A 72,089-nucleotide genomic window follows, 5' to 3' on the forward strand; every position below is an offset into this window, starting at 1 on the left:
TTTTGGGGAGCAAAGACTAAAACAAAAAAAGGCATTACAAAGCCTAAAATGAATGTTGGAGAGGACAGAGAGACATTGTGTAAGTAATACAACTCTTTTTCCTGCCCTGTTATAAGTGAAGATAATTGTAAATAAAATGCAATATCATGCAAAAAATATATATAAAACTGAATGGTAAAAGATGCGGGGATTCGAGCCCCCTTTACACACTCTGAACACAACTGAATACTGAAAACTTTGAATACTTAAGAAAACATGAGAGGCGGTTGACTGGACACCTCAAGTGGTTCAAATATTTGTAAGAGTAATAAAAATACATTCTCAGCTTGTGCCTGCGTGCAGAAAAAAATCTTCTCCCTCAAATCGGGTGAGCTACTTCATGTACAGTCAAAAGTGTAAATATTGGGTCAGTGGGTCTCATTTGTAAACATGGCTTAAAGCAATATTCCACTTAGTTTTAACATGGGGGTTATTTGGCACTTGACCACCATGAAAACCAGAATATAAACTAATCACCAAGGTCAGATGCAGCTGGACGAGTTTGTAGCGTTCAGATTTTTACTTCCCATTCATTTGAATGAGGCCACGAAAACTGACATTTAATACGTTGATGATCATATTCAACAACAGATCCTGCTACTGTGATTTTCAACTGACTGTGGGTCCAACGTTTTAGAACATCATTTCACCAAATAGCATTTTTATTGATAGAAGAGAACATAGCGGAGGGATACCATTTAGGAGAGATTGTTCCTGTTTGGGAGACCGGATCTACTTTTATTTTTAAAAACTAATTTTAGTGTAAACCAAGAATAGAAATGCAAAATGATGAAGGACCCAGGACTGCTTTGTTGTCTTAAAAACAGGATCTGTTGTTGAATCTGTTCACAAACGTGTTAAATGTAAGATTTCAGACTATTTCTATATTAACAAGTGCAGTTCAGCTCACAGGGAGCCTTTGTCAGTGTCAACACAACATGTTGCTTATATGGTCAAATATGGGGTGTGTACTCATAATCCTTGACCTACCTAACATTAATAAGAGCCAGGTAGCACTCCATAATTTCATTTTTCCTTTCCTGAATGCTCTCGAGTCTCTTGAGCTTCTCAGTGAGAATGAACCCAGACACAATTCAATTTGCGTTCTTGTGTGTTCTTCTGTCTTCAATGACGCCTTTGATATAATATCTTAATTAAAGATATTATTAAAGATCCCGGAACTTTACTTGCCAACTGAGGATGCATCACATAGTGACTTGGACAATGACAATGGGAAGCCCTAAAATTCATTGTGAGAATGACGCATCATGTCCAAACAACGTAACAGTCTATAGTAGAGACCTTGTTGAATCAGATGGGAAAATGCATGCATCAAGCCCACAGTCCATCTCAAGCGGTGAGGACACGTCTCTGCTCTCACATTCTTGAGAAATTTGTTCTCTCCAAGACAACTTGGAAGAATGTTTGCCACAAGGACACAAGTATCAACTTGGAGTTCTTGGATTTGATACGCACCTACAGTGATGCCACAGGAACAGAACTTACATACTTATATAACTGAATGGGCATCTGCTCAGTCTTTCTTTCCAATGTCTTTTCTCTGCTGTGATGGACACCAGCATTGCCACATTCACATAAACACACATTCACAAACACTGTCCTGTCCCTCCTGCTTTGGTCATTGGAGTGAGTGCACATGCTAAAATGCCTACACTGATACAAACGTCACACTTGTGCTTCTCTCTCGTTACACAGGAATGTAAAGTTCTCTGCTTGCTCTATTCTTCTCCAGTTCCGCTGGGTAGTATATGAATATTAATATTATATAATATTAATATAATATTAAGTATCTAATAGGGAATAGGGCCACTCTTTGCCTTCAGAACAGCTTCAGTCCTCCTTGTCCTGCTGTGATGGGATATTGGACTTTTCTTCAAGAAGTAAAGTTCTTTGAGGGATGAAGGAGGTGGAAATCTTCTTCCCATAAAGGTTCAGTGATGTTTACATCTGTTGATTGGGGAGAGAAGTTTGACTTGGGAACAGTATTGGCACCCTAAGGTGCGCCTGGTCCTATAAAATGACCTCATATTCCTTGGCTATTATACATCCGTGCAGGTCAATCATCAGACCTAATGACTCCCAGTAGATGGCGCGATACCAGTACAGATCCCTCACCATGTTTACCAGTTGGGTTGAAGGCTTCCTTTGTCTTTCTCCAAATGTAAACCCCGTCTGGATGGAAGAAAAGGATGACAGACGACTCATCACACCTGATTACTTTTTTCCACTGATCAGGGCTCCAGGTTTTGTGTTCCTTACACCAGGATATAAGCCTTAGCGACTTGCCTCCTGGCCAAGGAGGATAATTAATCCAGCAGAGTCTTTGGAGAGCGTCTGACACTGGGCAGCAGCCAGACTATTGGTGTTTGGCCAATGGTGAGATCCTAGAGAAATATATTTTGGTGCAGGTTGACACTGTGATATTAAGGTTTATAGATGTCAAGATAGTGGGCAGCAGCCAGCTTCTTGATGCTTGGCTAACAAGGAGATTCTGGAGAAGGTTTTGGAGCAGCTTGCACACTGGTACTTTTTAACATCAGAGTGGGTTTGGAGGTGAGCTCTCAGGTTGGAGCGGTCGGCAAAGGCTCGGCTGCAGTGGAGACACGAGAACGGCTTTTCTCCTATAGGAGGAACATAAACATTAATATTAGCAGCAATATCAACAAGACTCAGAATCACGGTCCATCAGTCAGCTCAATAGCTCAAGCTGACAGGAGAATAGCTTGTCACACACAGGAGACAACAATGATGATATCACCAACAGCAAAATGGTGATACATTACAAAACATTAACTGCACATTCAGAACAGTAAGATAAATATTATCAGCAACAGACAGGAGCATGATATATCAATCCACATATTGTTCCAATGGTTTTCAATCTGCATGTGTGTGCTCTCTAGCACTGTCTCTATATGTGTGCACCTGTATGTACTAGGGTTCAACCAATACGGCTTTATAAAGGCCAATAGTGATGCCATGTTTTGTAGTGAAGCTGCCAATAGGCAATATTTTGTGCCGATATTCAGTATGTTCAAATTTGACCATTTTCATGGCAAAAACATTCCAAGTATTCAGTGTTTCCGACAGAATAACAATAAGAATAATGCGCCAGATCTGATTTTTAATAAATGGATAATATCAGCAAACTGATATTGGTCTAACCCTATATGTACAGTATGTTCACCACTGTGTGCATACATGTATTTTTTTCCTTTGTGTGTGTGTGTGTGTGCGTGCACGCGCAGGGTATCTGCAGGTTTGAGAATGCCAAATTTAAGACCTTTTTAATACTACCTGGAATTGTATTTTAGACCAATTTAAAAAACAAAATAAAGAAACAAAGAGCCTATTTCTGAATGAACATCACTAATGAAAGTTGTGAGAAAAAGGACACCAGGATTAATGGTGTGATTAATGGTTAAGATTAATGAACATGAAGTCTAACTGTTTAGTAAAGCAGATAGGATGCAGATAGTACTACTTTGTTCTGTATTATTCAAAGAGTCACTACATGTCACTATGGTGAAAAAATAAGATCTCTAATAACTGGATTTAAGACATCTTAATCATTTTCAAGGCCTTAAATTTAGACAGATTCAAACTCTTTCTGACTATTTAATGAGCCTAAAACGTGTGGATGTGTGTGTCACTGACCTGTGTGTGTTCGTATGTGTCCCTGCAGCAGCCAGGGCCTGGAGAAGGCCTTGCCGCAGAGTTTACACACACAAGGCAGAGTGTGTGTCCTGATGTGCATCTTCAGCGCTCCCAGGCTGACGTACTCCTTCTCGCAGTACTTACAACTGAAGTACTTCTTACTCTGCCAGTCACAGTGGAGCTGCTTGTGTTTGGCCAAGTTGAAGTACGCTTTATGACAGTCAAAACACTCAAACCTCTCCTGGCTGCTGCCGCTGCTGCTGCCAGGGGGGATGGCGGGAAGGAGCGCCAGGAGAGGGACGGATGGAAGGAGGGACGGAGGGAGGAGGGTCTCTCTCCGTCTGTGGTCCGGCGACGGAAGGAAGCTGCCGAGCTGGACTTCCCGGTTCAGTTTTGTACAGGATTCGGTCATTCTGTAGGCTTCCGTAGGGCTTCTGCTGTAAGGCTCTGTAGGGGGGGCTGACGAGGAGCGGGGGGAGGTGTTTGGAGAAGGTGGGAGGTGCAGTCGTTCTGTTCTGAGAGAAAGAGGAGAGGAAGAGGAAGAGGAGGAGGGAGAGGAAGAGAGAGGCTGGGGTATCTGCAGCAGCCATGGGCTCTGGGATGGAGGGTGATGCGGAGGAGAGGGGAAGTCACTGGGCAGCAGAGAGTCTTCATGGGTGCTGCTGGGGACCTCTGTGGAATACACACACACACACACACACACACACACACACATTTGTCTTATTATAGTTGTGAGGTGCTTCCATTGACTACATCAATACCACAACCCTTTCCCTAAATTCCAACCCTAAACCCAAGTCCACATCCTAAACTATCCTTAACCTTAACCCTAAACTAAACCTAATTCTAATCTTAATCCTTAACACTAATCCTAAACTATCTTCTTTAACAAGTAAGGAGTGACCAAAATGTCCTTCAAGTTTAAAACTTAAACTTGGTCTCACAAGGATAGAAATACAAAAACACATACAAAGATTAAAATGTGATCGAATTTTTCAAAAAAGTGAAGGTAGACCATTGACACTGCAGTCTACTATTGATTCAAAACTAAACCTAACATTATACAGACCAAGTTGTTACAACTTACATTAACTTACCCTTTATTTAAAAATGTATTTTATTTCACATCCCATTGCCTAGCCTTCTCTCTAGCCCCTATTCTGATGGTAATGACAGGTCGTCAATACAGTGGCATGGGGGGCTCTAGCTCGCTTTAAGGGCTGAACTGGAACAAAAACACAAGTTGAAGGAGGGATTTGTCAGTAAAAGGAGCCTGGAAGGCCGCTACATTAGGCTCTTGAGGCTGCTTAATGGGGCCCTTCAGGTCTCTCAAGGACCCGGGGACAATGCTGACACTCTTTTGTGGGACGGATTTTGCACCTGCTAAACCCAAAACTACATTTTGTTGTGGCCAGAGCAAGCTATCATTTCCCATTATACTGCAGTATTTTCTTTACATAATTTCATGAAACGCTACAGACCAGGATAGTGAAATTAAATTGGGACAGTTTGAACCGGCACACGCCATAGCCTAGAAAATAAAATCTGCACTTGTAACAGTTTGCTGAAATTGTAAGTTAAACAATAACCTACAAGCAAGAATATACTTGAGCCATAGAACAGTCCAGTCAAGGAACAAATAGAACAACCCTATTAAGTAGGCCTAATAATAAGGGTCATCATTTATTTTTCATTAAAAAAAAGTAATCACTAAGCGAGTCATATATGTCTAAAATGCACCGTGACTTACCGTCTGCCTTTGAGTCCAGTCTTCCATAGTTCGGTTTCTTGCTGCTTTGATGTTTTTTCACTAAGAAAGACCGCGGCATGTTTTCGGCCTCTTCAGGGTAGTTCTACGGAGTAACGCCAACGGTTAACGGAGAATGCTGCTGTCGCCGGGCGGCGCGAGACAACTTGCTGGGTCCACACTGCCGCGGGCTCGCTGTCGTGTCTGCGGCCTCGCGCATTCTCCCACTGACTGGACAGGGTCAGGTGCAAGGCAAGGGTCGCGCGGGACATTTGCATACACACCAAGTGTTGAACCAATTAGAATGAAAGGACAAGTGCAGGGGGCGGGACCTGCGTGTCAATCAGCATACCCCAACAAAACAGGTGTATGAATGGTGATGGCAGCTTTCAGCACACTGTATAGAACCACAGAAATGCACTTTAAAACGGGTTTAGACTGCTTTGACTGGGGGTGCGGTCACACATGTTGAGTGAGAAACTTTATACATTGACTTATTTATTTATTTTAAACTATGAAAAGGTAACGTATGTTTCTATAACATAAGAACCTAAGGCTTTGGCATAGGCCTACACTTAGTATGCTATAGCCTAAATGCAACTCTGTGTTCCCTCTCTTTATCAGCAAGATTGAAGCAAAACTACATTTATTTATGAGGAAAGTCTGCAGGTGTGAGAGAGAGTCAGGAGAATTATTGGTCAATGTAAAATAGACCTACAGTAAGACATTGTTAAACTGAATCCCTGATCAGAAGGACATGAACTGAAATTATGAAACATGGCGGTCTAACTTGTTGTTTAAATGCCTTTAAATTCATGCATTAAATGGAGTTTCAAGCAACTAGGAGAACTCTGTACTTTTTAAAGGGGAACTGGTGTTTTATACTTGTGACCAAATAATAAAAGTACAGTACATATATGCCAAGGAGAAATAATTGTCACCTTACATTGTGAAAACTCACAAACCTTCACCTGTTTCTTCAGAAAAACATGGGGACCCATTCAGATTTTCCACAACACAACTAAATCTCAAAAACTTAAACGTAATGTGATGTCAAACAGAGTCACAGGGTTGTTTCAATAGACAGTTAACAGTGGGAAAGAGCTATGGCACAGCACTGCTTTAGATACTGTCTTCACATAATGTTTATTACATGTAAATTCTAAACTGGAATATAGCTGCAAGCGGCAATTAAGGGGTCCAAGCACACTCTGCAGAAGAAAAACAAATTCACAGAATACATGTGGACACCAAGAGCAGGAGAACACCATGTATGGGTCACAAAGCAAGGTTTGAAAAAAACTCAAACTGATAATATAGCTGCCACATTTTTTCAAATATTCCAAAATTAACCCTTTAATTAACGCCTTTTATGTTTAGAGTCAAATTGACCCCAGAAATTTAAACCTACAAAAAATGATTGTAATTCAAAGTGTTACCCAAGTTTACACGTCAGAACATCAGCAAGTAACACATAGCAGTTAGTCAATAATGAAGAAAACACCAATAAAAAGTCACCACAATTAGTCACCACATTAGTCTTTCAAAGAGCTGGCTAAAACTCAAAGAGAAATGGTGTGTGCGCACGTTTTATGTTATGGCCCTAAAGCATGGGAACATTTTTGAAAGATCAAAAAATTGCATGGGGAAGTTCCCTCAGTATCAGTCAAAACAAAGAGAAAGAAAATATGTGTAAAACTTATATATATTTTCTCTGGTTTTATAAGGCTTTTGTGTTTGGGGTCAAAATGACCCTCAAATGACAAGCTGGAAAAATAATGTTAATCATGTTTTTAGAGACGTTAAATGTTGATTGGGGTCAAATTGACCCCAAAGAACAGGGTTAAAAGTTTCAGTAGCAACAGAATATTCATATTATCTAACTTACATTTTTTTGTCTTTTAACTACTGACTGAAGGTATGACAATTTCAAAAATCGTTTTTTTTCTGTACCGTGTGTAACTGTGGGATCACAGTCAGTTTTTGTTATAAACAGAGGGGGGCGACTTCAGAATCAGTGGTAGGTACCAGTGGACGAAAGATTTATCTCACTTCAGCCGAAACATCCGAAGATTGCAGCTCTCCAGGCCAAAGTGTTAAGATTTCATATATAAATTTTTGCATTTTTGATTTTGGAAGACAGTTATAGTGCCACCTTTTGACCAATCATGGTCATATTCAAATATTTGGTGTTGACTGGTGTCTGTTGGATGTGTGATAAGTTTCAGAGCGCTAGCTTTAACAAGCTCATGGGACTTTGCGAAAAACGACTGTGGCGCCCCCTTTTGACTGTTTTTAATGATTGTTTTTAATATATTAACAAACTGCCATGGAGTTTTGGTCAATTACAGACACGATTTTTGCAAATGCAAATTCATTTGTTAATAGCGGCCAAACAGTTCATGCAATTGGGCTGGTTTATAGTATGTTTGTGTTTCTCAGTCCCCAAATAGGACAAATAGGCCCAAAATTGAAAGAGCCTATTGGAAAAAACAGTTGCATAAAATACAAAATAGCAGAAAATCCAAATAGCTGACATGGGTAGTCCCAATGGCAAAGTTGTAGATCTGCAACGCCCCGATGTGTGGACAAAGTTTGGTTTCAACTGGACTTGCAGCGGGAGAGTTATGGAACAAAACGTAAATATGTGCGCTGTAGTGCCACCATGTGGCCAATGTGTGTGGGCTGCCTTGCCTGAGTAGTGAGAGACCATAGCAGCCCACCTGCCAAATATGGTTCCTGTAGGACTTACGGTTTCTGAGCTGAAGACACTTTTAATGGAGAAAAAGAAAGAGAAAGAAAAAGAATTCCAGCATTGTATTTATTGGTGCTGTATTATATACTGTAAGATGTACAGCAGTCATATATACAGATAAAAAATTATTTCATTTATTTGCATATTTTGCAGTGTTTCAACCTCTAATTTCAGTTATGCTTCATTGAATACCCCCAGTTTAATGCTTCTTTATATTGAATAGAAATACACACAGGTAGGCTATAGCTAACAATCAAGGTGTTTCAGTTTTCTAGTTTTTACACAGGGTTCCCACACTTGTACATCAAAGTCAAGGAATTTTAGATGAAGGTCCTTTTTGGTGAAATTCAAGGACCCAAAAAATTATTTGTGGTAGGTACCAGAAAAAAATTTAGAATATTTGACTTTTGATATGCACTGCATATAACTGCACACAAATATTACATATGTGTGTGTGTGTTTCTTCACCCCTTGTTGCCAATAATAATCTTCATTTTCATATTACTTTTTGATTTATAAATTGCTTTAACAATGAAACAAGAGCAAATATACTCTAATAATTGAATCTATAAACAAGTAAAAATAAGAAGATGAAAAGATTAGATGGTAAAAATATAACAGGTAACCAGTGATGTGATTTGGTCTGTTTTTTTAAATCCTTGCTGCTACATTTTGAACAAACTGGAGATGTGAAAGAGACTTTTGACTGATGCTAGAAAAGTGGAACAGGAGTCTAAACACGAGGAGAAAAAAGCATGACTGACTTTCTCCAGATAACTAAATGGTAAAAATGGCAAAAATTGGAGCGGAAACAAGACTGCCGCGCTCTCTTTACCAGTTCATCAAAGCTTCAGTCAGCAGAAGACCCCCATTTGATGAGATTTTGTCTCTCGGAGCCAAATCTGAGAATATTTTTATTGTTAGATATGATTTTGTCCTGAATTCCATGACTATCTGTATTGTAGAGAGATAACAGAGAAACTATGATCAATACAGTCATTCTTCTACATTCTCTAATTGTGTTAACTTCTTGTAAATTAAATAGTGAAGTTTAACACGTCATCATTTTGCTGGGGACCCCCTGGAACCCCCTCAAGGACCCCTGGTGGTCCCCGGACCCCACGTTGAGAACCACTGCTCTACAGTGTCAAATGTTGCACTACGATCTACAAGGATTGAAGACAAAAAAAAAAAAACTTTCACTAAATCTGCTGCTCAAAAATGTCATTTTGCTTCAAAAATTTGGCTTTTGATTAGCTGGGTTGAAACAACTTTCTCTAAAACCTCAGATAAAAACTTTACCATTCATTTGGCTCCCTCCAGTGTATTAACAATGAACTGCAATTAGAAAAGTTCCCAACTCCTGATGCATGACGTGCTTTTTGTAAAACAGATGAACATCTTAAAATTGACTGGTTGTTTGATTAGTAAAATAAAAAAGGTAAGTGCAAGTGCATCATTGTATTAAAAGATAACTTTATAAAAATCCCAAAATCAACACAGGGTACGTAATGCACCTTCAGAAGCAACAGCACAAAGTTCCCAGAGTGACATTACAACGTAATAATAAAGACCCCAACTTAACAGATACTTATCAAACATTTTAAAAAGTATTTATTGATATAATTAAACTCAGTGACCAAAGCTTCTGAGGCTGATATGGCATTGGTTCACATTTCTGTAAATTCATGCCTCGAGCAGTAATCTTAATACAAAAACAATGACAAATTAAACAGAAGCAATGATATGATACAAACTCCACAATAACAGAACGAGGGAAAAGTCAAGTACAGAATGGCATTGTCTGGTCTAGCGTGGTCGCTGCAGGGACAGCATTCCACTTAGTGCACAACCTTGGGTGGAGAGGGAGCGTGTTTGTGTATGAGTAATGAGTGTGCGTGTGTTTGACCAGCAGAGCGAAACTTACACTAATGATACAAGTAACACTGCAAGTGCGCGTGTGTGTGTATGGCCATCCATCTCCTTCCAGTGTTCCCCAATAAGCTACTCTGAAGGCTAAAACATCTGAACCCTCTGCACGAAATCCATAAATGAACTTTCGAAGATGATGATGTTCCTCCAGAACTCAGCAAGGCACAGAGAAATGAAAAAAAAAAAAAAAACACAAAATAAGCATCTTTAGTCTTTAGCGTAGTGATCAGACAGGGATCCAAAAAAGAGCGACAGGCAGACAGAAGGTTAATCAGGTTGGATTAAAACAACCTTAGGCCTCTGAAACAATGGCTGTTAACTTGCTAACAGGACTGGGAAGGAAGGTAAACAACCACAGCCCGCAAAAAAAATAAAAAATCCGCCAGCGCTTTGCTGTTGTTTTGACTGCGGCTAGTTTTTCCCGGGATGCGTTCATTTATCAATCCGTGCTTACATGGATCTATCAGTCCATCGATCTAATGCTCATCCAGCCGCGCATGCATCCATCTGTCCGTCTGTTCGTTTTACAGCATGTCGTCCTCGCCTCCTCCGTACATGTCAGCCAGCTTCTTGAAGCGGGGCCCCCATTCGCCGAGGCAGTCGTAGTCCTGGTCTCCGCTGCTGGACGAGTTCAGGGAGGAGAGGCTGCCGGCATCGGAGCCGCCGCCTTCGTAGTCGAACACCAGGAGGGAGTCGTAGGGGGGCGCCGTGGGGTCGTTGTCAGCCGCCTTCAGGTTCTGGGGAGGAAGCGGGGGGACAGACACACGATCATTTATGGAATTTGGGTTTTATTGGATACTGCGCGGTCAAGAGAGTCGGGAAAGATGGGAGATGGTATTGAAATCAAGATGGGTTTGATTTCAATAAATCAAATTACTATGAAGCTTTAACACATGCACAGTTCACCTTATGCTGGCCACAGACCATAAGACTAGTATTTCACACAAGATGATGGGTGGTTACAGAATCTGTCTCGCTGTCAGAAAGCAATAATCGAGGCGAGTGTGGGTCCCATATCAAATGACCCAATATAGACTCTATATGCAAAATTCTGTCATTATACGACAACGGGAAACAGACAAACTAGATAGCTGGAAATTATTAAGCTGAATTTATTTTAGTAATCAGATTGGCATATGCTTTAACATTCAACTTGCTTATGCATACTTAATTGGAATGTATGCATCTTTGTGTTTGTGCACCTACACCAACAAGGTAAAGAGCGAGTCTGGCCATGTTGTACACTATTTTTTAACACAATTTTAGAATTCTACATGTCACAGTAGCCTACGCAATACTGTTATTACCATTCATCACTATTGCCAGCCTTTCAGCCATCTCACACTATAGGGGTCCACCGAGATTCTAGTCATGAAAAACATGTTATTGGCCCCGTTCAGATCAGGAGGCAAGAGGCCGAGTTCGTAACCCATCTCGCACCGCAGAACTATCTTTAGCTGCTGTATAGAAGAAGCCGAGTGGAAAAATTGTCCAAAAATGATGCATTTGTCGAATGAACAATGACGTAGGCTTGTGAGGAGTCGGTGGGGAGGAGCGACCGCTTTGTCTTTTCATTTCAACCCGAGTTACATACAATTTTGAAATGGTTCGTATCGGCTCTCGACTCACATCATCGATGAAGTTGCCGATGTCCTCGGGGTTGGCGGGGCGAGGCCGGTACTGAGGAGCCGGCATGAAGTTTGGCACCACGTCGTTCCTGAACACCTCGGGACGGTTGTCGAGGCCACGATGGAGAACGCTCAGATCATAGTCCTGGTGGAAGACACATGCACACAAATGTGTAAGTCACAGTCACTATCATTGTTACAGTCAATATCACATAGTAGTCTGCACATCATATAGATTTCAAGTAAATTCACGTATCCGTTCTCTTCTCCTCATTGTTGCCATTGGCATTTTATAATGTTTCCATCATTTTTCATACTGCATATACGTCATGTGTTTGGTAGCCACACATACATATTTTGTATTCATTACATATACGTACATATTCTGCATTCATTACATATACGTACATATTCTGCATTCATTACATATACGTACATATTGTAAATTATAGTATTTTTGTCTCCGTATGTTCTACTGCTGTTATTTTACACCTCGTCATAATGCTGTAGCCTAATACTTAGTTGTGTTTTTTCTTTGTGGTATCCAATTAGTATTTGGTACTGCGAGGACTAAATTTCCTCATGGGGATCAATAAAAAAAAAAAGTTTAATCTTATTGTAATATAAGAAATCAGATCATAGTCATTATGATGAAAGAGACAAAATTTAACTTAGCAACACTTAATCGAGCCAATATGTCACTCCATCCATCCCCACTTTTATCATGGCATTTACCTGATCGTCCTCTCCTCCTCCCTCTTCATCATAGTAATAAATGTTGTCTCTGATGTCGTCTTCCTGTAGCAGAGGCTCCTTCTTCTCTCCTCCTCTTCGTCTCAAGAAGATCAGCAGCAGCAGCACCAACACTGAACACAGAGAAGAAAGCAGAGAGCTTAACGCAACACCTCAAAACAAAACTGTTATGCTAGCCAGGAAGGCAAGCACCTTAATGTGCTGATGTCACCGACTGTGGTTCCACACTGTGAGCAACGGCATCAACAAGTCACTGGGTCAAAACTTTGAAGCTGTAGTCCATGACGCAAGCAAATGGAGCCTCTCTCACCGCCCAAAATTAGTCAGAATAGAGCAACACATCAACCCAATTGCTTGCAGTGTGAACGTGGGGTTAGAGGTTTTTCATTAGGTCTTTGTTGAACTGCGCATGTCTGAAATGTTGGGCTTCCCAATGCAAAATTATTTTCTATGACTTTCCATATCCAGCCAATTTTCAACTGCAGTCTCTGGACATGAATGTAAAACATCAGTAAGAAAATATGTTCATAACCAACTCTAAAATGAAGTATCATACTCACTTAGCAGCAGCAGGATGGCTCCCAGGATTCCCAGTATCATGGGCAGGCCGGCGGTATTTGCGATGCGGTCTTGGCAGACCACATCAGCCCCGGAGCACTCGCACACTTGGGCCTGGAGGGTGCTGACCTGCGACTCGCCCTGGTTGTCTGCAACCTGCATCACTACGCTGTACATTCCGCTGGGTAGCTGGGTGGCTAAGGTCAGGATGATGCCCGTTTCTGCAGCAAAGAGAGGAAGATGGAGGACGATTTAGTTACAGCGTTATTCTGGGTGTCACATGCATTCTCTGAGTATTTTCCTTTCAGTATAAAAGCCCAAAAGCAGGTTGAGAAATGTTGACTTTATTTCAATAACAACATTGAAACACTATTTAGCTGATGATGACGTGTGGTATTTTGTTTACATCATAAAATAGACGTGGGAGTTACATAAACCAACAATAGATAGATGCATGTTGCATGTACCACTGGTTTGGGTTTTTGTATTTTTTGTCTGACCATGGCAAAGAGAAGACTTTATTGCTGGTTTTGGTCATGGAGATATAGGAGCCAGAGGAGGGAGCATGAAGCATGAAACCCTGCATCTTTGTTGCGATTGGTCAGATCATGTCATGTATGTTTCTCTACAAATGTGAACTTTCCTGAAAGCAGTCGGTTCTGCCTAAAAACTCAGATGCAGTGCTTTTTACCAAGTGCTTTCTATCTACCTTGATTTCTTTGAAACAGCCATGCAGGGTATTAGGATACTAGGGCTGTTTATTAATGTATACTATACAGTAATATTTCATAGTACATACTGGTTTCGTTCATCCTCGCGGTCCAGTTGGTGTTGGACATGCCCTGTAAAGTGACGGTGTATGGAGCAGCGAAGTCCGGTCCATCTCTATCCGTTACCGACAGCAGCTGAGGAACCCAGTCCTTGTTACACACCTGAGGAAACACAGACAGTTACCCAACATGTATATTTTTACTCTTGTTATTGTAATTGAATGGTTTTGTGTACTTTTGAGCATTTTTGAAGTCAGTAGTTTTACTTTTATGTAATGTATGTTTCTTTAACTCAACATGACGAGTTTTAAAGTTTGTTTCAGCCTTTAGAAAGAGATACTCACCCTGATGTCGCGCTCATTGACGGTGGGTGCGTTGTCGTTGACATCCTCTAGCTGGATCAGCAGGGTGCCGGTTCCTGTGGCTGGGACCTCATCTGGAGAGACAGCACAAACAAACACACGCGTCAGGACAAAGAAACACTACATTCTACAGAAGACAAACTGTGTTCAAGATGCAAGCAAAAAGGTTTCCTTAAAAACACACACCAAAGGTAATAATCAAATCCAAGAATGCCAAGTCGATATTTGTGTCCTTGTGGAGAATGGTCTTCCCAAGTTGTCTTGGACAGAACAAACATTTTGAGAATGTGCGGACAGAGAAGCGTCCTTGCAGTTTGAGATGGACTGTCTGCTTGACGCCCCACGATCAATTACGATACACAGCTGTTCATTTTCCCAATATCTTTCAATAGACTGTACTGTGCCATTGTGCTGTTGGGATGTAATGCGTCATTACCGCAATGAGTCTCTCTGTTCTGATCCATCCTCGGTTGCCAGGTAAACTTCCAGGATCTTTTTGTGGATTTATGTGCTGTGGGGATTAATGGTGTCTTGTGCTTTGTTTTGCTTCTTTGTGTTTGTCTCACATCATTCTGTTCTATGACTGATTGTTGATCAGTTAGATGTAGTCAGGCTCTTTCTCTGTAAAGTTTCTTTGAGACTTGCGATGAAGGGCTGTATAAATAAATGAACTTGAAAGAATTTTAAGAAAGATCCTGCCTCCCACCTACCGTTGTCATATGCAATGATGATTGCGGTGTATTTGTTGTTCTCGATGGAGGGGTACTCTCTGTCCATGGGGCTCTTCACCTTAATCAGACCCGTGGTCTTGTCCATGCTCAGCCAGCCTGCCCGGTCGTTGAATATTTTATACCTGGACACACAGACATGGATAAAGAAACACATAAAAGCTTAGCAAGCTAGTTAATTACAAACAGTCCTCACAATGAGGCAGTCACCCACCCCACTTATATAATTGGAATAACATTCAAATGATTTTTAGTATTTTATATTGCATGTTTTCTGTGTGTGTGTATATTTTGCTTGGTCATGAAGGCAATTCAAGGGATATGGGGGCATTTTGAATTTTACTCTTATTTTTCCTTCACATCAGGGAGCATTCCTGGCCAATGTTTCCTCAAAGCTGATAGTTTGCGCGGTACTTTGAACCATCTAATAAAAGCAGAAATGCAAAAAAAAATAAAAAAAACACAAAACTGATAGTTTGGTGACAAATAAGTCTAATAATCTGTCACATCTGCCAAATAATATCTCATCAGTCATGGTCCACGTTTCCCCAGAAATAGTCATTATCAGCGGGTTTGGAAGTTTTGGTGGTGAATGATATTAAATGCAGGGGCTTTGCTATACCTTAGGCTAGAGACACATTAAAAGATTTTTCCAATTGATTGAGCAGCGCACATTTAACTGAAATTTGCAGATTTACAGTCTCTTGTGATGCACGCACACACACACACAACAGAACAAATCAAAAGACCATAGACCGTATACCAAAGGCTGAGAATAAGCAGACAAAGTTCTCTCGAGAGAATGTGACCTGCACTCGCGAGAATGTTTTTTTGTCTGTGATATTTTGATACCAAAAATAAACATGCAGCTCATATTGCTTGCAGCAATTGTGGTTTGTGCTGCAATTTGCATGGAAAAAAGACTGAGAACACATTCATGTTTCCTTTTTCTTTCCTGGCTCCAGCATTGCGCACGTTGGATCTTGTGTTTACACTTGCGTATTTTTTTCCCCTCTTGCTTCATCTGTTGCAATCTCCGTTTTTATTGCCGATTGAAAATTGCCGCTAAGATTTGAGTCTTTGACGAGCGCCCACCACAGGATCATGCAAAGACGAGCCCTGATAAAATCACCCTACCCTGGATTAGCCTGAACTACCCTGAACTCTGCCCGATCTCAAATCGTTGCCAAATCGGGCTTCAAAAACATGTAATGTCTCCTCAGCTTTAGGGTTTAATGAATTGACGTTAAACTAAAGCTTGTTAAAATATTTTTCTCCAGCAGTGGTGGTAATGCTTTTGCTTTTAAAAAAAAAACTAGGTAAGAGCTTGATCTTACGAGATTTTCTGTTTGCGTGCGGTATCGGGGTCATTGGCGGTGTACTGCACCAGGACACTGCCGATGGCCAGGTCCTCCTGCTTCACCACCAGCTTCTCTGGTGGTTGGAAGATTGGAGCTTCGTTCACATCCTCCACATTCACCACCACGGTGGCGGTGGCGGTGGGCAGCTGAGTGGCAAAGGGAACCTCATTCTCCACTGCAACCAGCAGGGTGTACTTATTGGTCCTCTCAAAGTCCAGACCCTGGATACATGGAGTGAGAAGCACAAAAGATCAGAGAAATGTCTTACATCAATATATTGCTGCTGCTGAATGAGAAACCCAAATCTATATTTTTTACTTGCATTGATTATCATTTTATACAGTAGTTATGATTACCATTTGATTATCATTAATAAGGTAAGATGAAACTAATGATCCCAGTGGGGAAATTGGGTCACTGCAGTAGTAGCAATAGGGAGGGAGAGTTGTCAAGTCGCCCCCTGTTGTTTGCGTTCATAACTGGCCGTCGAAAGGAATTGGATGGTTTGCACATTTCATATTACACAGAATGAGGTGAGATTACATCTCCTGTGAAATTGATCGCTTGTCTGCAATTCAAATGATCTGGTGGCATTAAAATGCAATACTATAGTTTTCATTGAGATTTTCCAAAATGGATGACGAAGCCTGTTGTGCCAATGGTGTCTCTGCCACTCTACTCCAGTGAGCATCCAGCGTGGTGAAAACCTGTGAGTCAGGACATGTAGAGCACCATATAGATTGCTCTGCCTTGTTCTAGAGATGTGACACAGTCATACAGTGCAGAAGTGAGGCTGTGGCTGTAGTTATTTTGTACAAGCATCTGTACACTTATGTATTTATGTAATTCTGTTGTTTCATCTCATTCACAGCTGATGTGCCTTATTGTTGCAAAATGTCTGATATATGAAAGTTCAAGCTGTTACTAATTTATAATCAATTACTAAAAATGAAGTGATTTTTGTTTTCCTTTGAACGCAACCAGCAGATAGTGCAAGTTACACTTTCCATCCCTATAGAATACAGCAAAGAAAAATGATATAAAAAAAAAAGGATCATATAAGCATACACATCCAACAATTTTGCCAGATGAATATGTTAAGCACAAATGCACGAATGAAAGTACTAGGTGGTATGATTTTACAGCATCAAGAGTAAAAGAGCAGCAGTTGCAGCAATAGAAATTAATAAATTAAATTCATTAAATATTAAGAATGGAAAAAAAAGGCATACAGATAAAAGCTACAAATCTATGTAGTATGAAAAAAGTTCAGAAAATTGATCAATATGTATGCAATGTATAACAAATGAGGAAAAATGTACGTGCGAAGGAACACAAAAATGCACATTTGCATTAGCAGGTGTACAGAAGGCCATCCATATATGTCGTCATTGTCCAAAACTATACACCTTATTTAATATAGTCACTTTACAGATGTAGATACAGAATGTGTAGATTTGGAAAACGTAAGTTACTAGCTCTGCACCTTATCAAAAACTCTATATGGAGGAACCATGTTAGCGTTGATAATAGTATTAGAAGATGTTATGAGAACTCCTACTCTAGCTGTTAATGTCCTACCTTAGCAGTGGTAATGATTCCTTCGTCTTTGGTGTGTCCTGCTTCCACAGTAAAATATCCCTCAGGATCGCCGTCGACGATTGTGAATTTGGCGTTCCAGGCTGGGGAATGGGCCTCGTCGCCGTCGGTTACTGACATCTTAATAACCAGAGCTCCTACTTTGTTTTCTGGGACAGTCGCCTCATACTGGGAGAAAGCAAGGCACATGTGTTAATAATAATAATAATAATAATAATAACAATAATAACAACAACAACAACAACAATAATAATAATAATAATAATAAACTTTATTTGTATAGCACCTTTCATACAAGAAATGCAGCTCAAAGTGCTTTACAACAGAGAAATTACATGCACCAAGTGCTTCACATAAAACTTGATAATGATAGTGAGAATAAGATAAAGAGGAGAATAGAATACATAAAATGCATCTTCACATGAAAATAGACACAGAATGAGCATAGCATAAGATGGAAAATAAAACCCGCTGAATAACGATAGTAAAAATATGAGGAATACATAACATAAGATGGAAAATAAAATCCACTGTAAAATAATAATAAAAATAAAGTTAAAAAATAGAGTACATAGGATGCATAAAATCAAGTAAAATACAAATTTTAAAAGAAGTGCAGCAGTGCATAAGTGCGAAGCAAAGTGAGAAAAAAAAAAAAAAAAAAAAGTTTAAGGCCTGTATCTGGAAAGTCATAGCTAGTTAAAGGCTAAAGTGAAGAGATAAGTTTTTAGCTTTCTTTTAAAAATATTTAGCGAGCTGGCTTCCCTGATATCTATAGGTGGTGTGTTCCATAGCTTTGGGGCGTAATTGAAAAAGGCTGCATCCCTGATTTTCTTTCGGCTGTTGCTGGGAACCTCCAATAAACCAGCAGCAGATGATTGCAGTGTTCTTGAAGGCAGGTAGTGAACAAGGGAGTTAGCAATGTAGCTTGGTCCTAGCCCATTAAGGGCTTTGTATATAAGGAGGAGGACCTTAAAATCAATTCTAAATGTTACAGGAAGCCAGTGTAGAGCAGCTAAAACTGGACTAATGTGCTCTCTCCTCTTGGTTCTGGTTAATAGCCGAGCTGCAGTTTTGAATGAGCTGAAGTCTCTCAGTGTTTTTTTTCGGGAGACCAGTAAAAAGTGCGTTACAGTAATTGAGTCGGCTTGAAATAAAGGCATGAATCAGTTTTTCAGCATCTTTTTGACTTATAAATGGTCGTACTTTAGCTATGTTTCTAAGGTGGAAAAATGATGTTTTCGTCACCTTGTTAATGTGGGACTTGAAGCTTAGATCTGAATCTGGGATAACACCAAGACTTGTAACCTCAGATTTAATCCAGGGAGTCAATGTTCCCAGATTATTAAACAGCATTTCTCTTTTTGTTTTAGGGCCGACTAGTAGGATTTCAGTTTTGTCCTCGTTTAACTTTAAAAAAATTTTGCTCATCCATTTATTTATTGCCAAAAGACAGGTAGTAATGGAGTTTATAGCTGCAGCATCATTTGGTTCAGCAGAGATGTACAGTTGCGTGTCATCCGCATAACTATGGAAACATACATTGTGCTCTCTAATGATGTCACCAAGTGGCAGCATGTATAGTGAGAATAATAATGGACCAAGGCAGCTCCCTTGTGCAACCCCAAAACAGATGTCATGTTTCTCAGACACATGATCTCCAAGACTGACGTAAAACTTTCTCCCTTTGATGTATGTTTTGAACCAGTTCAACACACAGTCAGAAAGACCAACCAACTTTTCAAGATGATTGATTAAGATATCATGGTCAATCGTATCAAACGCTGCACTTAGGTCCGAGAGGACAAGAATTAAGACCTTATTTTCATCAGAGTTTAGTCTGAGGTCGCTGATTATTTTAGTAAGAGCAGTTTCAGTGCTGTGGTATGTTCTAAAGCCTGATTGAGATTCCTCCAGGATATTATTTTCTTTAAGAAAGGAGTTTATTTGCACTGAAACTACCTTTTCAAGTATCTTACTAATGAATGGAAGGTTGGATATTGGCCTATAGCTTGTCAGTGCATTACCATCTAGGTTGGGTTTCTATAGTAAGGGTTTTACAACAGCTGTTTTGAAGGCATCTGGGAAGATGCCTGTTGGAAGGGATGTATTTATAATCTTTAGGACATGACTTGAAACACTATCGAACACCTGCTTAAAAAATGCTGTAGGTACAGGGTCCATACATGAGGTGGAGAAGTTACACTTGGTGACAGTCTTGCAAAGCTCAGTTAATGTAATACAAGTGAATTTTCCCATGGCTACATCTTTTTTACAGGGTTTGCTGAGGTCATCTGTGTTTACATCAGCAGCAATGCTGGTTCTAATTGAAGTTATTTTGTTATTGAAGAACAATGCAAGTTCTTCACAATTTGATGCAGAGGACTGCGGACGGGTGGGGGCAGTGTTGAGTAGCTGGTCAATAGTGGAGAATAATATTCTAGAGTTTCCAGCATTCTCTGTAATAATCTTAGAAAAGTAATCCTTTCTTGCTAGACGTATTGCTTTGTTATAGACAGTCATGGCTTCTTTGTATATAATACAGTAAACTGTGAGCCTGGTTTTCTTCCATTTTCTTTCAGCTGCTCAACAGATTCTCTTAATCTCATTAACACTGTTATTGTTTAACCATGGGGAGATTCTGTCAGTCGACCTCTTTTTAACCTTTAGTGGAGCAACAGTATTTAAAGCAGATGACAAGGTATTGTTGAAATTTTCAACCATGTCATTTAAAGAGCAGTCAATGCTGTATGACTCAAACGATTTCATAACATTAGAGAACTTTGCTTCAGCCTTGCCATCTAGGAATCTCTTTTGAACCAAAAAATCCCTTTTAGTCTTTGTTAAGATTAGGCTGGCATCAAAAAACACACAGTGATGGTCAGAAATAGGTCATTCTAATACTGAAACATTGTCAATGTTTAACCCTGTTGTTATTACCAAGTCTAGAATGTTACCATGCTGATGAGTGGCTTCATTTACATGTTGGGTAAATTCAAAGCTGTCCAGTAAATTCACAAGCGCCATAGCTTTGGAGTCATTCTTTTTGTTGATATGAATATTCAGGTCTCCATTCAGGATTAATCTATCATATCTAGTGATACCAAGTGAGATCAGCTCTGAGAATTCCTGCAGAAACAGTGATGAATATCTTGGTGGCCGATACAATGTAATGATGAGCACTGATAATTCTGCTTTGAGCTCAAGAGCAAGATATTCAAATGATGTAAATTCACCCAGGTCAATGTCATTACACACAAACTGTGTAGAAAAAATGGCTGCAATCCCTCCTCCTTTCCTGTTCTGTCTGACTGACTGATAAAAATTATAGTTTGGAGGACAAGCCTCTATCAGTGTTGCTACACCAGTAGTGCTGTTTAGCCAGGTCTCAACTAAAAACATTAAATGCAAATTCTTTTCAATTATCAGATCATTAACCAAAAAGGATTTGTTAGCCAATGATCTGACATTAAAAAGAGCTAATTTCAGCTGTAGGGATTCTGTGACAGGAAAGGAAACTGGTTGTGGCTGAACATTGACAAATTTAAGATTACCGAAAGAGGTACCAGATGGTCTGTGATTGCTACGATGTGTTTGACCATGCCACTGGCTGTTTAAGATCACCGGTATGTTGGATCCCTGATTGGGACAGAGACATCCTCTGAATGCCTTGGGTGATGTGGAGCAGAGGGTCAGGTGAGGGGCGAGAGATATAGGCTGTCTGCCTGTGTGTGCTGTCCTTGTCCTTTGCGCTTATCCGTGCATTCTTGTTTTGGTATGGCATCCCAAGAGCGTGACGTAGGTTGGCACCGAGTAGTCTGGAACCAGTGATGCTTGGATGAATCCCATCAGGCTTAAAGCGATCTTTACAGTTCCAAAAGATATTGAAATTGTCAATAAACTTTATCCCATGGGTGAGGCACGCCGATGTCAGCCATGTATTCAGGGCAAGGAGTCTGCTAAAAGATTCAATTCCTTTCCCCAAGGTTGGAACGGGGCCTGAAATGAATACATGTTGCGATTGACAGTCGCTCAGCTTCTCCAGTAGCAGGCAAAAGTCTTTTTTCAGGATCTCAGAGCCAGTTTTCCCTTGCAGAATGTCAAAAGACCCAGCGTGAATAATAATCCTCATGTTACCTGGATGTGTAGAGAGGATAACTGGCAACAGCCCTGTTAGCTCCCTGACAGATGTGTCATCCATAGTTAGATTTTCAGTCTTTGCCATTCTTACATGCTTGGTTATAGAGTCCCCAATCAGAATAGTGTCTGGCTTATCAGGTGTGGAATTAGCAATATTTATTCTGGCCCTCGGCTTATCAAGTGTGGAATTATCAATATTTCTTCTGGCCCTTGGCCTAGTATGTTGATTAGCAGGCCGCATTTTCCGCCTGGAGGTAGTTGGCGGTGAGTGCCTGGGGGTAGCATTAATGTTAGCACTGGGACCAGTGCTGGCATTAGCATTAGCTCTGTGGCTAGTACTGGGCTGCATCATGGAAGTGCTGTCATTAGCATTAGCAGTCACTGTATCCGGCTTACTGAGTATTTTGTACCTGTTCTCCAGTTGTAGTCCTGGCCGGGGAGTGTATTGGGGAGAATATTGGGGTTTCCTCTTGTTATTGTTGTCATTTCCTCCGCTGCCCCTACAGTGGACAACGTCTGACCACAGCTCACCAGGAGTAGAGACTTTTGGTCTAGCACCCTTGCTGTGCCAATAGCCCATATCTGTGGCGAGTAGCGGTGGGGATGCCTCCGGGGTCAGTCCACCTTGCGGCTCGGAGATGGTGTCGGTTGGGTCTGTAGCGAGTGGCGGAGGGGATGCCTCCGCGGCTGGTCCATTTGCGGTTGGGTCAAGCCAGGGGAGAGTGTCAGCTAGGTCCGTAGTATGGGTCGTAGTGTTGGAGTCTGTACTTTTACCAGACGTTTCTACATGAGGAATGCGGGCTGAAGACTCAAACAGCGTGTCAATGAGCTGCTCATCCTGGCTGATTTGGTAAAGTGTAAGAATCCTTCCTTCCAGTTCAGTAATTTGCTGTGATAACCGAAGGCAGCCAGCACAGTCAGAGCAGGAGGAAGAGTCACTGACTTTAACCATCGGCATTTTCCCACAGTAACAATAAAAATTAAATAAATAAAAGATAAAAAAGAACAGCAACAGAAAAAATACTTAAAATAGATAAGCCGGCAGGGAGCAAAGCAGAGAGCGTCTGGTTAGGGAGAAAGCTGGAAGTAATAGTGTTGCTGGGTGTGTGTGTGTGTGTGTGTGACCCATCAGCCAAATTGCTCACAGTGTGAATGCATGATTACAGTCCACCTGGTATCTACCTCAATAGATTACAATCACTTTAGACTTGTCTCATTAATCATCCAATGTCTGATCACAAACTAGATTTACTAGCACTAACTGAAATCCAGCTCAAATCCTGGGGTTTTGGTAATACCAAGAAAGTGAAAAAAACAAAAAAACAACCCATTTTCTTTATGACCTTATACATTAACGAACGTGATTTTGTATGAGTTACCAATTCCCAAAGTTGCTCCTGAATGCTTTTGCTGTGATAAGTATATAGTACTTACCGTGGGTTGAGTGAAGACCGGAGCATTGTCGTTGCTATCGGTGACAGTGAGGATAACTTTCGTTCGCCCGGTTAACCCATCTCCCTTCATGTCCGCCGCCTGTATGTCCAGAGTGTACTTTGGGTGTTTCTGTTGGCAGACACACAGAATGAGTTTAGGTCATCTACAGGACGGCTCAAACCGCTCCTCTTTAGGCAGGAACCATGGAGCAACGTTTCACCTCAGAGTTCACCACCAGCATTTCAATAAATGTAGCAGTGTTCCAAGGTATTTAGGTATGTTTTGAGACATACTGGAAAGCTCTAGCACAAAATGACGCCCAAATACCAAGCTGAACAACAGCGTGATAGGTTAAAGGAAAAATCCACCCTAAAACACTTAAACACTGTAAAAAAAAAAAAACGTTACTGGCATTGGACCTGTTACTCTCATGGATAACAGGCCAAACATAGAAAGGGGTATGGCCGCGTTCATAGACACGCCCCAATGTTCATAAATATAGCTAAATAAGTAATTTCACCTGTTTGTAATTATTAATATTGAGAGCTGGATAAAATGGTGAATGGCAGAGGTGACAGCACATCCCCATGGTAGCTAATGTTGCAGTCTGACGGCTTCTGAACGTGAGACATGTTAAGTGAAATATGTCTTCAAAGGCTCACCTCTCTGTCCAGCCCACGACCGGTGACTCGGATGACTCCATTGACTGGGTTGATGTCGAACAGATTGTTACTGGGCATCTTTGGCTCCTGGTTCAGAATAATGTAGCGGATATCTGAGTTATCATTACCTGGCTCGTCCAAATCTGTGGCCTTAACCGTTATCACCTCAAAGTCTGTTGGGAAACACAGGCAGGAGTGGAAGTTTAACTAGAATAAAAACAGTCTGGAACAACTGCAATACAATTGTATTTTCTTTGCACATTTTATTGATTCATTCGTTAACAATTCTGTGCTCTGTAAATTAATTCTTCATTTAAAGGTTGTAATGTGAGAGACAGTATTGTATATAGAGACAGCGCACTCTATCAGTTTTGAATGGGAAAATCCATAAGACTAAATATGGCAGGTCTGTGTGTGTGCATATCATAAAGAAAATCCGCCAATCATACTTTCAGGTTTACGCAACAGCAGAACTGTGTTATTAACAACAACTCATGCAAGTTGGGGGCAAGATCAACCGTCTCTGCCGGCAACCGTTTTATACATTTGAAATAATCTAATAACATGATATTCTCAGATATATAACAGTCAGATTTCTACTGTGGACTGCATGATGACATGACTGTTGACAGCTCATACAATGACAAATGTATGTATGGGATTGTAGTAAACCAGATTTGTCTTGAATGTTTTAATCTCACTGTTTCGTCAAGCAGTGGATGGAGCTGTGTACAAGCATCAGTAAGTGGAAAAAATATGTTTTCCTGTGACAACAGTGTCCTTTGAAACAAATGTTAACATTCCATGTTGGTTTTCGTAAATATGTAATACAAATGATTGTATGCATGTCAAAATGTCGGCTATTGGTGACTTCAGTCTAAAAATATTGATATCTGCCTTACAAAAAAAAAGAAAAAAAAGCATTGAATGTTTTTAAAACAATGGTTAAAGGTAGGGAGGATGGTGAAAATTGTAATTGTTTTTCCTCATAGTTTAAATTGCTTTTATATGAAACGTTGAATGTTTGTTGATCATGTATACTGCTGTAATGTGATGAGATGTTTGTTGTGGGGTCTGTAACTTTGTGCTGCTTTTCTTGGCCAGGTCCCTCTTGAAAAACAGATTCTTAATCTCAATGAGGGTAACCTGGATAAATAAAGGTTAAATAAAAAATAAATAAAAAATAAAATATAATACACATGTAAATGTGTTTCAAGAAGTGATTTACAGGATAAAGCATTGGGGCCTGGACTGCAACAAGTCTGTGCTAGCACAAAATTAACCAGACATGGCAGAATGCAATGACCAGCCAAAAATATTACCAGTACACAAGGACAGACATCTATTCAGACTTAAACTGCATCCATTGATGGTACCTTTAGGTGAGGCCTCTGGAACTTCTCCAAGGTAGGTGTCTTGGGTGAAAATGGGTTTGTTGTCATTCATGTCGATGACTTTCACTATGATGTCCATAGGTTCCTCACTTGAACCTGAACCTGGTGCTACAGCATGAGCTTGGAGCTGCATATAACAAACACACTTGCATTACAGTACTATACTTGTAAGGTTAGTGCATCCACCTCTTTTCATTACTTAACTGAACGCCTTATAAGAGAGAGAGAGAGAAAATTTCAAGACTTGAGCATGTCAAGTATAATGTATGTATGAATGAAAAGTAAAGAAAAAGTATAGATTACAGCATTATGAGGGTGTGCAACATAACAGCAGTAAATCATATGTATGATATGAAAATATACCTAAAATATTTAATATATTCAGTATGAAACAGGTGCACACATTGTGAGAATTTAAATATGTGTGCAATGTAACAATGAGAAGCATATGGAAATATGAACAAAACAGATATGTAAATTTAAAGCAAACTTAGTACTGTATTCACATTAACAAGTCTACAAACGCCATACATGTGTATTGGTGGTAAATAAAAAGGAGGATAAACCTTTAAAATAATACAAATTCAAAACAAAAATAAATAACAAAAAAGGAGGGGAATTATGTTTTCTGTTAAAAGCCTTATTGTCATATAACTTACACCAGAGTTTGATACCACTTTTTATGACAAATACAAGGTAAACTTTTAAAAATGTTGGTAAAGTGAGTTTAGGTGGTTTCCCCTCCATTACATTCTTGGAACACACACAAAGAGTGTATGTATAAAAATCTACACATTATCTATAGACTATTTAACATCAGAGACCTACCATGTACTTGTCCTGCTTCTCTCTGTCCAGTGGCTGTGTAACATACAGATAACCAGAAGCTCTATCCACAGTGAAGAGGCCAGTAGGAGGCTGGTCAGCTCCTGGTCCAGTGATGCTGTACTGGATGGCCACCTTATCAGCTTTATCAGAACGGATCTGGACAAAACACACAAAGCCTGCATTAGACTTGTCTTCAAGGACCACAACAAAAAATTCAAATACCACAATGGAAATTCAAAGACCACAATGGGGGAAAATGTTAAGAGGGGTCTACGACTTATCACTACAGGATAAATGTGTTAAAACAAAATTTCAGTGACTGCCATGGAAACGGGTTTGTGACTTTGTTGTACCATTCTTTAGAGATGCAAGTATTCAAGCTGCAGTTTGACTGGGGTTCTGGTTGTTCTTACCTGAACCATTTGTGTGGGGAAGGGTCCGTTGTCATTCTCAGGGAAGTTAATAGCAGGGATAACCCAAGCTCTCTTTCTCCTTTTCAACCCTTCAGTGGACTTGGGGAAGGTCAGAACAGGCACATCTGGACTGGCTGCAGTCTGGGAAAACATGCAGACATGTGGTCAGTACAGGGTTGCACAGGACTACCACGGTACTTGCATATACTCCTGAAAATAAACTTAATCAATAATAATTAACTCATCAAAAGGAAAAATGGTGGCACTGTGTACAAATAAAAAATAAATCGGAAAAAAGACATGAAAATGAAACATATTCCTGAGGTGCGATGAAGACTGCACATCACCTACTTCGGCTTTAAAAACTAGGTGGAAAACGATTAATGCACAGTAAACAACTGAACCAATGGAGTTTTGCCAATTCATAAACAGACAGTGGGAGGCAGTGTTTTGTTTATTTCTACTACCAAGGAGGTTGCAAGTTCCCTCAATACTGTCTCCCATCATACCTCTGTGATATTGGCAGAATCCACCTCAGTATGATGCTGCTGATGGTTTCCTTTGTGATGCTGATGATGCTCCTGATCATTGTTGTGGTGATTCCCATGGTGGCTGCCCTGGTGATGCCCATGGTGGTTGCCGTGGTGATGCCCATGGTGGTTGCCGTGGTGATGCCCATGGTGCAGCACCCTGACGGGGATGGTCATCTTGCGTCCCTGGGAGTCCCAGGTGTGGATGGAGAAGTCCTGGTGTCCTTCATGTAGAGTCACCACTCTCTGTACCTGGCCATGCCGCAGGAGTTGTGATAAAAAAAATAAATGAAAAAAAAAAAAGGGGGGGAAAATCCAACATGTTGCAAGTCTGCTTTTCTGCTCAAATTTGGAAAAAATTAAATTTCTGAATCATGCAAAGCTCTTAATACTTTAAGCAACATTGCATCCTTTCCATAGTCAGTATACCAACGTTCTATAGGTATCCTACAGAATTTTCATAGTTGTTAATATGAAGACTAAGTCGTCTCATCACTGAAAATTGTACATGTTACTATGTCTGTTAAACTCTACTCACCTTCAATGTGCCGTCTGGCTCTACTTTAAAACGGCTGTCGTCGCTGCTGAAAACAAATCTTGTGCGGCCTGAGCAGTCATCAAAGCCCACTGGAATGGAGAGGCAGAAATACTTCACCATTACACATACATTACATATAGAAAACACACAGAAATAAAGGCCTAGTCCTCAGTACCTCAACAACAATGTAATTCACACCGCTTTACAAAAGTAGACTTGGCAACACATTGACATTTGTCAAATTCCATGCCAATTACCTACATACATATAGGAACTTGGCTCTTCCCCACAGATAAAGGAACAGAACATAAACAAATAAAATAGAAGCACACCCACAAAATAGTACAAGGATGAAAGGAGGAAGATAGTTTTACTGTAAAGAGAACAACACAACCTTAATGGCAAAACTGCATTTTGTCTGAAATGATCCTGCATGAAGAAAAAAAAGAAAATATAGATCTTTGTGCAAGGCTCAGGCATGTAATTAGGGCAACTCAAATATGATATTGGGGTGTAAGGCAAGAAAAATGAATTAGAGCTGTGTTATATTAGCTGTATTGTATTAGTTGGACCCTATTAGAGCTATTAGACAAAGGAGTGGTTAGACCACTAAGCCACCACACGCTAATTCTACCACACACTGACTTAATGCATACTGTGACTTCAAAGCTCTCAGTGGTCTTAACCACTCTAACTAAAAACCACATCAGCTATAACTAAAAACCACATCAGCTACAACTCTCCTAACGCAGCCTACCTCAAACACATTGATTCCTGGATTGATGGATGCACAATACAATATTTTGACCAGATTTAGGCAGCACCTTAAACTGGCTTGTTCAACATATAATATGACGCCTCTCCTCCCTCAATCACCTTGTTGTCATAAAGTGTGTTTAAACGGTTAAGTATCAGATTCCTGTTACTACTCTTAGTCTACTATGATCACCATTCAAGGACAGAGTCCAGTTCATATCAGAAGTGACTGTCGTACATGAAAGATGTGGACAGGTTCGGAATTTGGTTCGAATTTTTTTTCTTTTTTTTTATTAGTTTACAAACCCCTGGCAGATCAGAGAGTAGTTTCATTCCGGACACTGGATGTGGTTATTTTCTATATGCCCAGAGAAGGAGGTTGGTTCATTCTATACATGCATACACAACCCCAGCTACAGCAGTGTTACCTCTGTATTCATTCAGAAGTAGTGGCCCCAAAAAATAAACAAACAATCTACATTTCTAGAGGATAAAAAGAAGAAAAAATCCTCTCTATAAAGTTAAAAAGCCTATATTATTCTTGGCTATTTCATGTTAAAATGTTGGAAAACGTACCACCAACAATGAAACATGTTTCACTGTTCTCTGCACTCTGAAGGAGGATGGGTGCATTTCCCAACATTTTAACAAGAAATTGCCAAGAATAATAAAGGCTTTTTAACTTTATACAGAGGAGAGTGCCTTGGAAATATGGGGAGTCCATATGTAGAGGAAAAAACAAAAAAAAATCCAATGAGTAGCTCCAGTGAAGCCCATGCAGCGTTCCTCTTCTGATCGACAATCTACATTCCTAGTTTGATGTGGTTCATAATTTCAAATATGCGGCCATTATAATGCATTTTACATGTCTCAAGTATCCAAATACAAGTCACTTTTAAATCCACAAAAGCACTGGAAGTGATACTGGGAACAGGTTTGGGAGTTAACCTGCAACCAAGAAATTCTAAAGGAAACGCAGCATGGTGCTCTGATATCAATTCAACTAAAGAATGTAGTCAAACAAGAAAAGTGACTGACTAGTGGAGATTACAAGACGAGAGGGGTAGCACCCATCTCTGTAGTGTCAGGTTACACACACACACACACACACACACACACACACACAGGAGTGTACTCAGGTCACAAAACTAATGACATGACTTAATTGGGAAATATGGAAATTACTTGAGACTTCCTTGTGACTTTTATTTTATGCCAGGTGTGTTATTTGTTGAAGTGCTGTGGATTGATATACAATTTAAATTTCTTGAATGTTTAAAGGTATTTTGGCCCCGAGTCCCTATCCGTTTCCTATATTATACTATGAGTTTTTAGTTTGACCACATTCATTGAAATACCTGTTGAAATTAAATGAAATTCAATGAAAACTTGATCTCATTTGTGGTTTACATTTCAATTTTCAGACTACTTTTCAGTAGTCTAGTAGACTTGGTGTATAACAAATGGCTAACCGACCTAGTGCATTCCTTCAGAGATTGCTTAAAAAGGTACAATAAACAGAGTGAAAATGCACTAGGACATTGCTGAAAAAGACCAACTACCTCTGCTCCGTCTAAAACTGCCACAAATAAATAAGTGTTAAAGGTGAGACTTGCTTATGATAGTGTGTTCATTCCCGTCAATGACCTTTAGTAGGTCCAATCAGCCCATTAGTATCTAGTCTGTGCTGTAATGCCGGCTTTAAAATTCCTGTCCAAATGACTGTGCTGAACAGCCTTGGTTTTTATCTGCATCACTGTGAGGTCATGCTGTCATTTCACAGCCTGCCTTACCAACTTATACCCAATGTACCAGGGAGTGTCTGTCTTTTCTGTTTAGAACGGAAAATAGAACTGAGGCTCTAAAACTATAGTTTGGGACGTAAAAACATGCCTGCTGCTGATTGGGCTACACTTCCCCAGAACAGCAATACTTTTTAATGAGCCTGGGTCCCGTTTGGGCCCTAGGCTGAAAATGTTTGATAAGTCCTAGAATAATATCCTAACCCTATGTTCAGATGGAACGTGAAAAAAAGAAAAAATAGAGGCGGCATGAATGCATGCAAAGTCAATGGAAATAGGCAAATGAAGCAAGACAAATCAGTTTCACTTTAGGTGGCCCGAATTCAGGTCAAGAGGTATTTTTCAAATTGATCCTGATACAAAAGCCAATCAGCTCTATAGGCACCTGTAAATTTATTTCCAAAATGGATGACAAGCTCATTCTAACAGTGGTTTGTGGTTTCCCTGAGCTCCGTGACACAACACCATTTATTTAAAAAAATAAAGAAATAAAAAGAATAAGGAAGATGTCAACCAAAACCTACATAACCAAAAAATTATCATGGCTGGAATGGAGGGATGTTCATAAATAATCAATGGACGATTATTCATTGTGTAATCAAGTCGATCAAAATGATCAAATAAGACAAATAACTAGAAAAGGCTAAATTTTCTAAAGAAAATTTAAGTGTGCTTGCCGCCCTTGCAATGCCCCTGCCCTTAGACTTGGCGTTCACTAGCTTTGCTAAGCGGTGCAGCATTGCAATTGTTAGCATTTTGACAGACTAGACTCAGTAAACAGAGCCAGTTGCGTTCAAAGGCACTGGGAAACTTTTCTCATCACTGCACAGCAACATGTTTGGTATCGAACGAAACTACAAATTCCCAGCTTTCCAAGGACCCTAAACGCATCACAAAGACGGCGCCGAGACTGACAGAAAGCCCATGTGGGGAACTCATGGTCTCTGTCGCCATCTGCTGGCTGTGTCGAAGCACTGACATGAATGAGCTCGACCATTTCATTTCATTTGTCATTTTATACAGTAAGGTCAAGTTTTAAAAAATGCTGTCATCACATTGAAATGGTTACTATGAGGCCACATTTCATCACACATGAATGCAATTGGGCTCTTTGGATTCACGAGAGTCTCAGCTTTGCAGCCATACCCAATTTCTACAATTCCATGACTGTTTAGGTACCACAGTGTGCAGAAATAGGGAAAGAAAAAAAGGCGAGAATAACATCTTTTCACTGCATGCAGAACACTGTGTCTTTAGTACCCTGGAGCTCATATACCCTATGTAGCTGACATATGTCAGATATGGCTGTAAAGCTAAGACTCTTGCGGTTCTAATGAGCCATTCAGATATCTTAATGTGAGAGGTCAAGGGACCCGTTTGAAAATAGTCATGCCCATTTACCTTTGTCAAAAACTTCGCCGACTTTGGAGCTATGTTACATAACGTGGCTGGTACCTACGTATTCGTCTGGATGTCTAGTTTCCGATCATAAAAAAGCTCCGCTCTAGCTTAAAAACTGAGCTCGTGAGAAGCTCCGTTAAGCGTCGGCCGACGCGCAGAAACCACCATACTCTGTGTGTACCTTAGCTTCAGTTAGATTCAGGTACTGTGTGAGAGAAACCAGACGTACCTCCCGATCTCCGCAGCGCGGTCCGTCCGTCCCAAATGCATTAAGCCAGCCATTAAAAACTCCGCACTAGACTTTTAATATACAGAATAAAAGTCCAAATACATCCATACTGATCTGATTCTACCTTAGCTTCAGCTACTGTGTGGGAGCCTCCCGATCTCCGCAGAGAAACAAGGACAAAACCAAACTTCAATTTCTGGCTCTGTGATCCTGTGATTGAGTCCACACGGTTCTCAGGTTCTCATCCTTTTACAATGGGTGTGTATTGCGTCTAAAAATGCCATTTAATCATTCATATCTCAAAGAGCTTATGATGGATCTCTTAGAAAAGTAATAGCACACGATTCCTCAATGAGCCGCACATTTTGATGTCTAATATGTCTATGTACTGTAAAAACTGTAGGAGGAGATGCATCCTAAACTTTTGTCCGGAAGAAGAATAAGAATAAAAATAATAAGTATGCAAGATAGTAAGAGTGTGCTCTGCCTACGGCAAGCACACTAACTAGAAAAGGCTAAATTTTCTAAAGAAAATTTAAAGTGTGCTTGCCGCCCTTGCAATGCCCCTGCCCTTAGACTTGGCGTTCACTAGTTTTGCTAAGCGGTGCAGCATTGCAATTGTTAGCATTTCGCTCCGTAAATCCGTAAACCAATTGTATTTTGTCCAAAATGTGTCTGATCACAAAGAGTTTAAATAATAATGTCCTAAAATGTTTTTTTTATTTCCTTTATGTAAACAGGTAAGTCCCATTGAGATCGAGATCTTGTTTGCAAGACAGATCTGTGTACACAACTACAAGAAAACAAAACAACAAACAAAATCCAAGACAAGTTATTTCCAGACCATCCACATGCAGACAAAATAAGAAAGTCTACTAAGAAAAACAAGAGCAATCCCTATAAAATGCATCACCCAGCAGCACCTTAATCAAGCACTGATAAAAAGTGTTGCTTATACAATCTGCATCCTACTACTCATGGTAAGGCATTGCTTATTTCTAAAAAAAAAAAACAACCCAGTGTAAATTTTACTTTCTTAGTCAGTTCATTGACATGGGTTTAAAAGACAATTTTTCATCTAACCAGATACCTAGGTAATTGTAACACTGGCCCCTTTTGAATTTGACAGACTAGACTCAGTAAACAGAGCCAGTTGCGTTCAAAGGCACTGGGATACTTTTCTCATCACGCCACAACAACATGTTTGGTATCAAACGAAATCACAGAATCCCAGCTTTCCAAGCACCCTAAACGCATCACAATCCTAGAGCTAAACTTCGCCGACTTTGGAGCTATCTTACGCCCGCTTCCCAGCTAGCATAACATGGCTGGTACCTACGTATTCGTCTGGATGTCTAGTTTCCGATCATAAAAAAAGCTCCGCTCTAGCTTAAAAACTGAGCTTGTGAGAAGCTCCGTTAAGCGTCGGCCGACGCGCAGAAACCACCATACTGTGTGTGTACCGTAGCTTCAGTTAGCTTCAGCTACTGTGTGTGAGAAACCAGCTAACGTACCTCCCAATCCGTCCGTCTGTCCCAAATGCATCAAGCCAGCCATTAAAAACTCTGCACTAGACTTTTAATATACATAATAATAGGCCAAATACATCCATACTGATCTGATTCTACCTTAGCTGCAGTTAGCTTCAGCTACTGTGTGCTAACGTACCTCCCGATCTCCGCAGCGCGGTCCGTCTGTCCCAAATGCATCAAGCCAGCCATTAAAAACTCTGCACTAGACTTTTAATATACAGAATAATAGGCCAAATACATCCATACTGATCTGATTCTACCTTAGCTTCAGCTACTGGGTGGGAGCCTCCCGATCTCCGCGGAGAAACAAGGACAAAACCAAACTTCAATTTCTGGCTCTGTGATCCTGTGATTGAGTCCACACGGTTCTCAGGGTCTCATCCTTTTACAATGTCCCAAATGCATCAAGCCAGCCCATGTGGGGAACTCATGGTCTCTGTCGCCATCTGCTGGCTGTGTCGAAGCACTGACATGAATGAGCTCGACCATTTCATTTGTATAGCCTAGTAAGCTCATGCTACTGTTGCTTGCTAGTTAGCGTCAGCTACTGCATGCTAACGTACATCCCGATCTCCGCAGCGCGATTCCCTCTGTCCCAAATGCATCAAGCCAGCCGGTAAACGGCCCCTCTGTCCTAAATGCATCAAGCCAGCCGGTAAAAAACTCCGCAGTAGACTTTTAATATACAGAATAAAAGTCCAAATACATCCATACTGATCTGATTCTACCTTAGCTTCAGTTAGCTTCAGCTACTGTGCGGAGAAACAAGATGGCGGACAAAACGAAACTTAAATTTCTGGCTCTGTGATCCTAAAATTGAGTCCACATGGTTCTCATTATTTTACAATGGGTGTGTATTGCGTCTAAAATGGCAAAATTGGCGTTTAATCATTAATATCTCAAAGAGCTTATGATGGATCTCTTCTCTTCTTCTTCTCATTCCTCAATGAGCCGCATGTTTTGATGTCTCACATGTCTATGTACTGTAAAAACTGTAGGAGGAGTAGCGTGCCAAACTTTTTGGGAAAAATAATAATAAGTATGCAAGATAATAAGAGTGTGCTCTGCCTACGGCAAGCACACTAATAAGTATGTGAGATAATAAGAGTGTGCTCTGCCTACGGCAAGCACACTAATAAGTATGTGAGATAATAAGAGTGTGCTTTGCCTACGGCAAGCACACTAATAATAATAAGTATGTGAGATAATAAGAGTGTGCTCTGCCTACGGCAAGCACACTAATAAGTATGTGAGATAATAAGAGTGTGCTCTGCCTACGGCAAGCACACTAATAAGTATGTGAGATAATAAGAGTGTGCTTTGCCTACGGCAAGCACACTAATAATAATAAGTATGTGAGATAATAAGAGTGTGCTCTGCCTACGGCAAGCACACTAATAAGTATGTGAGATAATAAGAGTGTGCTCTGCCTACGGCAAGCACACTAATTAAATTGTTGCGGAATGTATAAGTGTCATTGGTGCATGCCTCTTGATGCAATGTTTTAAGATGCACACAAGAGGGAGCCATGTAACCCATTTGTGGGGGTGACCTTGCCCACATCCGGGGACTGGTACCATTTCCTACACTGATTTTCTGACAGTAACTTGTGTGTATGTGAAAGGAAGCGAGGAAGGTGAAGTTCAGTTCAGGACATTTTACACACGAGATGATGAAGTACATTGCAATTATTGTGATGCAGTGTACAAATGCAACACTAGGCTAAAGACTATATAGCCTCTAGACTATATTCAATCGTCCATATTTTATAGAGGTTTTTATATGCTCTAAAATTGGATTACAGTGCAGATTTTCTCAGCCATGTACACCTACTTTTAGGAAGAGGTGAGTTTTCTGAGCCATGATAATTACACTGTTGAGAAACGACCTATGAAATGAAAAGTCAAGCCTATAGAATTTCTCATTTTGTGCTTTCAGATTATGGTTATCATTCTGCCCTTATGTGTCCATCTACATTAGTCAAATGTTTGGACATAACAATAGTATGGGGAAATCCATGCATGTTTTGTATGGGGTTGGGTCACTTTTTGCCATTATATAATGGATTTAAATTGAACAGCTATCAATAATTTGTTTGTTAATGTGAGAGAACATCAAATGTCAGGTAGCCTATTTACTAATACTGATGTGATCCTGAAAATACTAAAAAGGACGTAATTAAGGGAAAAGCAAGGTCTACGCATACAAATGATCAAGTCAACAACAAAATGATCATGTCTCCCTGATAATAATCCTGTGTAGTTCTGTGACCATGAAACCAGAAATGGGGAACAGCGGGTACGCTGGTACTGTAGTGCACTGGTCTCATGTAAGCCCATGAGATCTTTACTTCCTTCCTTGACTCAACCTTGCATAGTTATTGAAAAAATTCAATAACTATGATTCAATGTTCATCTATGGGTGGGCATAGAAATGCAAAATATATATGAATGTCATCCTTCCCACCGCTATCACATCACAAATCACATGTACGAAACAAACCAGAAAGAAAATGAGAAGCGATCTGTGGAGGAAGTCCCCAAATCCACATGACTGGCCAGGGTGGCCAAGGGTAACATCATTGACCAACAACATCACACAAAACTGGAGTTACATTGCCAAATAGTAATTCCCCTCCCCCCCCCAGCTATCTGATATAGGACCTGAGCTGTTCTTTGTTTAAATATGGGAAAACCTTTTGAACTTTCATAAATTAGCATACAACGCATTTTCAGTTTATGCCCATAAGAGATCAGCAGTATGTCTGGTTGTTGAATCTCTCAAAGAACCTTCCTTGTTCGTTTCACAGTTACGGAACTACCAGGGTGATTGTTCTTGAAATACCCCCCAGATGGGGCATCCTGGTGGCTCGGAGGGCATGATATGTTCTTGCCATGTCATGGGCTAGAATCTGGCTCACCATCTTTGTCACATGCAATCTCTCTCATGCCTTTTTACATTGTATGGAAGAAATACCTGATAGCCTACATAATCTTAAAAAAAAAAACTCTCTCAGATGAGTTATATTATTGCCCAGCAGCAACGCCAACACGCAGTATTATCATCGTTTAAAAATAAATTGGAACGGATGTCAAGATTGTGCAATGCGCTGACTTAACCTGATGACTAGGGATAAGTACCAAGCCACTTTATGTTTTAGGGGATTCCGGTTTATGACTTTCCACGACAAACAGTTATAAATTACTGCTAGTGAACATGGATCATGCTCCAGTGTGACTGGAAGGGAAACAGATGCAGCAAAATGGCTGCTTCTAAGAACTGGGAGGGAGGGAGATTACAGGGGGATGGAGGGGAGAGGGAAAGTGAAAGAGTGAGATGTCATGAAGATAGGCAATTAGAGAAAGCATGCAGGCAGAAGAGAGACAGAGGGACAGAGAGTGCGATGGAGGAGATAGATGAGCATTCAAACTCACCACAAGAGAACTGTTGGAGTCTGAAGTTGAGCAGCAGGCAAATCTAGGCAGTGAGATAATCCACACAATACTCAAGTTCTTATATGTTAACCAAATTGGTATCGGTAACATACCATGAGTAATCACTGATTGAACAATATCAGCTGGCAGGGGAAAATGGCAATCTCTCAAATTTAATCCGATGAATTTAAGGTGCATGTTATTCAGCCAAAGTGAGGAACCAATGCAGCCAAATTCACACACATACACACTGTCCCATCAGCATTCAAACCAGTTTGTTAAGTAAGGGCGCACCCTAATTTATTGCAAAAGGGATCATCTTTTCATCCGATCTTGGGTATTGGTGAAGTTGAAAATAATGTGTCGTTTCAGTTTGTGAAACAGGCCCAGTAAATTGGCAATAAAGTGATCCAAAGGGTTTAGCTCAGGCTGTTATTTAAAAAGGCAGAATAACTGGTTTGACGTCTCTAGGCAGATTACAGATCCTGTACCTACATGCCTGGGTAACTAGGCAACCGCCTTCAACACAGAGGAGCCCAGGGTCAAATTCACACACACACACATTTGTTTTGCTATACTTTTAAGGCTATTCAGTTGGTTTGCATTTGCTTCCTAAACCAACCCACTAAATGCTTAACCTAATTCTGAACCCTTAAAAGGGGCATTAAGTAAGTGATCTATGACTTCTATCAACCTCTATTGGTGACCAAGGAATTGCACCAACATCGACAGGTATCTGGCACAGTTTACAATGGTCTGTAATTGACATAAAAAATAAATGTCTAAATGTCATAAATAATAATATCTTTTAACAAATGGCAGGAAGACTATGGGCCAGAAAGTGAGTTTTGAAAGCCAGAAAGTCATTGGTATTGGTCAACAACCCTATCAAGCCCCTGGTCATTTTGTGCTATGGGACAGTACAAACCTTACCTATTGCACCTTTAAAACCCAAAAAAGTAACTTGTCAGCTCTCACTTTGATAATTCACCTTTTTTTTTAGGTTTAAGGGCTCGGCATTATGGTAATGTTAAGCATTTAGCAGGTTGGTTTAGGAAACAAATGCAAACTGAATGCAAGCCCCTACATAATTTGGTCCTCACAAGCACAGAAGTACGACTCACATCAGCCAGACTGAAGAAGCACTGCTGATGAAATCACCCTGACAAGGCTGACCCAGTAAGAAACATCTCCCAGCAAAGGACAGATAGGCTATGGTTTTGGGAAACCAACTGGAAGACCAGACTGTTAAATTTGTAATAATCATCTGACCACTACCCTTAGAGATGAACAACAAAGTCTGCCCATGTAAACAAGATGGATTTGTTTACATTCATACTCTCACCTGTACAGACAGAGTATGTTGTTAGACCCAAATGACTATGTTGAAATACATGTATTACCTTCAAAGACATTCGGAAAGTCTTAATTTTTAATGTTTACAAGGCTACAATGTTTATATATGGATCAGTGCAGTGGCATGGAGAGGAAACTCCCACTCCTTCATTTATAATACATATCTGAATCTGCATTTATTATTTGCACTGTCTCTATAGCTTTATATTAAGTACATTACCTTTACTTATTACCTCTTTTCGTTATTACCTTCCTGTAGTAATCTGTACTTGAACACCAGACATATTTTACTCAGAGTGCAGCCCAAGCTCTGGTTAGCCCCTCAGGGTCCCGATTCAAAGCTGTAGCAGGAAGACAATGCTGCACTTCAGCCACTAAACAGGCAGGCTTTGTTGATTCTAAACCAGCCATAGCACAGCACCAAACAGCTGACTAACACCACCACATCACCTGGACTGTCAGTGATGTTAGTGTTAGGCTATTACATACATCATGTAGATGTTAGGATGTACAGGTATGAGGCAATGTAGATGGGAAATATTACAGCAGGAACTGAAATGAGATTTAAAAAAAATAAAATAAAAAAATAAAAAAGGAAACCACAGAAAGCTATGAGGAACAGAAGTTTGTTTATGTCTAGTCTTATGGTGCAATTTACACAGACTCCTATTCTGACCTACAATGCTGTCACTGCAAGTCTCAAATTACCTTCACGGCGTGATTGCAAATGACAGAGTATTGTGCTTTTGAATCTAGAAGAGTAATTATTCTTGTCGTGTCTGCTTATAACAAGCCTCTGGGTGTAATGTCTATATGGATGTGCTGTTTACCACAAATAGTTAACAAACTCAACAAGCTCTTAGTTTACTGATCTACATTTCTTGTCAATCAGACCATCTTAGATTGCATGCACTTTGGAAGGGTCTGGAATCTTAAGGTGTCCAGTATCTTTACACAAATTGAAAGTTTTCCTAAAATAATTTGGGGCTAATTTAAATCTTCTGATGACTCAACTTTATTCCCACAAGTATCTAAAGAAGTTTGACTGTTGGGGCTGCATACAGTCAAATTCAACATTGTTAGATAAGGCATTAAGCTACACAGAGCACTCAACTGGTTATTATGATTTAGCCTTGTGTTATAAAATCACGCAAAAATGCTATTTACAGGAACATGCCAGTGAAAGAACATAGAACATACACATCATATAAAAACCGCCCAGATAAACTATGGCACTCAGGTAAAACAAATCAAGTGCTCCTCTGCATTGGATTATAGGACACCATTTGAAAAGCTAAGCCTGATTATGCCAGGGGTCTGCAAAACAGGCTGGGGCACATAGTTTTGTCATGCAGGAAGCAGCATTATCTGTGGTGCAGAGAGCAAGCTGAGACCTGAGGTTGTTTGGGCTAGAAGTCGAAACAATGTGAACAACTTAAGTCGGTAGAAGGCCGTCTGAGAAGACAGAAGGACAACAATAAGGGTGGGGTGGGGGGTGGGGGTGATTTCACGGATGTCCACAAACTGTATGATCCATGCCAGTACACCCCTTGAGACTGTCACTAAATGCATTTTGTATAAAAACTCTGGGTTCCCACCATACCAACTAAAAATGTTCTTCCTTCTAGGTTTCTTAATTTTTGTATTTATTTTTTTTCACTCTTGTGTCCACTCCAGTTGGGCTGAAAACCATCTAATGCAGTGTGAAACCAGTTGGGAAAATACATTTTGTTGTATTCCTGTAAGTGACACATTTGTAAAAAATCCCTGACATTCCCCCTGAGAGTTTATCAAATTCCCCGACTTTCCTTGTCTGTAACATACCTTTTAACATTCCATGATATTCCATGACCAGTGGAGACCCTTAAAAGTGTACTCCATATTACTCCATAATTGCGTCGACACATATTTTTAACCACGCCTGTGTACAGAACAGCTTCCTGGTTTGTCCTTACCTTTACCCAGGATCCTGCCCCACTGCAGCTGCTTTCTGTTCACTTTGAAAATCAACATATCCGCGTCGAAACCAGGCACACATGCTGGCTCCTCAGAAGACACTAAAGTCAAGGCCTAGGAAAAAAATAAAAAAATAATAAGCCTCTAATATAGCCATATCAAATTAAAAATCATTTGATGAAAGCAAAGACCTATAGGCAAATTCCAGATGCGCGAGAAACATTTCATTAGTAGGCTACGTTGAAAACCTGTTACGTCTGATTTTTGAAAAAAGTAAACGTTCTCAGAAAATAAGTAGCAATGAGTCATTTCAACTGTTTGAAAACTGTTGAAAACTATGTGTACGCTAACGTCAATATTCAAGCAGACTCTCTACGTGGAAAACAATGTCATATTTTGTTAAGACTTAAATTTACATATACATTTTTCCCGAAATGAAACACATTTAGGCAACGTTAATATTAAATACAGCTCGTGATTTCCAGTGGCCAAATAGGCTACTTCAATCGAAACCTGCCAACGGAACAAGGACGAGGGCCCATACAGACCCCGAGACTTAGCTAGTTCTCTCGAATGGAGAGCAAGCCACACCGAACTCTATTCAAAAATCTGGCAATTCAATGCCGCCTCGTGTATTGGCAATTGTACACATCTCACAGAACATGGCTTAAGACCTTTTTTAAATAGTCAATATCCACTCTTCAATTCGGCATATATCTGATACACCAAGCAGCACTTATTTCAACAAAATTTTGCCCGTTATTCCCTCAGTCTTCTTCCAGCTAAATACTATACAGGGAGGGCGGCGGCGAGCAGTGCGAGGCGAGCCACTTAAAAAAGTTGAGATTTTATTGAAATAAAGAGCTGCTTGTTAGACAGCCCATATGCGGAATTTACCAACGGCTGGCGTCTGTCGAGTCAAGGTACAAAGTTAGCAGGAAATCTCACCTGAAAAAAGACGATTAGAATTCCCAACACCGCGAACCAGGTGGTCCCCATTTGTTTGTAAATCCTCTTTAAATATTCCTCGCAAGGGAAAAAAGTCAATGTAATGAATTTAAAATATATTCCTTTGTGGCTTTCGTCGTGGTTTCTTTGTCTTGTCTCTTGCCCGTAGTTTGACTAACTGAGGACGAATCGAGCCAGACAAGTTGCAGCAGGTACTTTCTACATATGACGTCAGCTCACAGGTGTGCTCGTTCCGCATTCCAAATATGGGCATAGAGGCGAGCCACACACCTGGACAGACAGGTAGACAGACAGATACTGGTGGTTTCTGTCACTTAAAGAGAAGTAGTTGTTAAAAATGCAGCAGATAATAGTGATTTACTAACGTTTTTAATGACTAAAGATTAGGAAAAAAAAAACATACCATCCCTATTTACCATCAATGTGCTGTAGCTTCTCTAACATTGCTGTAGCTTCTCTAACATTAGCTGCTTCTACAACTTTCTGTCTCATTTCCTCCTACTGTAGTGTGTCAGTGACTACATGACACACACACTGCTCTCTAGCTCTCTCTCTCTCTCTCTCTCTCTCTCTCTCTCTCTCTCTCACACACACACGCACACACACACACACACACACACACACACACACACACAGTGCATCCATTGTTTGAAGGCAGTATTGAGCAGAAGTGGGAACAAAATTATAGTAATACGACAACAACAAATATTACTTTGGTAACAAAATAATCCAAATATAAACTACTATTACATTACTGATTACAACTTTTACTGATTTTTAAACACGTAATCAGTAATCTGTAACAGACTGCATTATGAAAGTAACCCTTCCACTCCTGCATCGCCTGCTCATCAGGAGTGACTTTACCATAAACATAGACTATTAGAAATAATTTTAGAATCTGGTTGAGCAGTACAACTAGTCTTCTTTCACTAATTCATCTCAGTGCAAAACCCACCCTGACGCCTCTCTAAAAGGACAGGGAAAGTTTCGGGTTCCTCAGGAGAAACCCATGTCATACACCAATATGAATCAGATCCTACTTTATCAACGAGGGCTGAAAAAGTAATGGCCATCCCTGTTACATTCATATCAATGTTGATATCATTAAAGCATTTAGTTGACTTTGAAAGTTATCAAAAGCTGCAGAATACAAACAGCAAACATTTTCCAAATACACCAAGACCTAGTGGTACTGATCATTTAAAAATATTGATAAGTTGTATGGATCAGCTTGGTACCATTAAATAGAAACTTGATTGTTAATTACAGGCCAATTACAGGCCCTCAGAGGTTAGTGGATACTGAACTAATTGAATTTTTTTGATGAAAAAGTTGTTTTTAGAGAAGAAAAAGACAGATTTATAGCATAGACTTGTCAAAGTTCACTTCCCAAATGCAGTCAACATTTACTAGGATTTGTATGGTGGCTAGTGCTTATTTGCTTTTTACCTCTAAATTAAGCGTGTCCTTCTGTGCAACATCTTAGAAATCATTTGCAAATGCGTCCTAGTATGTCTTATAAAACATTTGCTCTTAGAGGTCTCCTCTATGGTGATACACATCAATAATTCATCTCTGATTCATCCATCCAGCCAGCCTTTCCTCCCCCTGTCTGTGTGGACATCAGCTGACTGACTGACTGACTGACTGACTGACTGACTGACTGGTAGGTTGACAGTCTGCCTTCCAGCCTGATTTGACGTCTGAGTGACTAAGTGGCTGAATAACAGGCTAAATTATTAGTTGACAAACTGAATAAGAGTGGGAGTAAATAATTACATTTACTCTCGTTATTGTAATTGAGTAGCGTTTTTGTGTGTTTGTACTTTTTAGCGTTAGCATTGCATCAGAAACTGTCCAATAGTAAATGACATCTGCATCAAACCTGCACAAGCATGTAGAGTTACTAACTGTAACATTAAAGCTCCTGTAGTTTGGTTTTATAAGTTGATATTTTGTTTAAAGTAATACCCATGTTAGGTGAACACAAACAAGTAAGATAATGTCAGAATCTCAGCAATACTGATCACACCATCGCTCTGCTATTTGCTTTCACAATAGATTTTGTGGCTAATTGGGCATCTGTGAAATTGAGGCAGAAATCTCATTACCTGGCCAAGTAGCCTAATTGTTGAATTGTTAAACCTAACCCTAACCCTTGAGTCATTGGTATTGATCAACAATGCTATCAACCCCCCACATATATATTATGGTCATTTTGTGCGAAAACATCAGCCATAAAGCCATCCATTCACCTACAGTATTTTGTGTTTGCCTGGTTGTTGTCTAGTTTGTTTGCTACACTTGGTAGCTAGCTGAATAGCTAATAGATAACCGTCAATTTAGTAACTTTATGGAATAGCCTAATGTGGATGGGCATTATCAGCTTTTTATCATAGATGAAATAATGTTATATTTTGAACGCACAACACGGTCTGCAAAAATGTACGGTATCAATAGTGCGTTTATAGAGGGTAAACAACAATGGAAGTTGATATTGCAGTTGGGGGAGGAGTGATTCATGCTCTCCATAGCATAGCCATAGCCCGCAAATGATGCTCCGTATTTTAAGTTTGCCCACAGCAACCTTTTCACCCAAGAAATCCTGAAGCATTTTTTTTTGCATTGCAGGGGAAAGTCGCATTTTGCACCCGTAATTTTACTTGTACTCAAGTAAAATTTAAGCTAAGTATTTTGAGTGTAATATTTATATACCCCTGCTACTAGAAACCCTGCCCTGGTTACTGGAACAGTTCAGTGTTGTGTGTGACTGTGCTGTACATGTGTGTATGTGTGATGAATGGTCACCTTGACTACTGGTTCATGACTTCTTATTGTTCGTCTCTTCTGAAGCCACTTCCTTTCATTAACAGGGATGTCTACAGGTCCTGAATACAGTTGACTACAGCATTTTTGTCTTAAATTCAGTTTTCTGTTAAAAGTGTTGTGGTTTCTTGGTGGCTGGAGAAATCAGCCCACTCATGCAGACATAATATGTTCTGGTAGAGCTACAGTTGCTTTAATTTTAACTTTCTTTTAATTGTGAAATTGGTCCTACATTTCATTCTAACTGGCATTAAAAAGTATTGAATGTAACTTGGTGGAACTTGCAAGTCTCCCCTCCTCCCATCTCAGCAATGCTATAGAGAGCCTAAGTCCCTCCCCTTCCGGTGGACCACCATGGGACCTTATTTCGGAAAAAATATGTACGGTAGTCAACGGCGAGAGACAAATAATTGTTTGATCCCGTTTGAATTGTGCCATGAATTACACATATGATGTTTTGTCAATTTAAATGATAATTTAAATCTTAAGTCAAGAAAGTCGCAGTTTGTGGTAAAACTGTAGAACTATAAGACTGTAAAAATACGTAATTAGAAAGACTACACACCCAAAAGTCGCGCAAGTGACGTAACTTCCTCTCTCCACAAGCTACCCAGAGCCGCTGAAGCTAAGTCCCTCTCAGATAGCAGGAGTATTATACACAACCTGGAAGGTAGACAGTAAGAATGGATTTAAACTGGTTTAGGATAGTTTTAGTACAGTGGGGGCTAACGTTAACGCGATGCCTGTGTGTGTTTCCTATGTTTTGTTCCATGTTGGTGTTGGTGACGTATATTGTGCGAGACGAGAGATGTAGTTCACTGAGCGGTTTCACACAAAACTAAACGTTACTGTACTGTTTTACAACAAACTGCGACTTTCTTGACTTGCAAAATTATCTTTTAAATTGACAAAACATCATATGTGTAAGTCATGGCACAATTCAAACGGGATCAAACAATTATTTGTCTCTCGCCGTTGACTACCGTACATATTATTTCCGAAATAAGGTCCCATGGGGGACAGCGGAAGGGGAGGGACTTAGGCTCTCTATAGAAACCAGATACCATTTCATATTTCACAGTAGATTTGCTTGGCCTGACTTAAGTTTAAGCTATTGAATAATATCTTACTATCAGTGTAGTAGTTAACCAAAATGAAGATGGTGGTGATACATTTATGATGTTGACATAACTGCCCTGCTAGTAGCAAGTTCTGGCTAGGTGGCTAGCCAGCCCTTGCTAAAGTTTGTTGACTTTAGCCAGTCTCAGCTTACTTACAGTTTGCAAACAAGTATGTTATGGCACTGCTTCATATATTAGCAAATATATTTATGAAAATAAGCCAACAGGACACCAAATTTAAATGAACTCACCATGAAAATAGTAAGCAATCTCAGGAGCAGGTTGCTAACGTTAGCTAGCTGAGACTGTTGTGAATTATTGTCAGGGTCAGAAACATACAGGGAACACAGTGGTCGTGAGCTCCATTTACATGCCCTTCTTTCTATGGTATTAGTAATAGCACTAACACTTTGAGGCAAATAAATAAATGGCTAATAACAAAAAAATAGCAGTTACTAGTGAATACTAATTAATAAGAATAAGGATATGGTGAAGAAACTGATTTCCAAAGGAGTGGAATCAGTAAAAAAAAAGAAAGAAAGAAAGAACAACTGGGAGGCTTTATTTAGTGAAACTGAGATTTTAGATTTTTACCAAAGTCTGAATGGCTTGCAATATTGCCATTTAGAAAGTCTCTTTCAACACAGGCCTTCTAAGACTATATAATCTGATGCACTTACAGCTTCACAGCCAATGAGCATGAAAGAGGGGGGTTTTCAACAAAGCTATTAAGTGATCTTATCATTCCCTATTTCCCTCCATCAGACACCTCATCCTCTTGTTTTCCTCTCAACCACTGAAGGGGAGGACAGACAGAGGGAGGGATGTGGGAGAGAAGGAGGGAAGATCGGTCAGATTGCATTTAAAGTATGAATCTTAGTCACCACTTAGCCACTGAAAAGATGACGGGATGGAGAGGGAGGAAGGGAGAAAGGAAGGGAGGGAATGAGGAAAAGAAGGGAGTGAGGGAGGAGTGAAGGAAGGAGGCAGGTGGAAGGTACTTTTGAGCAATGTCAGATTTCTTTGGTAGTGTATATGAGTGAATCACATCCGTTCTGTGACTATGAGTGACATCACACCTAGAGTTCGTTTTCAACTTTGTTGCATTTTTGTATTTGGTTCGTTTATGTTCACTCTACCCAAGTCACATGACTCACAAGTCACTCACATTTATTGGACAGAATTTTGACAATGAATCATCCTACAAGATTGGAGATTTTGACAAAAATTGCTCAAAAAGTGCTAACAAAAAGTGACAATAACGAACGTTGCCCAAAAATGCCCATCTGGCTTTGATCAATGCCCTAAATGGCTGGTTTGCAGGCTCCTTTTTCCCTTTTGATGGTGTCTTGACCAATTTTGAGCCAACACACCCAAAGTAGTCATTAGTGTCTTAGTCATCATAGGCGCATGAAACACTTTTGAGTGTGATCAGCCACTGTAGAGCTTCTGTCTACACTAAAGGCTTTTGCTGTTGGTTCGATCATTTTTCATTTCAGAGCCTTATGTTGTAGCTTTGTCAGTAGAAATACTATCTTTAGAGATTTAAAATGTTATTCTCAGTGTGTCTGTACATTTTTAAGGCTGATGATTATAAATCCATTTGTGAAAGACACTGGACTCCGCTCACGAGCAGAATTATTGCGAATAGTGTAGTTGCTACCAGCCCTGCCACCTGAGTCATGCAGGAGAGCGGAAGAATTGAGATAAGGGCCAAAAGAAAAAGACAGAAACAAAATTCAAAAGTCTTTCTCAGAGAACATTTACATCTAAAACTGTCAGAATGTGACAGAATGGTGTAAACTGGTTTCTCAGCTTTTGGAATAATGGTTTTCCATTTTTCCATTGCTCCAATAATATTGTTCTCTTTTGGATTTGGACCGCTTCCTTCTCCTAATTTCAACCTGTTTTTTAAAAGGTGCTATGTGTAACATTTTAACATCAATAAATCCTGACCACATTAATTTTGAGACATTAGAATTACTGTAAAAAAAAAAAAAGAGACCATCACCGAGAAGACTAGCAGCCTCTACTAGCCTCTACACTGCATTTTACATCGTGAGCCACCAGGTCAGATTTGGTGGGAAATCTGCCGTACTGCTTCACGGCACAAAACAGGTAGAGGGCGCTGTTCTTCCAGAGCAAGCAGAGTTATAATTTTCAGTTTCTGGCAAGGGCAGATGGTGGAAGGAGTGAAAGGCCGATGGAAAAATCACTTCCAACATGTTATTCAGTAAATACAAAGACGACAGAGAGGGGAGGGGGAACAGGAAGCAATGGGCTTATGGGAAATGTAGTCATATTTTTGAGAAACCCTTATACTAACAGTATCAGTGGTGTGAGATAGAGGCTACCAATCATTTCCACCATGGTCTTATTTGTTTACAGTAATTATACCAAGGTATCACAATCAATTTGACAATGACGTATTGATGGTTAAAAATGCTACACATGGCACCTTTAAGATTGTACAGTCTCATAGGGACCTGGAGAGGTTTTGTCTGACTGTAGGCCTAATCATATGGCTCAGTAGTCTATATAACCAAGAGTACAAAGACAGATAATTGTTCTCTCTTATTTTACCAAGGAAAGTGACTGAGTGCATACTTGTATTTACAACATCGGCCTAGGGGAAGTACAGTAGGCCTAATAGTATGGTTCTGTTCAGGGTGGATGAATATCGCATTGATTTGGCTATCAAAGTGTCTTTTTTCAGAGCCTGCTTTTGTGCTTCTGACATATTGGAATAATTTAATTAGCTATGGAAGAGTTGACAGATAAGCAGCTTTGACAGTTTCTAGGGTTATTTTGACCTGTTTTGCCTCATCCAAGGGCGTCCTTAGCCCTGAGCTAACGAAAGTTTCACATAGACAAATTTCAAAGAGGGATAACCCCGACTTTAGCCCTGCTCCAGAGCAGGGTTATCCCCGACTTTTCAGGGTTATCCCCAGAAAATTTATTAAAAACAGGGTTATCTGTTGGCTGTGTGAAGAGAGTTAGAAGACTTTGTGTCACTTGTGTGTTGTCCAATCAAATAACTTATCCTTCACAAAGTTGCTAAGCAACGATGCGTGGTATTCCTAGGCTCAAGTGTTACCACAGAATATTTGGACATGTAAACCCTGGGCTAACAATGCTGTGCGAATCACTAGCCCTAGGCTAAGAGTTAGCCATGGGTTAAATGTATAGTGTGTGAAAAGGAGTTAAGCTAACCCTGAGCCAACTGTTACACCAGGGTTAAGATAACCCTAGGCCAAGCGTGTGCTGTGTGAAAAGCCCTCAAGATGGGAAAACTCATGCAACAACCATTTGCACCTTGATCTAGAATGTTTGCCATGTGATGGCTACTTATTTGCAAGGAATGAGGGAGGAAGCTTCTATCCATCCTATTTCTGTGGCTTCCACGGTGCTGACGTTCAGAGTGTGCAGACAAGTCCTTGAAAATGCTAATCTGGCAGAAACATTTTTCCCCTGGATGCAGGATTCTCACTTTTAATGGAATTCCTGGAATTTGGAGTTTGGAGAGGGGACAGGGAAAGTCAAGGAATTTGAAAAATTCTCGGAGGAAGTTGGGGAATATCAGCGAATTTTACAAATGCGTCACTTTACAGGAATATAGTAGAATGCATTTTCCAATTTGTTTCACACATTCATTCCATTAGATGGTTTTCAGCCCAACTGGAGTGGAAACCAGACTGCAAAACACCATTAACAAACCAGGAAGGAAGAACATCTTTAGGTAATGGCACTCCAACTTAGTTATGAAAAGTCATAAAATATCACATCAGTGCAACATATCTATTTGAACATTTTTAATCCAACTTGAGTGCACATTTTATATTCGTAGAACTGCAACAACATTGATAGAATTTGTTTCCAAAGATACTGGAGAAGGAATGAAGATACTGCACATGCTCTTCCAGCCTATAGAAGGAGTGAAACGGGAGTTCCTGCTAAACAAAGTTGTTTTTTCTTACTAATTTAAAGACACATCTGGATCTCTAGTCTGCCTAATGGTGTTTTCAGTGATGATGCAAGTAGTCAGAAGTGAGACTTATCGCTTCACTTTCTATACTGTCTGTTATCTCCTTCTACACAAGTTTCAGGCACCCATCCTGCCCCCTTGAGCTACGGTGGCCTGTGACAAACAATAAAGTCACATTTTCATAATCTAGCAGTGGTTCTCAACCTTTTTCATATCAAGGACCCCTAATTTAGTCCACATTACGGCCACAGACCCCCATTTGATGAGATTCCCAAATCTGAGAATATTTTTATTATTTTATGATTTTGTCAAGAATTTCATGACTGTATTGTAGGTAGAGAGATAACAGTGAAAAGATGTTCAAAATAGTCATTCTTCTATTTTTATTTTTTTTTATTATTTTTTTTACAGTTTGCTGGGGACCCCCTGGAACCCCCTCAAGGACCCCTGGTGGTCCCCGGACCCCATGTTGAGAACCACTGATCTAGAGGAGTAAGATAGATAATTAGAGCAGAGATACAACAGAAACGTCTAGTGAAGAGGTAATATATCACCATGCTGAATACTGGAATGATAATGCTGCTTTGTCATTTTTTGGCTTGAGAACGAGGCTTTTTAGCCTTTGTAGCTGAAATGTGTTGTGATGCTGGTCGCTCGTCATTGAGCTGTTGAAAATCCCAGTTCTTGAAAGTCCAAAGGGGTGGGAGGTTGTTCCAAAACAGAGAATGGTCCGAGAAGTGAGTTTTGAAATCCAGAATTCTCAGCAGCTGGCCAACTAATGACTGAGTCATTGGTATCAGTCAACAATCCTATCAACCCCCACAGATACATTATGTCATTTGGAGCTATGGAGCAGTAAAAACCTTAGATTATTTAAACCTTTAACACCAAAAAAAGTAATTCGTCAGCCTCCTCCATAATTCGCTTTTTTTAAGGTTAAGGGTTCAGAATTTAATTAGATTCATTTTAAGCAGTTTTGGTGGGAAAATGTGAAGAAAATAATCTGTGTCTCTGTTGCCACTCAGAGACAAAGTTTATTCTACTCAGCTTCAATGATCCATAATGGAATTTGTAACAGTGAAAGATTCTCTCTCTCTCTCTCTCTCTCACACACACACACACACACAAACTCTGTGTCTTCTCACTATCATACTGGAATGTGTAACAACCTCCCAGATTCCAGATGAACTTGACCCTGACTAATTAGCTGAAAGACAAACTGGGACAGGGAGAGATAGAGATAGAGCAAAAGAAAAATTTGTCAAATTAATCATCTCAACGTGGTTTCAACACATAAACTGTTGCTTGTGGAAAGTTTTGAAAGTTTACATTTTGGAAACTGCCTAGGCAATACTGTTTCTGATAAACATTCATGATGATAAAGCAACAGAATTGAAATACAGACTAAGAAAGAGTAGTGAATTTGAGATCCTCCTACATCCTTGATCTTCAACAACCAAAACATAACGCGGTTAACACACCTAGATTTTTTTTCAATGTTTCCATTTATTGAGGCAAGAAAAAGAACACTCCTGTTAAGGTGTTGCGCAATAACCTGGAAATAACTAAGAAACACAGACAGTTGGAAAAAAATGTTTTGACATGTTTACATACTGGGTAAGCTGGTTCTTATGCCAGTTCCTTTAGACTGATTTATTAAACGAATCCATGTAAACCGGGTTATTAGAGAAATCGGACCAATCAAACTATTACTCTCAGTGATCAGAGTATTGGTAGGCATGTATATGCACTCAAAGAGATGGAGAGACAGAAAGAGAGAAAACGACAGAAATCCCTTGCTAATGGTCTGCAAAGACAGAAAGGAGGCTAGGCTGGATGTTCAGTCTGTGGTCTGGTCTTTTCTGTTAATCATTTCCTGGATGGGAGCCTGCATCCGTTAGCAGTTTAACCCCACTATACAAATAGTGTGTGTATTTATTGGCGAGAACACATCACTATCACCATGTGAGAAAAGACGCGCAAGAGGGGCTCTCAGACCAACAAACAAATCTTTTTAGACAGATCTTAAACAACAGAAGAGAAAGTCTTGCAGAAGAACAATGTAAAAGTAGGTTTTGGTGGATTGTTGGTGTGAGTTGCGTAGAGTAACCTGAATGTAGACAAAGTGGGGCTGTTCCCTCTGAGTTAATCAGTCAACGAACCAGCCAAAGTTAGTTGAGCCAAAATCAACCCAGTGAATCTCATTAGGATCTAATTCATATTAGTCTTAGCTCAGGTGCTAAGTTATGTGCAGAACAGTGATGTAGGCTAGTGGTAAAAAAGGCAGGTAAACTATGAAATCAACAAAATGTAATGCAAAGAACCACCAGTATAAACAAAATCACTCAACATAGTGTAGGCTATAGTGTGTGCTAAAGTGTTAGCATGGAGACTACTATTGCTCTGTTAGCATGGAGACTACTATCGCTCAACATAGTGTGCTAAAGGGTTAGCATGGAGCCTACTATCGCTCAACATAGTGTGTGCTAAAGCGTTAGCATGGAGCCTCCCATCGCTCAACATAGTATGCTAAAGTGTTAGCATGGAGCCTACTATCGCTCAACATGCTATCGCTCAACATAGTGTGTGCTAAAGTGTTACATGGAGCCTACTATCACTCAATATAGTGTAAGTGTTAGCATGGAGCACCAGCGCCAACGACCTACAGGGGACACGTGGATGATTTTGGTATTTATCTTCTCATCACTTAACACAAAGTTGACCAACAGTACAATTTACCAAAAACCTGGTGTATTCTTTTAAGAATATATGCCCTATAATTTTATTGAATCAATTCATGGTATACCTGAAGAAGGCGCCCAAGGTTGACATATTCATGCGATTGATATTTTAATTTGGAGCACTCTGATACAAAGTGCAAGCTCTTATCTTCTCTATGGACCGTTTCCTGACCTTGACAGTTAGGCTAGTAGTGGACTTACAAAATCATCGTTACAGTTTTTTACGATTGCTAGCAACCTTTTGTCAGTTCTGTAGTCACATTTTCATAACTCTTAATACAGTTAGCACAACATCGGTCTGTTGCGGGCCATACCGTTAACACATTTCTTGTTCCTTTGACACAAAATGCATTCAGTGAACACATTTTAAAAACTCTTGAATTTCTTTTACACAGAAGCTCAACCAAGACCAAAACTATGGATTTTTACTGCCAAATTTACAAATTCTTGCACACTGTATGTCAGAACAGATAACCTCATGTTCTAAACCTAACTTATAGGCTAAAGTTGAAGTGAACAGCAGTTCACATTGTATATTGAAACACAAATATATGTCCTATATTTTTTTATTGCTATTGAGAAACAGCTGATTGAAGTTATGCAAATAGACCCATCACAGCTGAACACTGCCAGGGGTGGATAAGGCACGCCAAAAGATACTTCCCAAGGTGCATAGCCAGAGAAAATATAAGGAGTGATGTGGACGAGAACATGTGGCCAAATGCAGAAGACCGGGTAGATTAGAAAAGCACTGTGTATTTTTTTTTTTCTTCTGTGCCTTTTTCTGTTTGTATATTTTATTTTTACACAACTGTAACCAGCAGCTATATTGCAGATTTTTGTTGATCTCTTGCAGTAATTTCCTATTGCAAATACTGTAAAGCCTTTACTGCAGCAATTCTGTCACTTATTCCTTTTTCATATACTGTACATTCTATAAAGTAAAGATGAGTCATTCACTTTTGATAAAGAATGTTTGCAAAAAAGAAGAAAAAAATGCGTACATTTACTACACTCAACAAAAGAAAAATGTAGAGTGACTTCAAAAGAAACTGCAGTGTGAAAAACAATTGACTATCAATATACTGTCTATTGTATAAGGGTAGAACTGACACATGTAAAGTAATACATTTTCTGTAATACCATCTGCTGTTAGTATTTTGTATGTCATTGTGCTGTGATTGACTAAATGTTCCTGTTGGAAGAAAACATGTGCTAGTGTTTTGAAAGAATTATTTGATTTTGAGACATGTTTGCAGTGTTTTGGTAGAGTTAGTGTATTTTGACAAAGTATTCTTGCATTTTGAAAATTAGTGTTGGTGTTTAGTTTACAATATGTGATTTTGAGCATAAAATTAACTGTTTTGCCAACTGTGTGTTGTAGGTGAGTTGGTGTGTGAAGAGTTTAGAAAAAGTATTATAAGTATTGAAAAATGCTTGCTAGCGATCGTAAAAAACTGTAATAATACTGTGCTTCTGTGTTGCTCCCTTTAGGGAAATAGTCTTTTCTGGCCACAGGAAGGTCAATGGCCAAGGCCTGGAACTGGTAGGGATTGCTCAAAGACACCTCATGGGGCTTTCACACAGGAAGCGACAATGCGCATAATTTGCGTGAGGTAGAGCGCAAGCTGGAATCTCGGCAGGCTACAGAAACACATTTTCACCTTTCCAGAAATGTGAGCCTGAATGGAAATGGACTAGAGGGGTTTAATAAACCAGCAGTTTATTAAACAATTTCAACAGCCTATGGGTTAGTTTTCTGTAAATAGTCTGTTTATATGGTTTTAGATTTACTATAGATATAGATATATATAGATTTACTAATGACATGAATAATGTGCTAAGTTAATGCTTTCAGGTCTTAACATTGTACAAAGCAGCTTAAATAATTCAACAATGCTACTATCTAGGCTTCTTTTGAATCAGAATGTGGAATATGTAAATAACGCAATATAATTTTTCTAACCTGGTATCCTCATCCTTTCGGATATTATCTGCCATGCCTGTGACTTTTTGGCCAAGTTCCGATATGTTTTTAATGTGGAGTTATATAACTCCGGGTACTCCGGCGCCTACAAAACCGCCTCCTGTAAATGCTGGAATGCAACTGGACACGCCTCGTAGAGGTCTGCGTATTTGGAGGCCAAAGTTCGATACAGTTAAACTTTGGGCGCAAAACCTGGCGAAATATCAAGGTGGTTCGCGCCGCTTTCGGTTGCGCAGCTGTTTAGGAGAGTGCAGCTGCGTCCTTCATTGAAAACAATGGCCTTGCTCTGCGTAATGCCGTGCTTGCGCGTTTGGTGTGAAAGCCCTGTCAGTAGGGTGGGGGCTTGGACCCAGGTTTTCTAGCTGAAGGGCGATCTCTCCCCTCACTACATCACGCTGCTCCCTAAATGATGTTGGATGCATTTGTATATGATAATGGAAGCAGTAATTTGTTACACTTCTTGCGGTTCTTTTCCCCAAAATTGGTGATTGCACCCTCCCTTACCTTAAAAAATCAAAATAACTCAATTGCCTTGCCTCTGTGTTTCAGAGTGAATTATCAGGGTGAAAAAAAAAATGTCTTCATCTGGAAAATAGATAGATGGCTCTGATCGTCTGATTGTAAATTAATTGAATTAATGAATTTAATAAAGTCCCTTATGCCCTTATGCTACGTTCTCTCCCTCAAGTCAGATAAATTGTCAGGAATAAAGTGTGATTCCACAATAAAGACTGAACTCTGTGAACAATATGTTCCTCTGTCTGTTTTACTACCCAGCAGCCCGTCTCACTCTGTCAAGGCCATTAGCACTGGCTGCTAAAGGGAAATTCTTTCAATTATTAACTTGACTGTCAATGTTTAGAGAATCTGGTATCTGTTGACGGCAGCGGGGAAACAGAAACTGGAAGATTTCAAACAAAAGCGTTAAGAAATGACTTCATTCACCAAGTACAATATGTTCTTTACTTTGGAAATAAGACATTTTAAACAATAAGTACAGCCTGCATCCCAAATGATCAATGTTCTCAATCTGGCAACACACTACTCCAGTCGTCATGTTGGTACTCACCATACATAGGCCCATTTTGTCCCATTGGTCAATTTTGAATATTCAAATTGAATAATAATTTATTTTGGCTCTATAGCTACTTTAGTTTCATAAAATATACAAGACAATCAAAACAAATAGTTAATTTACATGTTTGTATACCAGCTATGACAAGTACACCAAGTACAAAATTAGCTATTAGTATTACTATTTTGATAGATATATATATATATATATATATATATATATATACACATATTTATTTTCTTTAGGAAATACTAGCTAATTTGAATAAATTAATTATAAAAAGTCATAATACAAAAAGCGTGTCTTTATTCAACAATTTGGATCTTTATTCAACATATAAAATTTCATTCTGATAAAATCAAAGTTTATTTTTTTCCAATTCATCTGTAGTGCCTCGCCTTTAGAAACACTGCTTTAGAAGTGAAACAAAACCCTGAAGAAGTCATTTGTGATATCTGCTGACTGGGGTTGATTATCCGTGATCCATATGATTATCTACATAATTAACATATGGATATATGTAATTAACATCACCTATGTTGCATTGTATGTCTTTGTTTACGTATTTGCTAAATACAGTACATAAAGAAGTGCAAATAATTTGACACAACACAGTAATACTCAGCTTATACTTGAAAACATCATGTGTAACTGGAGTGTCCAGTCGTTTGATGCTGGCTCCCATTGTGACGGGCCACAAAGCAAGGTTTGAATTATTAATATGGAGTTTTGTTCAGCAGTCGCAGTGTTAGTGTGAGGTCTGCAAGAGAGACATGGAAATGTGTGTGTGTGTGTCTATAGTTGAGAGAGAGAGAGAGAGAGAGAGAGAGAGAGATGGCTGGGTCACAGTTCACAGAGTGAAGGGAAATGTAGGATAGGTGTGGCTTTGTACAAAATAACTTGTTAAAGGTCCATCACCTTTGTAGGCTGACATACATCTTTAATTCGTACACGTATACAAGCAACCTTCTCTCTTCAAAAACACGGTCGAGGTCCATTCACTTTCATTTCAGTTCCAACTGTATCTTGAAAATTCTTTTACTTTTACTTTTCTTGTTGCAAACGTTTCCAATGTTTACATTTGGAAGTAAATTCACTTCCGGAACTGATTGCTTTGATCAGTAACTCATCTTGACTTCTGCTGAACTGCAGACGCAATGACTTCTAGAGAAGTAAAAGCGACGGAAAATAAATGAAACACCTAACAATTAATAAATGTCATGCGTCTAATAAGGAGTAGAACAGCTTCAGTCCTCCTTGTCCTGCTGTCATAGGATGGGATATTGGACCTTTCTTTCTTTAAGAAGGAAATAATAACAATAATAAGTTTATTTGTATAGCACTTTTCAAGCATAGAGCACAAAGTGCTTTCCAGAAGAGAGAAAGATAAAATACAAAGACAGAAACAGATATAAAAGCAGAAATATAAAATGCAAGAACAAGGATAAAAGCAGAAATATAATGCTAAAACTAGAGTAAAACTAAAGTAATACTCCCCATTCGCTCCCGCAGTATAAATTCTAAACATAGATTCTCACAATAAGTAAAAAGTAATGTCCACAATAATTACAGTAGAAAGTAACCAAGCAAGAATTATCAATACTATGGCACATTTTTGCACCACCCGCCATAATGTGCTATAGTATTGATAATTCTTACTTACTTTCCTTTCCTTTTATGGCCCAAAATTGTTTGTAGTTTGTAGTTTCAATAGTTAACTACACAAAAAATGGCAAAAAAGTAATTTAACTACTTGAATCACTATGCAAATATGAATGTAGTTGAACTACCAGCAAGCTACTGCAAAATGTAGTTAAACTACTAGTTTAATTACATGTAGTTCACTACTCCCCAACACTGGCCAGAGCCTAGGGGCCATCACAGCGGAAGATCGATCCCCTCTTGACTAGTAACAGTTCACTGATATAATCAGGCGGCAGACCATGTAAAGCCTTGTATGTAATTAATAAAATGTTAAAATTGATTCTAAAAGTCACAGGTAACCAGTGCAGGAAGGCCAAGATTGGGGTGATATGTGAAGAACGTTTCGTCTTAGCCTCCAGTAAGCCTCCAGTTATTTGAGAGATGAAGGAGGTGGAAAATCTTCTTCCCATAAAGGTTCAGTGATGTTTACATCTGCAGATTGGGGACATGAGAGGCGTTTGACTATGGAGGCATTATCATCTTGAAATATGGGAACGTCATATTGCTTTGTCCACCCGCTGTACGCAGAGATATGAATAGTGTCAGATTACCAAGAGAGGGCTTTCCTCCTCGTGTTCATGAACTACACAATGGTCCTGTGTTCAGATCAAAGATAGTGGGAAATAGTCTTACTCAGCTGTCCGCTCTGGGTGATACATCAACAGAGTTGGATTACAGGAAATACTCCATGGGAAATATAGTATATAAGGCGTCCTGGTCTCTCTCTCTCTCTTGGTGGTAATGCACATGGTTAATGAGTCTAGTGTTGTTTATCTATATGTCTGTAGCTGACAACAGCATAAAAGTGCTTCCATCATCCAGTAGCACTGGACTTCCTGTTAAAAGCCCATCATCAGGCCAAAGCTTTTAACCCCCATCAAAACTTTATGCCAGCAAAGCCTTTCACAGTCTGATTAGAGGTTAGAAGCTAAGGTTAGGAGCTTTGTGCTCACTAAGTAGTCTCTCTGTCTCTCTCTCTCACTCTCACACACACACACATGCACACACACACACAAAAGGCAGCCACACTTTCTTTCTCTATCTGGAAACATGGCATTACGCACCTGGGAAAACTCTTCAAAGACGGATACAAGAACAGCAACGTTCCGACAAATTGCAATTTTCAATATTTTCAACTCAATATTTCCAGCTCCTAAAAAAACTGCTCTCCCAGATATATCAACTTTCATCAACAACCAATAATCAGATAACACACATAACATACAACTCAAGCAGATTAGCACAAGGTTATGATTCACTGGAAACCAAGGCTCCTTGGTCACTCCCCATCATCTTCTTTCTTTTTCATTCTTTCTGTTCTCACATTTTTTCTTTTCCTTTTTCCCCCCTTTCTTTCTTTTTTTCTCACAGTCTTTACTGATGTAATATTTCCTGTCCATTGCCCGATGTCATTCACTGATTTTCAGTGTCCTCTTTTTGTATCTATCTTTGTATCAATCTTTTGTCTTTTTCTCTTGTTTGTAAGTTGTACATTTTCACATAAAGCACAATAAAAACAATTAAAAAACGGCAGTGACACGATCACAGTGCACGCACTCACAACTTCAGCCTACCAGCTAAATGCTGCATGTTGAGATTCGTCTGAAAGCACCGTAGGCCAGAGTTAAGATCACATACAGTTTATGTGTGTGTGTGTGTGTGTGTGTGTGGACAGGCCTGGTCACGATTGTTTTTCCTGGAATGTGTGTGGTGTGCTTTCACCTGAAGGGACTCATTAATATACCGCAGGGGATGAGAGAGGGAGAGAGGAAGGGAGGGAGAGGTGGGCAGGACACATATATGGGATGGTCTGAGATCTTTTTCCTCTCTCTTCCATTCTTCAGCGATCCCACATCCTCATTCTCTGAGACCCAATCATAATGACTGTGTACTAGTATTACATATCGGCACCCACCTAATTTACCATTCTGACATTTTGCTGCCTTGACATTAGCTGCGGTTACATGAGCCATATTTTTCCATTCTGAATGAAATCATTCTGAGTGAAGATTCCCCCGCAAGTGTTTAAAATGATCCCATAAGGTGTGCGCTTACATGCACCCAACATGTGTAATCAGAATAAAAGTTCCTGACAGCGGCTGGTCTTCTCTCACAACAATAAGGGAAAATCATTGTGCTATTTATATCTAATTTTACATTTACATTTGTACCTTGCATCTCTACTGACTTTTAAAGCTGCACTCGTCAAGTTTTTAATATAAAAATGCAGGACGTGTACGCAATTTCCCCATCATTTTCAATCATACTGAGTGATCGATTCTGACCAAAATCTCATCAATTGCTTCACTATATAGCTAAAAACGTTTTGCCTGGGTGCGACTCTCCAATACAGTCCTATGGGGCCAATGGACACTCCATATATCCACCCTAAAATCACCCAAAGCATGTCTTTTTCAAATATTAACACTCTGTAATGAGACATGTTGCTTGTTGCTAGGTGCTAGACCAGCATGATCCTTGTAGATAATCAGTAAAACCTTAAAATCAATTCTAAAATTTACTGGCAATCAGTGTAGAGAAGCAAAAATAGGAGTAATATGGTCACGTCTCTGGGATTTTGACTGCATTTTGTACTAACTGCAGACGAGAAAAATAATTTTGACTGAGACAAATGACGAGAATTGTGATAATCTAAAGCAGTGATTCTCAACCTTTTTCATATCAAGGACCCTAATTTAGGCCACACAGTAGGGCCACGGGCCCCCATTTGATGAGATTTTGTCTCGGACCCAAATCTGAGAATATATTAATTGTTAGATATGATTTTGTCCAGAATTCCATGACTATCTGTATTGTAGGTAGAGAGATAACACTGAAAAATAGTCATTTTTCTACATTCTCTATTTGTGTTAATTTCTTGTAAATGAAATAATGCTGAAGTTTAACAATTCATCAATTTGCTGGGGACCCCCTGCAACCCCCCTCAAGGACCCCTGGTGGTCCCCGGACCCCACGTTGAGAACCACTGATCAAAACTAGATGATATAGAAGCGTGTATCACCTTAAATAGTAGCATGAAGTAGTATAAAGATGTAAATGGAAATTATCTGACGTCATGTTTTTCTCATACAGTTGTTTTACTACCTTGGGAATTGCTTGAGCACTTCCTTGTTTACTCTCGCTGCCTCAACACTCAACATAGTAGTATTCATCTTTTATACTCATGTAGCCTATATTCTTATACTTTACATCTATATTTATTTTATACTCATACATATTTTTAGACTGCACTCATTTATGTAGAGTATTACATTAGGGTATTTATTTTATTATATTATATTGTACTGTATTGTATTGTAATATATTATATGATATTATGTTGTAGTATATTATAGTATGTTATATTATATTATATATATTGTAGTATATTGTAATTATTATATGTCGTGTCTACACTAAACATAGTCTAAATGTAATTTAAAAGTTGCATAGTGTATTGTAGTCTTGTGTATTGTATTGTCCTGTTGCATGACATTTCATTTGTCTATATAGTGTGCACTGTATATGGTTGAATGACAATAAATCTGCTTGACTTGACTTGAAAAACTGACTAGTGCAGCTTTAAATCCAGTTATTATGGTACCAGATCACGGGACTGGTTAGTGTAGTTAGCCACCTTGTAGGAGCAGAATGTAAAGCACTTTGAATTTCTTGCCCCTCTCAATGATTTTAAAGCAGTAGTATCTCACATGTTCTATGATGTTTGCAATTGCTTTGTGTTCGTCTCTGTATGTTGCTGTGTGACTGAATTGTATTGTGTATTTTCTTTTTGTTCTCATGTCTCTCTTGAAAAAGTGACATTGATCACCATGAGACTACCTGGATTTTTTTTGTTATATGGATAAAAGAAGAAAAAAAAAGAAATTAAAAAATGAAATCAGTCCAGTATGTCTAGTGTCTATGGCATTTTGGGGGTTTGAGTGAGATCCTTCAAACACTGCAATTAAGTTCACTTTTTGTTTATTTCCTATGTTCTGTTTGTTTCCAGTCAAGGAATAGGCTTGCTGCTGACATTTTGCATATCATGTATTTGCTGTAAATATGTTTAACCATATTCCCATATCCCAGTCATTGTTATTGCATATACAGTACATTGGTATTTGTATGTTTATTTATTTCATACTGCATATATTTCATATGTTTTGCTGATTTTCATATCTTACATATTCTGAATTCTTTCTTTCTTCATACTTTGAAATCAAACTTTCTACTAAACATGTTCTAGTGTTGAAATTGTCTTATCTAATCTTATGACCCAGGCAACACTTCCACTTTCTATTTTGTGAGGAGTTGAAAAATTATTCTAAATGCTGATATTCCTTTTTCAGGTTATATTTAAGGCATTTCGACTTTATTAGATTCTAGACAATATAAAGAAATGGGAAAGATGAGAAAGAGAGAGACGACATCATATATTGTGAATTACATTCAAAACCCCACTGTGTGAATACATGGTGTGTGGATGTAAGCAAAGAGGACCACAAATGCAAGAACGACATTTGAGATTCAGAGAACTCTAGAATCAATACGACTTCCTGTTTTCCTCGGGAGTGCGGGTGTGCGTGTATACGCATGTGTGTGTGTGTGTGTGTGTGTCATGCCCCTGAGGCTTTCTCAGTCATGTTGTGATGACTCTAAGAGGAACTCAGACTGAAACTCTGTTGAAAGAGCCTGTTTTCACCTCCTCAGGGATGATGGTGTTGGGGGGCGGAGTATGTGTGTGTGTGTGTGTGGGGGGGAGTGGGAGGTGGGGGTGGAGCTAAATATTAGGTTGGTATGTCAGGCACAGTACTACACAGGATCGGCTCTTATCTCTCCCAATAGAACATTGGACTCAACAGGCAATAAATCCTCCTACTCCCATTCTATGTATAACCTGTGGGGTCACACAGGGTTCCATTCTAGGCCCAGTCTTATTTTCCCTGTACATGGCCCCCCCTCACTCATATTATCCACATAATGTGTCCTTCTATTGTTATACACCCAGCACTAACTGGTAAGAACAAGAAAAACTCGTTGGAGTAATAATGGCTGTTCATGTGATTATTCCATTCTCCAGCAATTTATTACATTAACAAGTTTTTACCCATTTAGAGGGACATTTTATTACAATTTGAAGTTATTATATTATCAGCTGCTACAAGGAGAAAGGTGAGAGCAAAGGAGAGATGGATGGGTGGGGAAATAGAAAGGGGGTGGTGACAAAATGGAGGAAGGGAGAGGTTTCAGACGGAAATGTCATGTAAATGTGAGGTGGGGGATGAAAGGAAAGGTTTAGGGATGAAGAGGGGAGTGGTTTAAGTAAAGTAAGACAAAGCAGTGTGTGTTTGTGTATGTAGATACTCTGAGGGTCACTGACAGTGTTTACTGTCAACATCTCTCCCTTGACCTGAATTCCTTTGCTTTGGGCTGGTAACATCTACCCATCTGGCCACTTGTTAGTTAACGCCATACCAGAATTTATTCAGACCATGTACATTTAGGGCATTTTCACAATAGTAGTATAGGTTTTCACTTACACATGGAAAATAAGCTTTCAGCAACTTTCATAACCCCTTGTAATTAGTGATGTAGTGGTAAATAAAAACATTGGTAAACTATGGCTTCTAGTTGGTGATCATTAAGGCAAACAACTATCAATACGTACAAAAATCAATTCTATTTTCAGAAAAGCATTAATTTAAGCTTTCTTTACATTACATATATCAATTTGCTACAACTTATTATTATACTAAACACTATAAATGTATTTCATAAAGATTAATGTCAGTCTAAAAAAGTGGTTAACTATTCCACAAATAAAAAGCATTAATTTATGCCTTTTCTCCTTAAAATACACCATCCTTATATAATTTCATACAACTTATTATTATGTACAATATGAATTTAGGTTATATAAATAAATAAAAAAGCAAAAAAGGTGGGTGAACTGTGTTTAGGTGAGTTTACCCCCCACTACATCCCTGTATTTCAGGTCACAGACAATAAAGAAATCTAATCTAATGTTAAAAAAACTGACTCTTCAAACATTGTTTCTGCTTACAATAGTGAATGTTCACTAAATAAAAATAAGATTTTGAAAGTGGTATTCAGTGGTATTTTCTTTAAACACGGGAATCCACTGACTTACCAGAGGAATTCCGAATCCTTCATTCCCCTTCAAATCCCTCTTAAAGGTGACGACTGCCTGAGGACGAGGCCTGTCAGCTAGCAATTATCCCTGAGAAAACTGACCCCACCCTACACTTTACCTCTCTCTACCCTGTCTGTGTGTTTATCTACCAGTCTTTTGTTATGGCTCAGTGAGCGTAGGTGTGGCTTTTGCAATTACAGTCATTGGCATTAGCAGGCACTCCAGTGAACAAATCCACCATAGAGACATAGGGACCCTGCTTTATAATTTACACCAGTGCTTTGAAAACTTTTTTTTTGTACTGATTTTGGATAAGCTAATCAAGCCGCTGCATGGTACAATCCTTTTTGTTAGTATTTTCCTTTAGGCTCAGACAGATCTTTGCCCGTCGCTATGAGCTCATGGCCAAGCCGGGTGGCGCCTCCTGCACTCCTATGCAAATACACACACACACACACACACACACACACACACACACAAACACAAGCAATAAGATGTGTTATCTTAGACAAGTCATTCAGGCTGGAACAGACAGACAGGCAGGCTGCAGCAGACAACCACACACCCAACAGCCTGGTTTACAGGAACTAGTGGTTACTTGTTAGAACACGTGAAGCAAATTAAAGAACATGATATAACACATGTCACTGGTGGACACTTTCATCTGAAGCACCTTAGTTACAGTTTCATGAATGAATACAGTTTTAGAAAGGAAACCGAACATCTCACCCTGGATCTGCTGGCGCCATGCTCTACCAATATGCAGGACCAATCTGACATAAAAGAGGCTGTAAGTAATCTATGACTTTTATCGACCTCTATTGGTGACCAGTAGGAAATGCAACAAAGTGTAGGGGTCTCTGCCACAGCTTACAGTGGTATGTAATTGACATAAACAAGTCACATTTTCACAATAGAGAGCAGTAAAATAGCTAATAAGAACAGAGATCAAACAGAAACATCTAGTGAAGAGGTCAAATATCACCATGCGAAATACTGACATAATAATACTGCTTTGGGACAGGAATGATGGGACCGAGAGGGATGGCATGCAAAAAAATCCCAGGCTGGACTTGGACTTGAACCCAGGACATTGTGGTTATATGGTACATGTCTTAGCCAACTGAGCCACCAGGACACACCCCTACAGATATATTATGGTCATCTTGTGCTAAGGAACATTAACACTCTTACTCACTGGACCTTTAAAGTTTTTTCTCTTATCTCTCAGTGGCACATTACATGGGTTTTGGGGATTCTAAATGCTGATACAGTATGGGTATCCGGCTGTTGTGATCTGAGATACTTTCAGTGTCAAACTGAAAGTAGACAGGCCAACAGGATGAACTTTAACCCATTTTGAATGACAGACTGTTCGGGACAAGGGCTTGGCCCGACATGCCCTGACACATTAATGTGAATGCTAAGCAGCCTGAATCATCGGACTATCCAGTGTTGTGTAATTGCTTGTCACGGTCTTGTCACCATGGACATTGCATGACAAACCTGTTTAATGTTTGACAAGTTTTAAGGAAGCCACAAAAATGAGTTCCTGGATGAAACGTTTAACATTATAGTATTTGATTTCTTTAATATAACCCCTCAACTGAGTTTCATTTCATAGTATTTCCATAAAAAGGAAAGGAAGGCATGTTTAACAGTAGTGCATTGTTTTTGGTGTAAAGGAAACATGGAAAGTTAGCTCCATCTGTTGGGCAACCATGGAAATAACTCTCCTTCTCCAGGGCTGGCTCTTCACCCACAACCGGTTTGATCCCCTCAGGTCATTTTCACCAGCACTTGTGGTAGGTACTATCAAGCAGTAGAAAGAGGAGGTAGTAGAGAGCTGTAGTACATACACTGTGTTACAGTCTGAGCAAAGAAGTCTGATAGCAAGAGCTTAAAACCTCATTTACTATGGACTTACAGTGTTTATGAGATTTAGAAAAAGAGGCTCAAGGGAGTACAATCATTGAGCTTCATTTATCAATTTGTTCTTAAATTTGTGTGTAAATTTATGCATAAAATAAAAATAAAAAACTTACACCACATTCATCAAATGTTCGTAAGCATCTGTTTTCAGTCGTGTGTATTTTGATGAATCCCAATCATTCATAAATAGGAAGTGCATTCACGGGACCTTAATTATCATCAATCAATCAAAACTTTATTTGTATAGCACAATTCATACATAAAAAGCAATTCAGAGTCTCTCTCTAGGTCATCCTCGGACGAGCCCTCCAGCGGCGTTTCCAGTCATCTCGATCCTCCATGCATCTGGCTAGCTCGCCAGTACTTTCCGCCCCTGCATCTTTCTTTAGTACGTCTACGTACGTTGGTGTGGGACGCCCTCGTGGTCGATGCCCGTGTGTTGGCTCCCACAGCACCAGTTTGCTGACTGGGAGCTCCCGGTGTCTCTGGCAGTGACCGGCTAGCCTCATTCTCCTGGATGCTATCTTCTCACTCAACCTTGGTAACCCCCCATACAGATGCTTGTTGGTAACGTGCTCGTTCTGGTCGAGGTTTAGTACTGCACGCAACATTCTGGTGTAGCACCCATCCAGGGACTTCTGCAGGGTGGGCTTCAGGGTCCAGCATTCACAGCCATATAGGAGAACGGACTCTACAGTCGCAGAGAAGAAGCTGAGCTTGATATGTCGGGGGAGGTTGGAGTTCCACACACTGGCCATGCCGTTCAGAGCCTTCCATGCGAGCGCCTTCCTCACTTTAAGGTCTTGCTCTGACGAGTTGACCCATGAGCCCAAGTATTTGAAGTCATTGACTTCTTTTAGAGCAGTGCCTCCTGTTGTCTTTAGAGGTGGATGGTCCGGGAGGATGTTGTAGGTGATAACCTTGGTTTTCTTGGCATTTAGCCTGAGTCCAACCTTGGCACACTCTGTCTCCACTCTGGTCAAGAGCTCCTGTGCCTGCTCCATATGGTCAGATAGCAGGCTGATGTCATCTGCATAGTCTAGGTCCGTTAGGACTACAGCAGGGAGTCGTCTAGACCTCCTAGGTGTAATAGTGAGGCCGAGTTCCTGCTCCCGTCCACTGATGGCTTGCCTAAGTGCATAGTCCAGGACTATAATGAAGAGGAAGGGGGCAAGGGTGTCCCCTTGCAACACCCCCGCCAGGATGTCAAACTCCTCGCTGTTGCCGTCTGGGGTCACCACCTTGTCTCTTGTACCCGTGTACATGGTCCCTATGGGCCGGAGTAGGTTGGGAGGGACACCGTAGGCCTTGAGTATCTTCATCATCACGCCTCTGTGTATCAAGTCAAATGCCTTTTTGAAATCGATAAAACACAGCACCGCTGTCAGGTTGTTCTTTTTCACCTCCTCGATGATCCTCCTTAAGGCCAAGATCTGGGCTACGGTGGTTCTTCCCTCTCGAAAGCCATTTTGGTTCTCTCTCGATGGCGCACAGTATCCGGTTTAGTATCATGCGGTTGTACATCTTTGCAATGATACATGTCAGACTGATGCCGCGGTAGTTGTCTGGTTTCGAGAGATCTCCAGATTTAGGCACTGGGATGATGTTAGAGAGAGACCACATATCAGGCATGTTGTTTTTCATCAGAGCAAGGTTGCAAATCTCCAGGATGATGTTGTCAAGATCGCAATTCTTAAAGACCTCTGGGGGAATGCTGTCCGGCCCAGCACTTTTTCCCTGCTTCAGAGTGGATTTCACTCTGGCGACTGTAAAGGGACCATCATCAATATTGAGATTTGTAAGGACTGCAGGTATGTCCTCCTCAGCTCCATCCACTGTCAGGTGTGTGCCTAGGAGATTCCGGAAGTGAGTGAACCAGGAGGTCACTCTCTCTTCCGGGCTGCTGCCTGCAACCTGTCCCTCCTTTGACCTTTTGCGCCCACGCATCTCATTTATGACCCACCATGACTCCCCATACTGTTGTTCGCCCTGAGCTGCCTCCACTCTCCGCACCCTCCCCATCAGCTCCTCCCCCTTCATCTTGTCGTAAGTATTGAAGAGAAGCTGTTTGGCCTCATTCAATACCTCACGATTCTCCGTAGTCCGCTCGTGATCGAAGCTTCGGCGTGCATCCTCCACTTTTTCACGCGCCACCACGACCTCCGGATGCTTGGCCCTCGGGGAGATTCTGATCTTCTCCATCACCGGCACACACATCCTAGTTGCCTCCACATTCGCAGTGACAAACCGCCCGTACTTTGCATTAGGCTCCTCCTCCGCACCCAGTAGCTGAAAGCGATTTCTCACCTCCACTGTGTATCTGGCTTGAAGGTTAGGACTTGTGGAGAACGCCTTCCAGTCATATCGGATCCTCGGGCTTGGCTTGGGGACCCTCAGGCTCAGTTGCACCCTCATGGAAGCCACTCGATGATCAGAGCCCACAGAGTCGAACGTGCTGTAAGGTTCAGCGTTCAGGATAGAGTTCCTCCACCTGCGCCTTACCAGTATGTAGTCCAGCTGACGTAACATACCGGTAGCCCTGTCCTGGAAGGTCCATCTCTTGCCCATTCTTTTACGGAACAGGGTGTTTGCAGCCAGTAGCTCGTGTTCCATAGTGCTTAACATGAATCAAAATAAAAACGCATGACATGAAACAAGTGAATAAAAGAGGAAATAGTAGTAGTTGGAGTAGGAAATACCAGTAACCGGAGCAGAGAAGAGACCCATGCACTGACAACTGACAACATTATGGAAAGGACCCTACAGAGAAATGAAACGTTTTTCTTTACCTTTCGCTTGATCCGGTCTGTGTGTAACCAAGTCTCGCTCAAGTCTCGCGAGAGTTGAGTTGTTGAAGGAAGTTACACACAGACCGGATCAAGCGAAAGGTAAAGAAAAACGTTTCATTTCTCTGTAGGATCCTTTCCATATGTTGTCAGACACTTATAATAACAATCTGAGCCTGTCAGTGGCAAAAACAAGCACGTTTAGTGGACGTACATTGACGGTGCGATTTGCCCCGTCGGATTACATTGCAGCCTGTTTCGCGACTGCTGGCTGAAGCGATCTCGCTCAATACTGGACCAATTTCAAAAATTGTTGTCCCCTTTAGTCACTTAGACACAAAAAGATGGGAAAATAGGGTCCAGGTTGAAAAATACCGAAGTTACCCTTTAATAAATATGTGTGAAAATAGACGTTACTAGATATTTACGACTTGTGGTAGCTCTACCTCTATCTAAGGCAGCCTGCTGCTGAAACGTTTTTTCTTTTGGTTCTCATATTCAATAAAACAATATTTGTATCGGAGCCAAGCGTGTGTCTGGCGGTATTTTTCTGAATAATTGACGTTACCGACCAGACCTGCACCTCAGCAACGTGTGCATTAACCCTTCTCATTATCACAATTGATAGCATATTTCTTATGTAACGTTATGTCTCTGACACACACATACACACACTCGTATAGATGACATTTTCACATAAGTGAGGTTTATTACGCAAGTAATGACGTTTGATAACTTCTAATAACGTTTGCATTGGACATCAATGTAACTTCAGGGCCAGCTAGGCGTTTACTCTGACATTTGCCCAGGACCATCAGTGTTAGTCCAGGCCCACCATCATGTCTTGGTTTAATGTGTTTTGTGTTTTTCCACAGGCAGACTCTGCAGACCATGTTGGATAACGTGAAGCACAACATCAATGTGAATTCAGATTTCAGTTTGCAAACACTCTTTTGGACCTCTTTTTGGAGATGTTGTCCCATCTCATTGCAAAACTGGATCAGGTTTGAAACACGCAGACGTAGAGAAAGTGAATGAAACAAATTGATTTTTGAACTGACATAACAGACTCACACAAATAAGCATACATCACTGCCACCATCCTATCCATAACTACCACATAACTATAACTATACATACACATATATACACATACTGTAATTTAGACAAGTTTTCAACATGCAATGTCATTTTCTCAATAAAATATCTAAGATATACTTTAATCTGTGTGTCAGTTTTTAACAAAACTCGCCTGCCCAAACTATTATGATGGTCTTGAACTTACATTGTCTTTGATGATAGCTCAGGATCAGTCCTTGTAATGATGATTATTGCAGTGGCCCCTGATTATGATTTTGGTCAAAAACAAATCTACAATTGCCCTGGACTTGCAAACTATTATCATGGTCCTGTACTAACATTGTCAATGATTATATTCATGAGCTATCCATATTGAGTAAGTCCTTCTTTTTCTTACAATAGCAGTGGATTAACATTGCTTATGATGATCCTCGTCCAACACACTAGTTGCTGCCCTGAGAACGTTTCAATGAGCAAAACTCTTATCTGTGATCTGCTCCTCGTATGGTAAACCAGGGTAATTTCCAATTAGAAATCCTTGAAAATAGCATTGGCCTAATATTGGTTGATGATGATCCTGGCTTAAACACACCCACTTTTGTCATTGATGATCCAGGACTAACATTGGTGAATTTACATTGCTTACATTATATATTCCAACACCAACAGTACTGAGATGGTCCCAGGCAAATCTTATTTTAATGGCCCCGGACCATCATTGCTTTTCATGATCCTTATCAAGCACATCTGTGATGTAGGACATAATTGACACCATGGTTTTGACATTACAGTCTATAATTGTAACACTGGGCTAACAGTAGTAGCCTACAGAATGATTATTGTAGGCAATGTATGACTGAACTATTCAAACTAACCAGAACCATTATTTGGACATTCCAGGAACAACAATCCTATCCTTGTAGTTCCAGGGCCAAGAATCCAAATTCATTTTGTGGTTCCAGGAACAACAGATCTACCCCATGGCTGGCATTGTGGTTGATGCTGGTTTATGGTCCTGGGCATACATTGTCTAATTATTAGTTATAAAATATAACTTCTAACCAAAAGAAAGCTAATTAAGAAAAACAATTCTTGCACATCTACAGACTCTTTAGATTATTGATTACTTGTTATTTGGAAAACATAACAGGAAATGGGTTGATCAGCTGTGTTGGTATTGTATTGACATTAATATGTATAACTAAAAAAATAGGCTTAGTAACAGCAGTACAAGCAAACCTCAAAATAAAAAAGTGAACACCAAAATCTGTCTGTACTTTTTTAATGTTAAGAGGAATTGCTCTCATACACATAACTGCAATGCTTTTGAATTTCATTTAGTTACAAATTACATAAAAATTGCAAAAATCATGAAAAACGTCCTCATTTCTATACATACTGTAACAATTATATGGAAAATATTATATTATATATTATATAAAATATTATATATTCATTCTCATGATGATGGTTCTCTCATCAATACCACGTGGTGTGACGAAATACTTGGGATCATGTACATCACTGTGTCCTTGGCTTCTGGCCCACTTATGACACTCAGTCAGTATGATGTCTGGTTTAGTTCCAAGGCCAAGGAGTTCTTCTATCTTCCCTCTCAGGTCAGGGCAGATACAATGTGAGTGTGCATCCATAGGGTCAATAAGATCATGGTTATTATGTTTATCATACACACGCTGGACAATGACCGTGTAATTTTCCCACTCATTACTAACCTTAAATGACACATAAGCCTTGCAACCCACTGCTCTGTAGCTTTTAGGCCTTTGTTTTCCAAAACGGATGCAATTAAATTTGTAATAGCTGCTTTCCTTGTCTTTACTGGAACTGGAACTGAAAGTGCTGTATTGGCCATCAAGGCTTAAACAGCAGTTTTCCAAGAAGAACACTAAGCACATCTTCCTGACGTTTTATGACAGAAACATCTAGTTTTGCTTTTTTCACTCCAGATTTTCTTTGTTCTTCTTTGATGACAGCTGTTTTAATAATGTCCTCCATTTCTGAAAAAAAAAAAGAGTACATGGTTTTATTTGCATTTACTTTACTCTAGATACGAACATTAATGACGGTCCTGAGTGAATGTCACTTGATGGTGGGCCTGGACTAACACTGATGGTCCTGGGCAAATGTCAGAGTAAACGCCTAGCTGGCCCTGAAGTTACATTGATGTCCGATGCAAACGTTATTAGAAGTTATCAAACGTCATTACTTAATAAACCTCACTTATGTGAAAATGTCGTACAAGTGTGTGTATGTGTGTGTCAGAGACATAACGTTACATAAGAAATATGCTATCAATTGTGATAATGAGAAGGGTTAATGCACACGTTGCTGAGGTGCAGGTCTGGTCAGTAACGTCAATTATTCGGAAAAATACCGCCAGACACACGCTTGGCTCCGATACAAATATTGTTTTATTGAATATGAGAACCAAAAGAAAAAACGTTTCAGCAGCAAGCTGCCTTAGATAGAGGTAGAGCTAAGTCGTAAATATCTAGTAACGTCTATTTTCACACATATTTCTTAACCATTAAATAGAACCCACAGAGGTTAAATACATATAATAATCCCCCCACCCAAAATCTTTCGAAACTGTCCCCCCCGTAATTTCCGCCCATGATTGCGAGAGAACGCAAAATTTATTGCAAGAGAACGCAAAACATATTGCGAGGGAACGGAAAATATTGCGAGGTAACGCAAAACATAGTGCGAGGGAACGCAAAATATTGTGAGGTAACGCAAAACATATTGTGAGGGAACGCAAAAAAAATTCTCGCCGTGACCCTAGGGGGGAAGCCCTGAGAGGCAAGTGAGAAAAAAAAAAAATCTGGTGATCCATTTTCTAAGTCTGATCTAAATTGTTTTCTCTCCTGTGTTTATGACTTAAGAACAGGTGAAAAAAAAGGTTTTGCCAGGATAATCTTTCTAAGTTCCTTAATTTTTTTTTTTCATCTGTGAAATAAGTGGGAAAAAAAAGTTTTGCCAGGCGAAAAAAAAAAAAAGGTTTTGCCAGGATTGTTTTTTTCTAAGTTCATTTTTTTTTTTTTTTTCATCTGTGAAAACAGGTGGAAAAAAAAGTTTTGGCAGGTGAAGAAAAAAAAAGTTTTGCCAGGATCGTTTTTTTCTAAGTTAATTTTTTTTTTTTCATCTGTCAAAACAGGTGGGAAAAAAAAGTTTTGGCAGGTGAAAAAAAAAAAAGTTTTGCCAGGATCATTTTTTTCTAAGTTAACTTTTTTTTTTTTTTTCCATCTGGGAAAACAGGTGAAAAAAAAAGTTTTTTTTTGTCAGGCTCATTCTTCTAAGTGTTTGTCGTTGTAATACTCATTTCGGCCACAAGAGGGCACCACTACCCCATGTTCTAAATAGGACTAAGAGCGTTCATGTTTTCTTCCA

General features: G+C 39.8%; 2 protein-coding genes across 2 annotated transcripts; both read right to left on the bottom strand.

Annotated features, from left to right (window-relative positions):
* Window positions 1-2,499: 2,499 nt before the first annotated feature.
* snai3 (snail family zinc finger 3) lies at window positions 2,500-5,546 on the bottom strand. The gene is made up of 3 exons (XM_071922573.1): window positions 5,468-5,546; window positions 3,718-4,176; window positions 2,500-2,681 (listed from the first exon to the last, which is right to left on the bottom strand). The coding sequence occupies exons 1-3, from the start codon at window positions 5,544-5,546 to the stop codon at window positions 2,500-2,502; spliced, it is 720 nt and encodes a 239-aa protein (XP_071778674.1).
* Window positions 5,547-9,678: 4,132 nt separating this feature from the next.
* On the bottom strand, window positions 9,679-41,459 carry cdh31 (cadherin 31). Its single transcript, XM_071922570.2, has 18 exons — window positions 41,264-41,459; window positions 40,315-40,429; window positions 27,850-27,938; window positions 27,291-27,563; window positions 26,782-26,922; window positions 26,369-26,524; window positions 25,523-25,667; window positions 24,147-24,319; window positions 23,485-23,613; window positions 17,893-18,078; window positions 16,288-16,532; window positions 14,933-15,075; window positions 14,205-14,296; window positions 13,890-14,022; window positions 13,093-13,311; window positions 12,515-12,645; window positions 11,781-11,924; window positions 9,679-10,888 (listed from the first exon to the last, which is right to left on the bottom strand). Exons 1-18 carry the CDS (start codon window positions 41,312-41,314, stop codon window positions 10,676-10,678), a joined length of 2,778 nt encoding a protein of 925 aa, XP_071778671.1. The 5' UTR covers window positions 41,315-41,459; the 3' UTR covers window positions 9,679-10,675.
* Between the last annotated feature and the right edge of the window lie 30,630 nt (window positions 41,460-72,089).

The sequence above is a fragment of the Centroberyx gerrardi genome, chromosome 15 (genome assembly GCF_048128805.1).
Source record: "Centroberyx gerrardi isolate f3 chromosome 15, fCenGer3.hap1.cur.20231027, whole genome shotgun sequence".
NCBI lineage: Eukaryota > Metazoa > Chordata > Actinopteri > Beryciformes > Berycidae > Centroberyx > Centroberyx gerrardi.

Bases quoted from the DNA above. Each gene is read 5' to 3' on its own strand.
- cdh31 (XM_071922570.2), bottom strand. From the start codon at position 41,314: ATGGGGACCACCTGGTTCGCGGTGTTGGGAATTCTAATCGTCTTTTTT. The intron at 27,564-27,849 runs GTGAGTAGAGTT...CGGCATGGCCAG, and splicing joins AGCCAGACGGCACATTGAAG to GTACAGAGAGTGGTGACTCT. The intron at 14,023-14,204 runs GTGAGTATCTCT...GTGTTTCCTCAG, and splicing joins TCAATGAGCGCGACATCAGG to GTGTGTAACAAGGACTGGGT.
- snai3 (XM_071922573.1), bottom strand. From the start codon at position 5,546: ATGCCGCGGTCTTTCTTAGTGAAAAAACATCAAAGCAGCAAGAAACCG. The intron at 4,177-5,467 runs GTAAGTCACGGT...GCTCCTCGTCAG, and splicing joins ACTGGACTCAAAGGCAGACG to CCCCCCCTACAGAGCCTTAC. The intron at 2,682-3,717 runs GTCAGTGACACA...TTCCTCCTATAG, and splicing joins ACACATACGAACACACACAG to GAGAAAAGCCGTTCTCGTGT.